We start from the raw sequence: 72089 nt of genomic DNA, 5'->3' as shown, positions 1-72089 counted from the left end.
TTGGCCAGCAGCTGCAGACACAGATATAAGTATCTACTTTGTAATTATAAATACATAAATGCCAATAGACAAATGCCATTAACTTTGTATGCACCCCCCCCCCCCTTACTGGACGGTTAGTGATCATATGTATTCAAATGTAGCCCCCCCCCCTCTTCCCTACTGGATGTTGTGCACGTGATGTCCACGGCGAGACAGTTGTATTTATGTTATGCTCTTTGTTGTTTAGCTCTATTGACAGCTGATGATTGCATGTAGCATGAAATAGGCTTGTACTGTCTGGGTTAAAGAAATTACTTATACACATACGTACATACAGCGATACCTACATGAAACAGCAGGTGGCAGCAAACCTTAAACTGTGTCCGTTGCAAAGATTGTGTGGTTACACCAAGTACTTAAGATGTCTTATCTCTGATGCTGCCCTCATGTTTGGAAGTAAACACTCTTGCATTTGCATTAGTGGTTATGTTCAAACACGAAGTAGTGTTTCAGCAGCCCTACCACTACTGTGAAGCCAAGCAATGTGCAAAATGACAAATTAAAACATTAAAACTGTGAGTTCAATATTCTATGTTAGCAGAAATAACGAATGTCAATAAAGTCAAAACAACCTCACGTCACGTACGTGATAGTGAAACACGTTTACAATAGCAAAGGAGAATAGGAGATGGTTAGTCTCTACAATAGCCTGAAGTACTCCTCAGTGTCCACATTTAGTAATAATGCCCTGAAAAGAAATTATATAAACCAGAATAAACAAATAACTAAACAGATGTCGAGAGCATGGTGTCTCTGGGCTGTTCTTAGATTAACAGTTGAAATACATTCAGTGCAAGCAACGCAAAATATAGAGGAAGTTGGACATGTAAAACCTAGCACTATGAAAGGCATGGAGTTTTTACACGGCGCTGATTACAGTCTCACAGCACTTTGCGGGTGTGTCATAATACCGCGCTATTCATCCCTGGGGAGCAATAACATGTTCCTCTCTTTTCCCCTCCATCCCTCCGAGACCTGTCTCCCAGCATTGGGTGACTGGGCCCATGTCAATCTGTTTCAGTTTATATGTTTTTGCATGGGAGGAGAAGGTCAGAGGTCCGGGGATAGAGGTTCCTGGGTCATAGGGGTCATGGGGAAGAAGAGGGAATCCCTGGTACCGCACATGAGGACAATTTCAGGGACAACCCCCGAAAACATCAGCATTCCTCCACCCCTTTTGCCCGATGCTCTCTCTCAGCGACTGAGTGGGTGTTAATGTGCACCGCATGAATACACTCCAAAGGTGAGTCCGCTCCCTTTCACTCCCACCGCTCCTCCCGTTGTTCCGCCCTCTCCAGTTGTCTCTCCCCTCCTCACACATATGCCACTCTAACAATAAGGGACAATGGTGGGTACTTGAAGTTAAACTGGAGATGACTCGGGGTGCAGGGCCATTGTTGGTGTTAAGCATTGTTAACCCAACAATGCCCCTGCTGAGGAAAAGGTTTCAAGTTTTTCATTTTTACTCCTTATGCAAAAATGGGCGAGAGAGTAGGAGGAGGAGTAGTAGGGCCCTCATGTGAATTTTATGAGAGGGGGGGGGGTTGCCTTTCTGAGCGATTCAGAGGTGGTCCACTTAGCAGAACGGCATCTGAATTTGCAGAACTTAGTGTCTGATGTGAGGTACATGGCAACAGTGCTTTGTAGAGAAGCGCTCCAAAATTTACTCTCTTGACCAAAATGAGGTTTGCATATTTCTTAATTTCTAATATTAATTATGGTTTCGTTTATTTCGAACATGCTAAAATAACAAAAGTAAAATCACAGGCAGGAATACACGAACAAATGGAAATAATAGTGAACATATTTTGCAAACTCTCTGTAACAACACAAGTGATAACTGGACCATGTTGGAAAAGGGCGTAGGATGAAGTAAAGAACTTTTCTGGTCCTACCCCTTTCTTATACTTTATCCATCAAATCAAAACAAAACAAAACTTTCAAGACAAAACAAAAGTGGGAAAAAAACAAACAAAAGAAATGCCAATGCATAGAGATCAAAATAAACAAAACAGTACAAGTCAAACAAGGCTCCTTACACATCATGTGTCATGTCATGTTATTCCAGTCCTCCTCTTTCTTCATCCATATGTTGTTTTTAAAGAGTTGTTTAAACTTACTTATTGACGTACACATCTTAATCTCTTTTGTACAGCTGTTCTATAGATTGACTCCTTTGCTGGATATACAATGAAGTTTTGCATTTGCCCCCACTAGTTGTTTTTTTGAATATACATATTCCTCTGAGATCCTGTTTACTTTCCCTCCTTTGGAACAACTTTTGGACACTGTTTGGTAACTGCTGATGTTTTACTCTGTACATGATTTGAATTGTTTTGAAGTCAACCAAATCCTTAAATTTGAGTGCTTTCAGTTTGATAAAGAGTGGGTTTGTAGGCTCTCTCTAAGTGGTTTTGTTTATAATTCTAATGGCTCTTTTTTGAAGGATGAAAATTGGATCTGTGTTTGTTTTGTATGTGTTCCCCCACACTTCCACACAGTAGGTGATGTATGGAAGTATGAAGGAGCAGTACAAGGTGTATAGTGCTGGTTGATGCAGGAGATCGTTGACTTTATATAGTATTGCAATTGACTTTGATATTTTTGCTTTAATATACTTTATATGTGCTTTCCAACATAATTTATTGTCTATTAATACTCCAAGAAATCTGATTTCCGACATTTTTTCCGATTTCTACATCCTTTATCTCGAGCTTCTTGTGTGAGTTTGTTGACCGATTCCCAAATATTACGAATTTCGTTTTGCTTAGATTTAGTGTTAGTTTATTTGAATCAAACCATCTCATTAGTTTCTTCAATTCATGTCCCACTGTATCCAAAAGTTTTTCCAAGTTGTCCCCACTGCAAATTAGGTTTGTGTCATCTGCAAATAAAATTATTTTTAGTGCTTTTGAAACCTCACATATATTATTAATGTACAAAATAAACAAGAGTGGCCCCAACACTGAGCCTTGAGGAACTCCACACTTAATCATCATTAATTGTGATTTATAATTATTAATTTGCCCATATTGGTTCCTATTATTTAGGTAACTGGATAGCCAAGAAAGAGCTACTCCTCTGATTCCATATTTTTGTAGTTTTTTAATAACAAGACATGGTCAATCGTATCAAATGCTTTTTTTTTTTTTAGATCTAAGAATACTCCTACAGCATATTCTTTCTTTTCTATAGTATCCAAAGGAGTTGAATCAAGTGCAACTGGACTTGGTATATATCCGTGAAGACGTTTCGCCTCTCATCCAAGAGGCTTCCTCAGTTCGTGCCTTTCTAACTAGAGCACGCTAGTCTGACTGGCTGGTGATGAGACTCAGAATTGATCCTCTTGGAGTCGTTGTCAGAGCTATAGATGTCCATGGCTCTTTGCGTCCCGATGTTTACCAACGCCCGTCGCTAACAGAGCCATGACCTGGATGAATGAGAACATTCACAGACCTTTTCTATAGCAGTTGTTATCTCTTCCACAAAATCAGTGAGTGTAGATGATGTAGTCCTATTGGTTCTAAATTCATACTGTTGTTCACACAGTACATTATGTTTTGTGATAAAGTCATCCAACCTTGAGTAGAATATTTTTTCCAATATTTTAGAGAATTATGTAAGCAAAGAAACAGGTCTGTAATTTGAGAGTGTGTGTCTATCTCCAGCCTTTTCAGAGACTGATTGCATAAATATGTAAGAGGTTTCACCACACGCTCAATAATATCTTTAACTAGTGACATTTCAATACCATTGCAGTCTGTTGACTTACTCTTAAATCTTTTGACAATGTCAGTAATTTCTTTTTCATCTGTTCCCTTTAAAAACAAAAGATTATTTTAGCTGTACATCTTTACTTGCCACATCATTTTTACATTCCACATTTTCAGCTTCGTAACACTATCAAACATTAACCCATTATACCGTATATCACAATCCTGCACATATTCCACCATCAAAACCGAATTCCTACTCTTCTAGAGGATGAAGAGAAAGAAACGCAGTTATGACTGTTTATGAAGAATCATCACGATTGTTGTTGTAACATTCCTTAGGTGATCTGTAACATTGATGTGCCAGGAAAGGCCCATGTTGCAACTGGCCAAGTTTTGGGTGAATTATCCTGATTGACTAGACCAAACCCAACAAGGCAAGGTGGTAAAATAGACGCCAGACAGGAGCTCACGGCCCTTTTCCACCAACGGGGAACGGGTTGGGGTGCCGGTTCAGAGCATCTCGACCAAAAATAAATTGGTTGCGATCCCGAAAATTTAGCTCCGAACCGACACCAAAAAATAGCAGGTTTTTCAGCGCGAACCGTGACGACATCAATGGGCGCGTGACATTCCAGAGGAAGAAGTGAGGAGATGGCGTTACGGTAGATAATGGCGGAATCGGCAGATAACAGGGGTGCGCAGTGGTCAGCTGAGGAAACTCGGTATTGGGTTGTTATCTGGGCATCTCCCGAGTCTCAGGGAAAACTAGAGAGTAGCACAAGAAAGAGTAAGCTGTATGGCGAATTAGTAGAAGAGATGACCAAGAATGGGTTCACTCGAACGCAAGAACAAATTATCAACAAGTAAAAAAACAAAACAAAACAAAACTTAAGGACTACCGAGACGATAAAAAAGAGTTGCCCAGAGTTGCTGGACGATGTAATGATGCCATATTGTTGCTAGCTAGTGGGTTTCAGTGGGATGTAGCTAATGTTTACATCCGGTGTGCAACGCACAAAGTCCCCCGTTGATGGCGTACAACGGTTCCGCTAAAAACTGGTCGAAACGCGGGCTCGTTCGCCACACAATACCAAGGTTCTCAAAATCCTGAACGGAACCGGAGCCTGAACCAGGGCTACTTTGGTCGAAAAGGGCTCGGAGAGTCCATCAAAAAAGGAACATCAATATGAGGCGGTGGGTTGCATAACTGGAAACCAGGCCATAAGCGTGTCTGAACTCAGTCTAAACGCCAACAACAGATGCCCATCACTAATCAGCGTCATTAACTTGACCTGGATGTGGTCAGGGCTGGCGGGGCTCTCCTCTCTGTCACCGAGATACTTAATTAAGGCGACATGGTCTGTTTGGATCAATAAAGTGGGTAGGGGGGGGGGTGTGGACGTTGATATTTGTTGGTGACCTTTTCACGTTTTTTTCCCAGACATTGGGGGAACTGTAACCCCTTTTCTTTGGGGAGCTGGGGAGTGTAAAACACTGTTTCCCCTCATAATTTCCATTCTGACTAAATTTCGAACATACAAGAAGAGATGAAATAAGTCCATTGGCTGTGCTTGTTTGGCACTCAAAAAATGTCCTTATCTGCAAGTAAATTCCATTATTCATTACCCCCCCCCCCCCACAAAAAAAGGACGACAGCTAACCTGCAGAAATGTTGGCTCTGAAATGCCAACTCGTCTGTCTTAAAACTGTGCTAAGATTTACTGGCCCCCCCTCCCCACTGTGTAAATATTTTGCAACAATGCATTCTTTCTGAATGCACCGCATAACCATATGAGGTGCATTCAGAAACACAAGGGAGATTCCTCCCCAACGTTTCTACACTGCAGAATATGCTAATGAGAGTCCATCAGCGTCCTTTCTTAGCCTTTGTAAACCAAATGCTCCATCAACAAGTTTCATTGATTGGCTTTTCAGAAACTTCTCCACAGCCAATCAGTCTACATTTCTGAAGGGATTTGAATAGTAGCAGTTTCAGCTACTTGATCAAATATTTGACAGAGAGAAAAACAGAGAAAAGGTTCATCAGAAGGCAGGCAGACTGCATCCGGACTGTATTTCGCTCACAAAACAAATCAACTAAAGAGACATATGAGGTTCTTATTATCCAGAGGAAGGAAAATACCCTACATTGATCCCATTTGAACTGTCTGGAAGAAAAAGAAATGAATGAAGTCTTAATTTTTTTTAAAACTTTTGGTTCATTAATAAGATAAACTTGTATTAAATGTAGACTCAAACCGTCTTATGCATGCTCAATAATCCAGGTAAGGAAATCAAAGAAAGTTGAATCAGTTCATCTGGACACAACGTTTATTGAGAGAAACGTTTCAAGTGACTGCTTCAGTCTCAACTGACTGCAGGTATCCCCACCCTTTATACGACCGAAACCAACAATCGGTTTTATATGCAAATAGGCGTGACCATTAACTAGAGTTTCAATGGCCATGTATACTAGTAACAGAGGATTTGGGAATATTTGCAATCACAGCATTGTAAAATGGCAAGTCACAGCAATCCTCGTGGCATTTAAGGGCCCAGATACGCCAAACCAACATCAGAGAACTAGCGGCGACTGTAGCACTTGAACACACCGCAAAGACTACAGCCAACGGCCAGCTAGCATGTACGTTCTGCGCATGCGTGAGAGGAAATGCTCTTGAAATGTTCAGGTGAGATGACGAGAAATTAGAAGAGTCTCTTGTGTGTGGCCTCTTGACTTCGTCGTTTGCTTGCTTTCGCAGCTTTCGTTTCTCTTCTCGTGCACTGATTCGCTAAGCTGAACCGCCAATCAGAGCGATCTCTCTCACGGTTTACGCTTAGACAGCTGTTGTCGTCTCTTCGATCGGCCGGTGAGTCAAACTGTTTTCACATGCTGTTGATTTGAATAAGTCACTCACGGCTCCTGTTGTCACCTAATGAATAGTATCATCAACTCAGACCTTTGATTGGTACCATGGTCAACACACAGGACAATGACATTTCAGGACAGGGATCACATGTATTTCCTTTTGCTGGTTCTGTTTGTGCAACACTAATTTAATTAAGCAATGAGACATCTACCTGGATTGGATTTGGTGTCTGTGACGGCAACATATCAGGTGAATCATGCAGATACAATCAAATATGGAATAAGCGATATTAAGGAGCTTAAGTAATCAGGCTGGAATAATGAAGTCCTGTGAGCAATCCTGACATAATGCCCCAGATTGAAAACCCATGCGTTTATCTGAAAGGACTCGACTAGTCAGTGGCATGATAATTCGGTGCTTCAAGATTATTAGATCATGATTAGATTAGTTGCACCAACATCCCGTTGTGCACCGAGTGCTCGATCCAATACACCACACATCCCTTGAATGTCACTTATCATGAGACATTTGAGCAATGAGAAAATGAATCTCAGTACATACCAATATCAGATAATCTACCAGGTTCGTCATTTTCATACCAACTTGAAAATATTGGCTTAAAAATCGCTCGCTCGCTCGCTCTCTCTCTCTCTCTCTCTCTCTCTCTCTCTCTCTCTCTCTCTCTCTCTCTCTCTCTCGCTCTCTCTCTCTCTCTCTCTCTCTCTCTCTCTCTCTCTCTCTCTCTCTCTCTCTCTCTCTCTCACACACACACACATATTTGATGATATATATCAATGACACATATATGTATATATATGTTCGTGTACGTTACTATATGTACAAGAATAATTAGACACGTAAGCCCTTGGTTAAGGGGTCGGACCTTTAGTCGACTGGCTAACGTTGTCGCCTTTAGTACAGGAGACACGGGTTCGCGTCCCGACTATGGCGGTTCGGGCTGCCCCCCCCCCCAATTCGCTACTGTATATGTATGTATGTATGTATGTGTGTGTCTGTATGTATGTATGGCCATTGCAAGTTGCCCTCACTTTATATTTTTTCTAAACACTGGTGGAACTATTGTCTGTTGCGTTGCATTGTTCTTTCTCTTGTGTTTTGTCCTGCAGTTTGTGTCATTGTGCCTCCTGCCCAGAGACTGCAGATGCAAATTAGCTGGTAATTTACTCTGGTGCAGTTTTTTTTTTTCATGTTAATGTGCATGGTCCCCGTTGAATAAAAGGTGAAACGAATGGGAATTTCACTTGGAAACTCTCCTGGACAAGGCGTGGCTGAGCGCCATACTCACGCCTTTTATGCAGATGACGGGGCTTACCCGGATCTACCGCTGCAGATATTTGCCAGGCTCCTCCCTGCGCCGTGTAGCGTCTTATAACGCAGACCTCACTGGCGCCAAAAACACACTTGTGCGCGTTTTTTACCCTCTGTGCAACCCCGCGAGGCGGGCCGGCGAGACGTGTGCAGAGCACTTTCGTACGAACCGACTAGACGAGCCGCGTCGAAGCTTGAATGCGTTTCCCCAGAAATAAGAGACAGTTTCAACTCGTCTTGCAGGCTTGCTTGCTTGCTTCTTCAGCCGTGGAGTTTGGGGTCAATGAGGGGATTTCCATGCCGTGACTTAAACTGACTTAACGGGTGAGTAGTTGTTCCTCCTTCCTTCCTTTAATCCGATTTCAAACTTAACTGCAAAGTTCAGAGGAGGAAATAGACGTCTAGTAAAAGCTGTGACCGACGTTATGAGAAGCGGCCCACTTTTGTCTCTGACAGAGCTCAGCTGTCTGCTTTTTAGGAATGCATGTGGAACAAAGCGCCGTCTGTATTTCAGCACAGACGGGGGAGTAAGGCTATGTTTTGGGGTTTTCGCTCCGCATCTTCTAACGTTTGAACACGCCGCAATCCGTTTACCACTCGCACCAAACTTGCATAGCGGTTAAATTGTACGCGGGTCATAGCTGCATAATGCAGGGTAGCGTTGTGTACCTGCACAGTTGGGCAGCCCATCACCACCGGAGAGAATCCGCAAGAGGCAATCGGTCTTACGGGCTGTTAGGAGAGGGAATGGGGAGTGTGTCACGCCATGACAACCTATTTGTAACGTGACTGAAAACATGTTGAGCGGTGACATTAACTGCTTTCATAAACGTTGTCAATTAACCTACTCCGCTATTCCTGTCCCTCCAGGGTGCGCAAGGAGCCGCTCTTACCAAGCGTGAGTGGGTGACGATTTTTGCTGTTGTTCTTCACCGACTGTTGGAATTACAGCGCCGGAGGACTTGGGGTGGGCGGGGGGGTTGGAGATGGAGTTCGACTGTTATCAGCATTATTTTCTGGATGACTTCGACACGGAGGAGGATTTCTACAAGTCCACCGCACCCAGCGAAGAAATTTGGAAAAAGTTTGAGTTGCTGCCCAGCCCTCCCATGTCTCCCGCCTGGACCCCCAGCGGGGCTACCATGCACCTCTCCTCGGGGGACAAACTGAGCTGGCTGTCCAAGATCCTGGGACAGGATGAGGAGTTGGAGGGACAGTTTATACCTAAAACAGATGAGCTGTTAGGGAACCGCAGCTCCATCGTTATCCAGGACTGCATGTGGAGTTGTTTCCCTGTCAGCAGTCACATGGAGAAGGTCAATGAGAGACTGTCTACAGCCCAGACTCATCTCCCCCTGACACCCCATATCTCTGTTAAAACCAGCAAGACGCAGTGCACCTCACCTGATGTATCTCTGGCCGGTACCTTGGCAACTGACCTTGTGGACCCCACCGCCGTTCTTACCTTTCCTGCCAACAGCTGCAGAAAGCAGGTGTCATCCGGCTCTGAGTCTCGCTCCGATTCATCTGGTAAGGAACTAACCCAGCACTAAATTGGCCAACTCCGCCCCTTGCCTCAAGGTTGCACTGCCCTACAATAATGTGTAATTTGGAGGGCATGGGCCAGGGTGCATGCACCATCTCTTCCTGAATATGATATTACACAAGTGTTGCACTTTGGTGCATGCATAATAGGTGCAGCACGTCAACTTTTTAGTTATCTGACATTTGACATGACCACATTTTTTTATAGTCTGAATGCTTTGGTCAGACCAGCATTCAGCACTGCCCCACTAGAGCTTTTGTTCAAGAGTCCTCCTTAACACTATTTTCCATTGACTTAGCATTACCATTAGAGTGCGGTAGAGGGGCGGGTGATGGCAGTCAGAATGATTTATTACTATACACACACATAGCGACAGACCGTGAGAGAAACGGACCTCTCAAATTGGCATGAGCTCCTTGCCCTGCAGATCCCCTGATTCCGATGGTTAATGAATATGCTAAGTCCTCACTGACAAAGGCATAAATTCCTGCAAGCATTGACATGAATGACCACTGTTATGTTGCCATTCATCCAACACTGAATCTTAATCCATGTTTACATCTTTTGGTTTGCATACTTGTGTGCTACAATGCTCTTTACTTAGATACCCGATTCTTGGAAACTCCCATGCTGAAGTCAATGTGTGAAATATCTAATTCTTATCAGAACAATCATTAAAAAGCATAATGTTTTAATATTTTTGGGTTATGAAGACTGAAGACTCAATTTCATCTTATTGGTTCATTTGATAGAATGACTTTTTGCTCTGTGTACTGATGGGTGAGTGGTTGTTTTTTTCTTTCTTTGTCATCCCAGATGATGAGGAGGAAATTGACGTGGTTACTGTGGAGAGTAAACAGAGTCGGGCTCGGCTGGCTGGTGGCCGAAAACCGGTGACGATCACAGTCCGTGCAGATTCGTGTCCCAAACGCTTCCACGTGTCTATCCATCGACAGCAACACAACTATGCTGCCCGCTCCCCAGATTGCGACCCAGAGGATGAGGAGGAGAGCGAGGATGAGCCTCAGAGCAAGCGTACCTGCCTGGAGTCTAGTCATCATCTGGGGTCCCAGTCACCCTCCTCGTCAGACAGTCCCCAAAGCTCTGACACAGAGCACACGGACCGCAGACAGAACCACAATTTCCAGGAGAGGAAACGGAGAAGAGCCCTGCGCTCCCGTTTCATGGCATTGCGGGATCAGATCCCCGGTCTGGTGGAATCCACAAAGACCCCAAAGGTCACCATCTTAGATCAGGCCATAAAATACCTCCTCAAGCTGCACACCAGAGAGAAGCAACAGATCCAGGAGAAGAAGCATCTGAAGGCTCGTCAGCAGCAGCTTGTCCGCAGGCTCACCAATCTGAAGCGCTCTTGAGACCCAAACAAGTGTGTTTACCAAATAAACTGCCTCATACCTGGCCAAGGACTGTCACGTTTCAAGAGCTATGGACTTTATATAACGACATGCCTCATGTATAGAGCGTTTGACTTCATTTTTAAATAAATGCCTCATTCATATTGTTATGGGCTTCCTATAATTCGGTTCTTGACTGGCCTATGAACCAACGCTTGGGAACGCTGGAGGATTGAGCTTTGTGTGTTTTCATGCGTTCTCATTTTTGCACAGTGTTTGCTATGGGGAGCTGTTGGTAATGGAATAGATTAATATAGCTATGACCAAGATATTTCTTGGTATGCTGTGGTGGGTGATTATGGACTTTTTCTCCAAAAATGTCTTCTGAATCGTTTACCTGTTTCTAAATTGACATCTACTCTGTGTTAATACGTGTGTGTGCTGAAGCTGTGAAATGTTGTCACATTTCATCATTGCATACTTGCTTTGGAGTAAAGTGTAAAAGCCTTGCTGTGTATATAGGAATGAGTGCTCCTTTTCCTGTTTTGTTTTGCATTGCTGATTGTTGGGATGTACAAATAGCTTATCACTTCTGTTGAAGGAGACGAAGATTAAGCTTGTCATTGACCTCCGCTCCTTTCCGTTACATGCCATTGTGCATTGAGGTGCCTCTATTTTGTTAAGAAAATGTAAAAGAAAATTGGCCGAAAAAAAAAAATTAAGTTGCACTACTGTACTTTATATCCACATGTCACTTTGTGATGATATTTTCAATGATTTACCGTTTGTTTTGATTTTGATGCACGATCACATTGACGGCAACATTAAATTTTGATACAATATTTCCATATAATCTTGACGATTATTTTTTTCCATAAAAAGGAAAATTAGTGCCACACAACACATTGATCGTTACTGTGTTCCCTGCCAAACCCTAATTCAAGTCATCCTCTCTAAGATTTTGCAGGGATTTGACTATTCCCATCCATAATGTTCCAGAACATGTTTACCTTGCAACTTTGAAAGACTTTGTGTCCGCCTCAAAATCATGAGCATCGTTTCATGTTCCTATAGTAACTGCAGAAAGAAAAAAAATGTAATTTCATTTTAAAGTCTAGTGTAAATGTCAGAGGTTAGAAGTACCCCATTGCACTGCGTTATCTTGCCTCGTGCTGCTACTACAGAAAAGCATCTTTTGAGCTTGCTCAGTAGTGGTGCTTCAGAGATATTCAAACTACTGCCGTATGCAAATCAGCTGAAAATGTCATAACAGTAAAACGGTTGCTTTGCTTATCCCTACTATATACTGCACCTCACTGACCTGTAGATAGAGTAAGTACATCCATTGCGCCAACAGTAAGTCCACAGTTGGTTAGATGAGCTCGTCCTTGAGGCTTGACCTTGGAGAGTGTGTGATACCTCTGTGGATCCTCCCTCTGCAGAGGCTGCTGCACACTGGGCGGCGGATGTGCTGCGAACTAGGTTAAACTGACACACACACATACACCAAACTATGCATCTGTCATGTATGGTATCTTTAGAACAGTCCCCGTCCAGAGATGAGGATTGTGTGAATTGCTCCTTTGAGCTGCATTCAGTGTTGTAATAGTAGGGCAGGTTTGGAGTTGGCGAGTATTACTGCTTCACATTAGTTAATTGTTGTAAATCCCATTTCGCTGGCTTTACGCATGTGAAATAGGTAGCGATTGTACAAAAAACGGCTTGTGTTCTATTAAAACGGGTGTCTGAAATTCAGATTTGACCAGAAGTGTAAAGCACTTTTGATTGGCTGTTGCAGCTAGAAAAGTGTAAAATGCAACTTGATTGATTGATTGATTGATTAATATGTCCAGTATGGAGTTGGTGTAAACCGGCCCTCTCTGGATGGCATGTAGAAACCTGGGCTTCATTTTTGATAGCCGTCTTTGACTTACTCTTGGTTAGTTTTCGCCCTCTCCTCCTGAGCTTTTGTCTTGCGATGTGCCCGTTATCCACCTGGATTTTTGCTCTACATTCTGTGGCTTTGTGGCCCCCGTAATGTCATCGGGGGTAGGTGTCTGCCAATACATCTTCCTTACGCACACAGCTGGCTTGCCATTGTACCTCTGTGAGAGCCACAGGCGGTGGGGGGTGGAGGGGGGTTTAGCAAGACTAATTAGCACCTTGCAGCTATTCGTTTTTCTGTGGGCTCTTGTGGAGAAAGACTGCGGTGGGTTTCACTGCGGTAGTTGAACTCATGGTTATAATTAGTAAGCAGGGATCAAGGTTAAATAATCCTCCAAGAAAGTTTTCTCAGAGAATTTCACCAGTTTTCAGACATCAGGGGGGTTGTGGCACAGTGGTAATACATCAAACTGTGGAAAACGAAGTCTCGGATTCAAATGCATGGGCTCTATAATTTGTAACACTATAGGCCAGAGGAAGTTCACACTGTCTTAAATTAAATTCCTATTGGGACTATCTTTATCCACAAACTAAGGAAGGCTTTACCTTTTGACACACATTGCTGTGACCTCAGCCCTTGAGCAACACTCCTAAACTTGCCTAACATGTTGCTGTATCTTGGAGTTCATACCTGCCAGTGTTTTCCTCTCCATATCAGCGATTTCCTTTCGTTACAAGGTATAATGAAGGCCTATTAATGTCCCCACCAACCAGTCTCAGGAAGCTTAACTGACTAAGGCTTGAGGCCCAGTCACCTGAATAATAAACACAAGCCACCGTTTCATTCGAGAACAGCCTGATAGACTAGCCCCAACACACCCCGAGCCACAACCGTCTCACACCTCACTGGTCTTTGTTATGGCTCGGGATGGTTGGTGTTTTACCTGCATGTAATCTCCATTATGTAGGCCCTATTTCAGCCCCGAGGCTCCCTTACAAAATCGAGTTTTGGGTCTCAGGAGGTTCAGATAATAGAGATGAATGCTCCCAACCGCAAATAATAGAAAGCTAGATCACGGAAACTTATGTGTTACTTTATTAATTACAATAGTCATTGTCCAAGGCATGGTTTATGTAATGTTCCTGCAACACTAAGCCCATCAAAGCCTACAGTCCCCCCCCCCTTACTTGTCTAATAGTCCTGAATCTGATAGTTTAGTGTAAGTGACGCTAACTGTGAGACAGCTCTTCTGATTGCCATCAGCTGCAGGTGGTGTGGTGACGCTGCTCTTCCCACTTGATCAGGAAGTGAAAGCACAATATGATCAGATATTAAGTCTTGGATCAGATAAGAGCAACTTGCTCTGCAAATTTTCTGTCATATACCAACCACTGAATTTATCTGATGCGTTGGCAAACACATAAGGGAAATCACCTGCAGAGGTTAAATGGTTGCTCTCATAATGGAGCCACTGGCATCGTTGCTAGATGCTTCATCTATGCTTCGTCTATGTGATTGTGTACATCCACCACCAACATGCAAAGTATTCAGCCAACAATGTCTTTGCAGAGATGCAAATTAAAATATGGTGTATTGTCTTTATGCATGATCAATAACACAGGTAAGGAAACAAGGAAACTCGCTGGTTTGAATGGGTAGTCAAGGAGGCCACCTATGTGAAGAGGGAACAACCATCCCTGAAAGGGGGGAGGGGGGGGCTAGGCTAAGAGCACATCTGTCACCATCTTACAATGCTGCGATTGCAACTATTCCCAAATCCTCTGTGAATAGTGCACATTTGCATTATAACTCTAGTTAACGGTCACAGCAATTTGCATATGAAACCGGTCGTTGGTTTCGGTCGTTATGCCATTGTATTGTTTATAAGGGCGGGGATACCTGCAGTCAGCTGAGACTGAAGAGGTCTCAACTGAAGAGAAGAGGTGACGAAACGTTTCTCTCAATCAACTTTGCGTCCAGATGAACTGATTCAACTTTCTTCGATTTTCTTACCTGGATTATTGAGCATGCATAAAAACTTTCTGTGGTATGGTGTATTGGTTTACCTTATAACTGGTTTGCTGCATGCCTGCTAATTTGGACTATGACCTGGCAACTCGAGGGGTGGGGGGGTTGCATGTCCTAGAACAGGAACCATTTCCTTAAAGAAAGCATGAGGAAAGAGGATCTCTTTGTTCCTGTAAGATACTGTTTTCCCAAAGGCCTCTAACGGTTAAACTCGACAGACTTGTCCGACCAGATTTTCAGGTCTCAAACCCAAAACCGCACCCACCCAGAACAACCTCTGCATGGCACGTGTGATCACTTCCACACACATGTTCAGAGGCGTGGGCAACTGGTGCCTGCCGTTAGCCTATACGTGCGTTATTCTCTCACGTGTGTGCTACATTCAGTTTTCATTAAAAAAAAAGTCCTCTTTAACCCTGAACCGCTGTAACGCCGTGTCCTCCTCTATGCAGTGTTCCTCTGATGAAGTGGAGATCTGTGCACAGCTGGGTTACACAAGCCCAAGTCTCCTCAATGTATGAGAAGGCGTCGTAGGGCTTTACGGGTGGCCAAACCAAAGTGTGTGATCTGTGTGTGATCAGGGTGGGACTGTGGCGAATTGATGCTCCGGCTGGGTGGTGTTATAGCAAGCGGTCTGATTAATATGTCCTCCTCACACACACTTTCACACACTCTCATGGCGAACGTCAGAGTTTTTTTCTCCCTTTAAGACACTCAGCGGTGGTTACTCATGCCTTTGCACACACATAGAGAGAGACTTTTCCTCATTGCGATGCTGCAGATTACGCGACGGCGTTGTGTTTTCACACTGCAGTTGTTCATTGGAGTTCTCCATAGCTCGCCCTTGTCTAGCTCCAGTAAGAAATCCATCAACTGGCTAGATAAGTTACGGGGGAATTCCTATAGCTTTGCTTACACAGTAAATGTGTGTTTTTTTAAAAAAAATGTTGATGTTGATATACTTTAACGATCCCCGTAGGGAAATTACACCCTGCATTTAACCCATCTTAGCTGTGTAGCTAGGAGCAGTGGGCAGCCGCTGTGCAGCACCCGGGGACCAACTCCAGCTCATCTTGCCATGCCTCAGTCAAGGGCACAGACAGGAGTATTAACCCTAACATGCATGTCTTTTTGATGGTGGGGGAACCCGCAGCACACGGAGAAAATCCACCGCAGACATTGGGGGGAGGCCATGCAAACTCCACACAGAGGAGGACCTGGGATGACCCCAATGTTGGACAACCCCGGGGTTCAAACCCAGGAGCTTCTTGCTGTGAGGCGACAGCGCTAACCACTGCGCCACTGTGCTGCTCAATTGTGTAATTTAATTGTGTAATTGAGTTTATTTGTTTGATAGGGAGATTAGCACTATGCGGCCGGGTTTAAACAGCAATATCTAAAAAGCAGAGTTCCCAGTGAGGCCTATGTGTGTGCGTCCCGCTCTTTGTCGAGGTTCAATAGTGCTATCCTAGCTAAAGGGGACTTACGCTGACACCCTCAGAACTGTCAGATTAGTGTGCGTATAGTAGCCTCTGCATGCACTGTGTGAGATTTTTTTTTAGGCATTAAACTACACTGTGTGGCTTACAATGTGTTTAACGGCTGGACCAATACAAAACCCTTCTAATGGAAAACCGCCATTGGCTAAGGAGTGCATGGGAAATTAGCGTTGCACCCTGATAATATTCCTCTGACTATGCGCTAATCATTCATGTGATGAGCTATGTGTTTTATGCAAGCATCCAACCAAGTCAAATTCCTCGTAATGTGCAAATGCAGTTGGGTAATAACACAGTTTTGCATTGCTGAGCTCTGACCTGTGATGTGCATGCTTGTAGCTTGTTACTTGCAGCACACACTGCTATGCCCTAGCATAAGGGAGTGACTCAACTCTCTTTTCATCGGTCCGTCACCTTAACGGAGGAACAGGTCTTATTCCATGCTGAAATGCGCATGCAAACATTGCAAATCAAGCTAATCCATTTGGCACTTTTTTGTTTCCAAACTACCCAAGTGGGATCTCTATAAAAGCATACCTGAAGCTGGGAAAGTTGATAGGGTGATTCCATCATATCTTAACCATGACTTAAGTTTTATAATTGAGCAACGCATGAACAAGTGAATCGCTGTTCCTGTAGGGAAGAGAGAGAGCTATGTTTCGCAACTGGGTCATGACTAGCTGTCACTGTAATGAATCTCTTAGCTCTGCATTTTTTTTTTTTTTGCTTTTCGTGAACATAGAAACGTTGAGCAATGTTTCAGCCATGTTGACTGGTTGTGTTCTGACTGGCCTGGTTTGTATGGCGTGTATACATTCTGTGTTTACATAGGAAACCGGAGCAGGAAACTGACCATTAACACACTGCACTGGTCTGTGATTCTCAGAACGTGGTCGAACTGGCTGCTTATCTTTGACCTACATGCAATTAACGTGGGGTTAAATGTAGCTCATGTAAAATTGGTTGAGAATAGACAGGCTTTTCATATGATATGCTTGTGATCTCCTGTTTAAGAGATGATAGTCAACAGTGGTAGAATTAAGCAAACCTCCCCTCGGGAGTAAATAGATGAGACTTGATTCTGTTTTGTGTTGAATCAAAAGACTGCTGTTTGGTGGTGACACATCGGGTTGGATGAAACCAGATGGAGATCTGAGAAGAAGAGAAGTTGACTCACGCTCATCCTCTAATTACTCAATGCATATAAACACACACCCTTCCCCTTAGTCTATTTTCATGGGACCTGACAGTCAAGTAAAAAGTTAAAAACACAAGCTGGAACACACATGTGCATGTGCACATGCACACACACACATAGCCACATACACAATGATGATTTATTCATATAGCACCTTTGCAAAGCTGTAAGTACGGTAGCATAAAGTAAAAAAAAGAGAACAGAGCAACAAAGGAGTCTGACAATAGGGGGCATAGAGCCAAAACAACAAAGCTTTACGACAAATAATCAATCAAAACAATGTGGATGGATAACACGCAGACTCTCTCTCTCTGTCTCTCTCTTCCATTCTCTCTCTCTCTCTCTCTCTCTCTCTCTCTCTCTCTCTCTCTCTCTCTCTCTCTCTCTCTCTCTCTCTCTCTCTCTCTCTCTCTCTCTCTCTCTCTCTCTCTCTCTCACACACACACACACACACACACACACACACACACACACACACACACACACACACACACACACACACACACACACACACACACACACACACACACAGAGTTTCGGTAACTTTCCCTGATTGTTGTCGCTCCATCTCTCTGCCCACTGACCCACATTCCATCCTAGTTGTGTCACTGGAACTCAGCCGAGCCCATGGCAGCTACTGTCCATCTGATACTAATGAGGCCACAGTGGTTTACACACATATCAACACATGCTCACAGACAGACTGACAGACAAACGTACGCGCACACACACATACACACAAACAGACAATCGCACAGAAACAAACACATTCACAGATAAATGCACATGGAAGCAGGAAAAGTCCTTTATTTTCTGTCTCCAAAGTCTTAGTCTTTCCTCTTATCTGACCCTCCATTTATAACCCCCCCCATCTCCAATCTCGGTCCCCTTGGAAACGGTCTGTAGTCTCCTACCCATCCCTCAGGTATTTATCTCTGACATCCGCTGATATAGGTCAGCCTCCTCAACTCAATCTCTCTCCCTCCCGCCCTCCCATCCTTAGGCTGGTGTTACATAACGGCGATGATTCAGTTGGAACAGGCGGTAAATGTTCTTCTCTGTCTACATTCTGGCCCTGGCTGACTCGTGTTGTATCCGTGTTTTTCGCTTTCAAGCTCTGCCAATCTCATGCGTTGTTCTGACTTGAGACAAAATAGATGGGTTAAAGCCTCGCCAGTCCCTGCACACCTGATGAACAACAAAAACATTTACCAGTTTGATTGACCTGTGGCAACAAGCATCTCTGGGACAGACAGCTATTTCGGCCATTGTGGGTTAGTGGGATCAGAGACAATTTTAGCAGGGTTGGCTAGCGTTGGCGCCTGGTTGCCATGTCATGTCAGCGGAGCAGGGCCTCTCATCTTGTCCATTTAATCTGAAGCAAATCCTAATCCCGTTAGTGTAACCACCGCTGCCATCTGGGCCCAGACACACTACACCTCTGATTATAATGAACCCATCAAAAGGTCTTCAGAATGTCACAACATGCTAGCTGGTAGTGGCGTGCGCTAAGCTCTCTGACCTGGTCTTACACAATCTAGCTTTTGGTTTGATATGCAGCTAGTATCATGCATATTGCATAGAATGAAGATGGATGATAGTCCAGACTGGTAACGTGGGAATGACGCCCGATACATTTTCGCGATATCTATGCAAATAGACATGATTAATACATTTCTATAGGGTAGGTTATTCCAACACGGATGACATAAGATAGGGCTTTAGCAATGGTGATGTAACCATGATACTTGTAAATGGTTTAGCAGGGTTACAGGAGGAGACGGGGGGGGGGGGGGCTCAACAGCTGCTGTGCTACTCTCACCCAGGCAACCCAACACACACAGAAGGAGAGAAAAGAGCGTGTGAGAAGGTTTGTGTGTGAAACATTCGCCAGAGTAGCTTTGTTCCTGCCCATTTTAGATGTGGTACACCCGATCGCCTCTAAAGAGTCATCGCTCTTCTAAGATTAGTTTAGATGCTGTCAGTGTCGGTAGCAAACATGTTTGTCACATTGTCCAAAAACCTGTCACTGTTAGATTTTATGACACTAAGCAGCGGCGCAGCATAAAGCCATTTCTCTTACTGAGCGGCATACTTTGTCACTCAGCAGATGTTCCATTGTTTGGGTTGGGCGCCACAGTATAAGGTTGCCTCTGTCAAAGTTGGGACACTTGCTGCATCTTTTGAATTCGGCTCTATTGAGGGACCCTTGCTACCAACCCCCACCTCACACAGCGCCCCCAAGCTACTCAGACAGGGCATTAACCCCTCCCCCATCTCCTTTAACCCCGTGTAGACCCCGTAGTTATCTCTCAGGTTTACCCTCCCCCAACCGTAACCCCTTTAAGATCACCACTTTAGTGCTTCTGTTCTTTGTCTCATCACCAAACCTTGGCTAGGCCTTCTCTAATCAGTTTTGTCTGCAGCCCCTCTCAGCTTGCACAACTAAACACACACACACACACACACACACACACACACACACACACACACACACACACACACACACACACACACACACACACTAAACTCATGTTCATCAGTTCACCATAATGTATGAGCGTGCATGGAGTGTGAATGTGCATCATCAACACACGTTAAGGCTTTCACACACGCAAATGCACACACACACACACACATACATACACAGACATACACACACACACACACACACACACACACACACACCCTCTTCACACACTCACAAACAGCCCACGCAGTTCGTGTTATCAGATTGCCCATTATCAGATGGTGAATGTATAGTGTGTGGATGCTTCTGTGTGCTCTGACCAACTGCTCTTTGTCTTGCCCCACTGGGCAGTACCGTCACAATTCTCTCTTTTCAGTACGTGTCTGAATGTGGCTGCTGTTGGAGCTTATGTAATAATCAATGCACTCTTTTCCTCTTCCCTACTTTGTGTTTGTGTGTGTGTGTGTGTGTGTGTGTGTGTGTGTGTGTGTGTGTTTGTGTGTGTGTTTGTGTGTGTGTTTGTGAGAGTGAGAGTGAGAGTGAGGGAGGAAGCTCTGAATTGTTATAAGGTCTAGGAAACACACGGGCAGCACAGACTTCCTGTTTTTGCATTGGGCCTGTTGAAGGCAGGAAGTGAAGGGAACCGCTGCTTTGTTCTCTTGTTTATTGTGAGTGACAGTGCCCCTGGAAAGGAGGCTAATGCCCAGCTAAGCTGCCGCCCACCAAATGATCTCTAAAGGCGGACTGAATCCCAAAACGTTGCCCCTATGGAAACCAATAACATGAAATCCAATTATGTTACGAGAGTCTGGTGTGGATCCAATATATGGATTTTGATGTCACTTCGGAAAATGACCTTCATAACGGCTTTTTATTTTGGCTGTGGACAGATGCCGGCTTTTACCAAGAAAATTATAAAACAAGGAAAATAGATCCACCCACCACTGCAGCATGTGATACAAAGGCCATATGTGTGTGTGTGTGGGTGTGTGTGTTAACGTTTAACTACATCATGAGAGAATGAGGAAAAGGATTTTTTTTTCAAGCCCAAACCAAAGCTGTTAGAACAAAGAGACTGGCCGAGCAGCAAGCATGGCTAGTCCCTTTGAAGGACTGATTAAGGTTATAATAGTCATCCGCCTTGCCTCTACGCTCCAGGCTTTGAGCTTGTGAGTGTGTGTGTGTGCGTGTGTGTGTGTGTTGGGGGGGGGTCCAGGCTGCTACCCTCTTTGTTCTGGCCCACTCCACTCGTGCTTGCTTTTGTCCCCACCCACAGTCTGCCACTGAGAGAGCATTATCTCTCTATCTGTCTTGCGCCAAAACAGGCGGTGTATGTGAGTGTGTGTGTGTATATGCCTAGCATCTTGCTTTACTTCTTTTTCTTTCCTCCTCCCATTTAGGTATATCACGTATGGCGCGTTTCCAGGACAACCCAATGACAGCAGGTAGAGAGACGTAAAAAGGTCTTTGGGTCTAGCCACTGCGGTCTCTCGCTCTCTCTCACTCTGTCTCTGTCATTGTCTGTCTGGCTCTCTCTCTCTCTCACACACACCCACACACACACGCACACACCCAGACTCATTTCCCGCCACTCCAGGGTGCATGGGGGGCGGGGCGAGGGGCGGAGCCACAGCCGGCATGAAGAAAGGCCGGGCCCCTGAGAGCTTCGCGCCAAATGCCGGCGTTATTCAAATCAGCTCAGTGGGTGCGGCCCAACTGTCTCCATCTCCTGTTAACCCCTTCAGCGCCTCAGTCTGGAGAGGAGAACACAAAGGCGGAGGCAAATGGCTCCATCTCCACATGCCCGGGGCTTTTATTGATAATTGTACAGAAATCCCCAGTAGCCAGGATTTCCGTTGCAAAAGCACGGGGAGGACATGCAAAGTCAAGTCATATTCTATTCGTATAGCCCTTAAATCACCATTCGGTCCCAGAGGGCTTTACAGTCTCATCATCCATTATTCTATTTCTAAATAATCACATTATTTGGAAATAGAATAAGTGCCAATGTACGACATCCCCCTATCCCGAGACCCTTTATTTGGATGAGGAAACACTCCACCCAGTAGAGGGGAAAGCTGAATGAAATGCAACCCTTAACCTTGGTTTAAATAAACACTGAGAAAATACCTGAAATTATATATATATATATATATATATATATATATATATATATATATATCCCTTTTTTTACACATTCATCAACACCAATGCTGCAATCTTATTATTGATTTCTTGGTTAAGTCATTCTTGAAAAAATATACTTTTAATCCTGGGGATATTATTACAGGAAAAGAAAGGTTAAAAAAAAAAAAAAAAAAACAACACCAACACAATACCAGTTGATTATGGGCGGAGCTGTTGCTGAAAAATATGTAGCATTGCTCCATCATGCCAGGATTCACAAGCACTGCAGCGACACTAATTCATCTTTTCTTTTGTTTATGCCGCGGCTTCAGAGTCGCAGTGAAATACTCATCACGGAGTTCTCTGAGCAACTCCCCCTCTCAAGCAAGCTGTTTCTTTTTCACGTCCTCTTTGTTTAAAAGTCCCCAAGGAATGAATGGAAGCGATCACATCCTGAAGGGGGGTCCTCGGTTTTAGACATGTATCCTATTCTGCTCTCTAGTGGCTAACTAGGGGAAATGCAACGTTTGACTGCTTAAATTTACCGCTCAAACTAAAAGAAGAAAGCCACTTTATTTTGTCATTGTACTCTTACGACGAATTGTATTCCTACAATGAACATTTTCTCTGCATTTAACCCATCCTGTTATATAGGAGCAGTGGGCAGCTGCAGTGCCCGGGGACCAACCCCAGTTTTTCTTTCCATTGCCTTGCTCAGGAGCACAGACAGGAACCCTAACATGTGTCTTGATGCGTGCTCAATAATCCAAGCAAGAAAACCAAGGAGGGTTGAACCAGCTGTATCCAGATGAACTGGTTCAACCTTACTTGAACGCTAACATGCCACGGTACCGGGAAGAAAAAAAATTGATGAATGCATGATTGACAATGAATCAGAAATAAGCAGAAAGCTCTGTGGAATTCATCATGACGCCACAATTTTTAATTAATACGCATACTTAAGCTATTGCTCACTTAGCGATGGTGCTAGATAGCGCGACAAGCGACGGTGGTATAGTGGTGAGCATAGCTGCCTTCCACGCGGGGGGCCAGCATTCTATATTTATGACGCCTGAATAGCCAATCGGAGGAGCCGGTGGGCGTGCCAGTACGTTTGGAGGGAAAAAAAATAAAGAAGCCCACGAAGTCGTCGTATCGAATCCCGGTCTTAACCCTGGTCACTCACGACTAAATCAACGATGTTTGAGTTATCATTTCAATAATATTTTCACATCGGTGTCGTTGTTTAAAATTATTTCATTTGTTCAGATTATTCCATTTTAAAAATGGAAGTGACTCCATTGTGCATGTCACATAGTCAAGTAAAGCAAGACATTAAAGGAACAGTTCACTTATAAAATTAACTTTATGGCATTGTTTACTCTCTCTCCCCGGGAGAGTAAACCCCAAATGAAGTTTTTTTTTAATCCATATAATATTCTTATATTAGCCTATTGGGGTGCAACATTGAATGGGTGAAGACAAAATGTTTCTAACTCTGTGAATATTCTATGGATTTAAAAATTGGAGTTTGACTGACATGGGGAGAGAAAGTAAACAATGCCATAAAGTGAGTTTTATAAGTGAACTGTTCCTTTAAAAGAAGGCAAGAAGACAGATTGAATATTTAGGAGATTGTACTGCCTCTTTCATTGGTCCAAATGACAGTGAAGAAGAAACAATGGGAAAAGTAAAATTGTGCCTTTACCATTTTAAAATTGTACTATCACGTCTGGTGTTGCTCCTTGTGATTGCTATTCTCCTGTGTTTATCCCCTGTGCCTCTTCTTACCCGTGCTCTCCTCTGTCCCAGGATCACCGTCTCACTCTGCCTGCTGTTTTCCACTACCCAGCGTTCACCCACCCACCGGACTGCAGCCAGGCCACAGCTCCTCACTACCCTTGGACTCACAATAACCGTACCATACCCGGGTTTAGCCCTTCATCTGTCTCTGCCTCCCAGAGTTCTGCATTTAGGTCCAAACTAACACCAGCCGAACATAATTGAGATTAACACACAATCTTTTTTTGGGTTATTTATTGCCACAATTAATTAAGGCTTGTAGAAAAAACACACATTAAAAGCTAAACATTCATAAAAGTTTTTTTTAACACTAGTAATTAAAACGCTGCCCCAGACAATACAAAGAATAAACACAATAAAACAATATAGATGGAACAAATCAGTGTCTTATAAGAAGGCAGCTACTATACCAGTGGTCCCACTGCTGGGATTGGTAGCATGTGGCACTGACTCTTATATTAGTTAAACTCTGATGATTACATTACCAGAGTCATTGAGCTGGCAAATAGATTTATACATGAGATTTCTTAGAAGAGCCTGAAAGGTATTGACTCCTGCAGCCACAAACATTTCACTTGCACTACACCATTATAAATGTAATGATTATTATATTATTATTATTACTTAGGTTTTCATAGTATTAAAAGATATAGTATAAAGGCATGTCTATATATCAAGAGGGAAGGAAGCAGAGAGGATCGCACACAAACTGCCTAAATCCCTGACGGAGATTGCGTTGAGATTCCTGTTTAGATAGCATTTTCAATTAAAGCTGGAAATTTCTCGAATTCTTCACCAGGGAATTTGAAACTAATCTCTGGTTTTAACATCTTCTCTCGAGTCTCTGCTGAAATTAGGCCGGATTTGTATTCATGCTCCCTAATTTAATACATTTTCTCATTGTGATGATGCATTTTATTTATTGTCAATTTCTTGCACTTTTTTATTTTTATTTTTTTTAAATTGGAACAATGTAAATGTTTAGAAAGAGAAATACTTTGTCTTACAACCACAAGCAGAGAGTGGTGGCTCCTTCTATGTTTTTTTTACCATCTTGCTGTCCTTCCTCCAGGAGCAGCCAGGAGCAGAGGGCAGCCCTTTCCTTCAGTGCCTGGGGACCAATTCCAGGTGGACATCCATGCCGTGGCAAGGAGAGTGTTCTGCGTGTTTGCATTGGGTTGTTATCGATGTTGGAGGAAACCCAGGTGAGCACGGGGAGAACATGCAGAGCACATAGACAGCCCCTGCACACCCACAAGCCTGGGGAGAACATGCAACCCCCCCCCTGCCATCCCCGTCCCAGGCGGGACTCGAACTCTGGGCATTCTTACTGTGAGGCAGCAGTACTAAAACAGAGTGGTTCCACTGGGGCTCGAACCCAGGACCTTCTGCGTGTAAAGCAGACGTGATAACCACTACACTACAGAACCTTGCAAATTTCACACAATGTTATAGAGTATATGGATGATATGGACCTCTAATGTCCATCAAGGGATTTGTATTGGAGATTAGGTTTGACTCTTTACAGCACATTAGATATTGTGAGTGCAATTGTCAATGTTACGAATAAACAAATAAAACAGATACAAGTATATAGCTGCCCCCAGCCAACTGATAACAGCTCTTTGTGTGTCTAGTCCCCACAGAGCCCCGGGGGTGGGGGGGGGTCAGGGGTCAGTGTGATACGCTACCCTGTTTGTGATGTGGCCAGGATGAATAATGCCACTTTGCACTTCTGTTTCCTCGGGCTGCATCTCTGTGGAGCTCTGGTCAGATCGATGCAATCCAACCAATGCTGCAGTTATGTGTTGGTGGCAAAACAAACAACATGGATTGTGATATAGTTCACATCATAATATATACCACTTTGCCGTTACTTCATTTTCCATTAGCAGGAGTGAAATCCCTGCCAACCTGGCTAGCTGGAGAAAGGACTAAGTGGGAAAAACACAAATGGCGCCTCTCCTCTGAGGGACGGTGAACAGAATCGAAGTAAAAGCTTTCTGTTTTTCGATAAACCTGCCACGATATTAGCTATGACAACTTCAGCTGCAAACGGGTAGGGATTATTACCTGTATAATGCATAAAAAACAGGTATGGTAGCAGTTCAGGTTGCTGTGTTCCACTCTTGTCTGATCAAACAGTGTGTTTCTTGTCATTTTGTCCCTGGCTGAGGCTCTGCGAAGATCTCTGCTTAATATCTTCCAGCCAGACACCAGTTTCAGATCCAAACTGGATCTCTCTCTCATGATAAAACTCATCCCAAGTGCTGTAATTCCTTTATGGTCCTCAGAGCAAACGAGAACAGTTTTGTCTCGGGTTTGCCTGCATGACCTGTCTATTCATTTATTTTTTGTTATTGATATAATTTTTGGATGGCGATATACACAGAGACTGAACCCACAGCAGCCAATCAGATCTCAGATGTGGGCATCCCAGTCACTCCGAGTCCTCGGCCGTTGCCTGGCAACTGTAGCTCTGTGAGTCTATCCTTGGAAGGATGCTGCGGGGGGGGGGGGGGGTTAGATAGAGAAAGGTAAAAAAAAGAAAAAGAAAAAGGGAACATCATTAAACAGCACAGGGGGCGCTAATGACCCAGACGGGACTCCATCTTTCAAGCTACTGGCCAGGATAAGGCTGAATCCAATGGCAGAGCAAACATCCAGTGAGAGTGGAGATAACTAGGGTTGTGTGTGTGTGTCCCTATACAGTTCTTAAAACAAAGCAGACAAAACAAAAATGGTATCCCCCCCCCCCGAATTTGAGCTTCACCTTCATCCCTCTGAGGACAAATGGCAACTGTTATCAGCAAAGCAGTGTTTGCCTCTGCAAAATGGTGTGTCAGTATGTTGGCTCACTAGTATGCCTGCCTTGACACCCAGGCCCACTCCTGCCCATTAGGATGCATAGACATCCAGCTGTCATATGTATTAAACACATGCGGTGCTGCTACTGGGGGGAAAGACAACGACAGGGTTAGAAAGGGGGCGGATGCAGAATACGAGTGTGTGGGAGATAGTGGAAAGGAGAGTGAGCAGCCTACATGCAGAGTACGTCAGCCATAGAAGGACGAGGGGGACCAGTATTGATGGCAACTCACGCAAAGAGCAAGAATCAGCATCACTATCGACAGATGCAGATTGCCGCCATCTTAATCTCTCTCTCTCTCCCTCCCTCCCTTCCTTCCACCACACCTCCCCTTTTCTACAGCAGTTCACATCTTCCCCACTCCGAGCATTTTGCCGAGTGGCTCTGCAGTGGAAGCAGTCTCGCTCTTGTCTCCCAAGTGCGCCAGGACTGGATGTGTGAATGAGGGAGAGAGTAAGGACTCAGCTGGCACTTCATGCACGATTGAGAGAGAGAGAGAGAGAGAGAGAGAGAGAGAGAGAGAGAGAGAGAGAGAGAGAGAGAGAGAGAGAGAGAGAGAGAGAGAGAGAGAGAGAGAGAACCGCCAACAGGGGCCACCACAGCGGGACACTGAGAGCGAGCGATGAGTCTTACAAACAGCCGGGCCCCAACCGTCACCGAACCGGACTCGGTCAGCAGTGGCAGCACCGGCCGAGCCCCCTCGGGAGATGCTGGGGCAGTGTCAAAGCCCTCCAACCCAACCCAGAAGCCAAAATCGGTGAGTGTCGAATTGTGTTATTGACCCTTATAAAGTGTCCTGAAAAAAAAAAAAAGAAAAAAATCTGCATATTTGAAACGTGCTTTTTAAAGTCTCCGGGTCTTTAATAATAAAGAAAGTGAGCCGGTGTGTTGACAGTGAAAATTAAAGCAAGCTCATAGCATATGTTTTGGTATAACAGGTACTATAACAGGTTTGCACACACATGGGATGTGACTCCGGTTTCGTGGCTCTCTCAGCTTACTTAACATAGAATAACAACACTACAACACAACAATCTTCAGATATACACACAAGGATTGACTCTATACGGGTGAAATAAGAGGCGATAAGGTGTAGTGGTGCAGAGAATATATCAGAGATGCTGAATAGCAGGTTGCTTACATACATGCCTGAGGTAGATGGACATGACAGAGATACGTACAATGTACAGTACAGTATATACAAAATGGTTGGATTTATTTGATAGCAGTTACCACTGAGAATCTGCACCTTTTGGGCGTCCGGGTAGTGTAGCGGTTATTCCGTTGGCTACCAACACAGGGCTCGCTGGATCGAATCCCCGTGCTACCTCCGGCTTGGTCGGGCGTCCCTGCAGATACAATTGGCTGTGTCTGCGAGTGGGGAGCCGGGTGTGGGTATGTGTCCTGGTCGCTGCACTAGCGCCTCCACTGGTCGGTCGAGGTGCCTGTTTGGGGGAGAGGGGGTAACAGCGTGATCCTCCCATGCGCTACGTCCCCCTGTTGAAACTCCTCACTGTCAGGTTAAAAGCAGCGGGTGGCAGACTCCACATGTATCGGAGGAGGCATGTGGTAGTGTGCAGGCCTCCCTGGATCGGGAGAGGAGGTGGAGCAGCGACCGGGATGGCTCGGAAGAGTGGGGTAATTGGCCAAGTACAATTGAGAAGAAAAACGAGGACCCCCCCCCCCAAAAAGAAAAATAATCTGCACCTTTGTAAATATTAGAAAAGCTGCTTATGACCATTTACCACTTTTGTAACTATTAGTAAGGCTATTCATCACTTAATTATGAGGATATTTGTTGACTGAATCATCATTTACCAGCATATCACCACCGCAGTCAACATGTCTGTCGGGACAGTGTCGGCGCCAGAACAAATCTGACGGCCGGGCCAACGGTTTTCACGGGGGGGGGGGCATGAGCATTAGGGCTGTCAAATTTACATTCTATATTTGAATATTCTTCGATTGTGAAATTTTTATATTAATTATTTGCTAAATTAACCTTCGAATGTGCGCTTAGAATCCTTACTCGTGCTCTGCTCTTTCACCCCCGTTGTTTTCCATTCGCGCACAGACGCTACAAGCAGATCGCGTGAGCTTACTCGCAGCAAACAACCCTGTGTGTCACACGCAATTACCACCTGAATGGACAAAATCACACACTTGATGTTCCGCTCCGGTGTGCTGCTAACCCCGCTCCTCCACAATCACGAAATTTAAGCATTTTATTTCATTGATTATTGTTATTATTGATTATGTATTTAAATGTGCTATGTGCATTAATTAATTTTAATTTTTACATGATGTTTAAGTACTAATTTTCACATCATCACTGGGTAATTGGCGGGGGGGCACAACTTTCATTTGGGGGGCGAGGCCCGACCAATGCCCCCCCCCCCCCCGTAGCGCCGACACTGTGTCGGGACAGGCTTGCATTTCGTCACCTTCTTAAAATAATGGCTTGAGTCACAAAACAGGATAAACTGACAAATTTGGTTTCAGTTTCAGTTTATTCTGTTTCTTGAAAAACCTGAAAATATGACTCAGGCCATTATTTTGAGGTGACGATTTACAACTCTTGAGTTGCCTGATCACATGAGGCCAACACTGATGCCGCCCATGGCAGACTCACCCGCCTCTCACCCTCAGCACAGTCTGGCCTTGGTAAAAGCTGGGGGGGGGGGGTTATTCTGAGTAGACTGTTGGCCAACCGCACATTCACTGCATCGTTTAAGCGTTTTAAAGCTTCCAGGTTAACCGAGGAAAGTAGGGCCCTCCTTCCTGACCACTCGGACAGCCCTCCGCAGGAGTATCGGTAACCTTGGAAGTCTGCTGCACACAATACCTGCAACTTTGGTCAGCCTGTTTGCACGTGTCTCTGTCCTGAGTGGGGTGCAAATCATCTGTTTATTGATATTTGGTTACGGAGGCAAATTGTCGGAGTTAGTGAGCAATTTGGATTATTCGATTACTTTTCTTGCAGTCTTTGTGGCCAAAACCTTATAAACGTTGTTTACCTATTTGGATTTAAACACATTCATAACACAGTTAATATCAGTATTCTCATATATTAAATATGATATATATTATACTACGGCAGCACAGTGGCGCAGCGGTTAGAGCGGTCGCCTCACAGCAAGAAGGTCCTGGGTTCGAGCCCCGGGGTAGTCCAACCTTGGGGGTCGCCCTGTGTGGAGTTTGCATGTTGTCTTCGTGGGTTTCCTCTGGGCGCTCCGGTTTCCTCCCACAGTCTAAAGACATGTAGGTCAGGTGAATCAGCCATACTAAATTGTCCCTAGGTGTGAGTGTGAGTGTGAGTGTGAGATGGCCTGGCGGCCTGTTCAGGGTGTCTCCCCGCCTGCTGCCCATTGACTGCTGGGATAGGCTCCATAATCCCCGTGACCCTGAGAGCAGGATAAGCGGTTTGGATAATGAATGAATGAATGACTATTACATTATATTACAATAATAATATGTTACCATTATATTATATTCTCATATCCCCATTTAAATGGGATGACTAGTCAAAACAAGCAATCTGGCCTCTATGGGATGCAGTCTAGATACCCAAAGAGTTAAAGGCAGCAGGCATTTAGGAATGTGGGTTTGCCTTTTATCAGTCTCCTGCAGAGGCAAGTATTTCATACCATGCTGTCACCTTCACTCTGTCACACTGCCTTTACCCACTGCAGCTACAACCCGGATGCATGGGGCAGTACAAAGAGCACTCATTTCATTACCCGATGGTAACGGGGCCTCTATGTTTGTAAGGACTTAGCAATTTTGATGTTCTGAATACACTATCTTACTCCTTATACCGGCGACAATTTAAACCAAGGTAAATTAAAAAAAAAACAACTCAATTTCCTTCTCTCGTTTTGCCACACATGCAGGTCAAGTTTATTTGCATAGCCTGAAACCCCAATGTAGTCCTGCGGGGCCTTACAATCAGTACAATACACAACGGTATACGACACCCTCTATCCTTGCACCCTAGACATGAATGAGGGAATACCCCGCAATAAAACCTTATCTGGAAGAACAAAAGAGGGAGAAACCTCACGAAGAGCACCAGAGGAGGGGTCCCTCCCCCTGGACGGACAAACATGCAATAGGTGTCAAATGCAGGAAGAAAAAAAACACACACACACAAAAATAACAGAATTATAACACCATAGATTACACACAGAGACAGTTAATGTAAAATACATACAATCAATGCATACAATTTTGCAAAGCAAATTTAAATGCACCGGGTAATAAGAATTGTAATGGGAGAGTGCAAGGCATATTTAGACCGTCTGTGTAGCCCTGCAGAGAGAACAGACCTCACATGCAGACTTCTTCACTGCATTCACACAGAGGGAGTAGAAGAAGTGATGGAAGACATGCGGATTAGCCATCGCCAAAACAAATGACACAAAAGCAACTGTGAACAAGAACAACGCCAAAGACAGTTTAAGTCTCCAGCAGGGTAGGGCTATCGCTGTGCTTTTTAACCCAGGTTTAAGTCGCACCCCTCCTTGACAGACCCACCACTACGGTGTCAGAGCGCCACGCGAATGCGGAGAAGTCTCGCGGACACGTCTAGTGTTTGTATAAAAGCCATTTCGGTACCTGTAAGGATATCAAATGTGAGCGCCTCCTCATCCTCCAGCCCAAGCCAGAGAATGCCGTCACCATCGCGGTGTCGTCGCAGGTGCTCTTCAACATGGAGAAGGAGAGGCTGATCCGTGAGCAGCAAGGCATGGAGGAGTACATCAAGCACCACGTGGCACATAAGATGGAGCCCTTCAGCCCTGGACCCGCTTTCTCATTTGTTAAGGTCAGAGACTATGTGGACAGAGTCCTTTTAAAACATACACAGTGCGAGCGTCCGGGTAGCGTAGCGGTCTATTCCGTTGTCTACCAACACGGGGCTTGCCAGTTCGAATCCCCGTGTTACCTCCGGCTCGGTCGGGTGTCCCAACAAACACGATTGGCCGTGTCTGTGGGTGGGAAGCCGGACGTGGGTATGTGTCCTGGTCGCTGCACTAGCGCCTCCTGGTTGCTGCACTAGCGCCTCCTCTGGTTGGTCGGGGCGCCTGTTCCGGGGGGAGGAACTGGGGAGAACAGCGTGATCCTCCCACGCGCTACGTCACCCTGGTGAAACTACTCACTGTCAGGTGAAAAGAAGCGACTGGCGACTCCACATGTATCGAAGGATTCATGTGGTAGTCTGCAGCCCTCCCCAGATCGGCAGAGAGGGTGGGGCAGCGACCGGGATGGCTTGGAAGAGTGGGGTACAATTGGCCAAGTACAACTGGGGAGAAAAACGGGGAATATATATATATATATATATATATATATATATATATATATATATATATAAACAAACATACAAAGTGCATATGTACATGCATTATGCACATGGAACGGAAATACACAGCAATGAAGAGTAAATCCCCTCACGAATACACACACTTAGTAATACACAAATTTGCTTACCTGATGCGGAATGATTTGATTGCCAGCGTTTTGAATGCAGAGACCTGTTTGGTTGCATTCGCAGGCTCTGGAGGCGGTGAACACCCGTCTGAGGGAGCTGTACCCAGAGAGTGAGGAGGTGTTTGATGTCGTGCTCATGACCAAAAACCATGCAAACGTGGGCCTAAGACTCATCAAAACCATCAACCATCACCGTGAGTGTTTGACCCATGCAGACACAGCCATGGCATACAACATGGCCATGTGAGCACACACACACACACACACACACACACACACACACACACACACACACACACACACACACTTCAGTTTGCTAATGGTTGAAAACATTACAACTGAATCACAGCTTACAGTAATAAATAAATCAATAAATAAATAAATAGTTCTTTAAAGCTCGCAGCTGATCATTTTCTGAGATGCTGAATGTGCCTTTTTGAGCCAGAGGGGTCAGCCATCCATGCAGCCTAGTTATTGTAAGTTACTGTACTGTTTGGTCAGCAGGGGAGAGCTGCCCCTTTGGCCCATGTTTGGTGATACAAATCAGTTTATTTCTTTTTGAATGCTGAAGGGGCTATTTCAAACTTGAGTCTTATAGTGAGATTATGCGTTACTGTAAATTAGTTTTTTTTTAACGAGGTATATGCAAAATCATAAAGCACTGTAGATGGGGTGCTCATCTAATGTTGAACCAATGTTGTTGTTCATCCTCTCTGTATAACCCGGGGTTGGACAGATTCTAAAGGGTCACTAAACAGATCACTGTCATGCCTGTGGCTGAACAGGGATCGGTTTGGTGGTGGTGGGATCTTTCTCTCATGGTCCACACACCAGAAGGCCCCTGTGGGAAAGCAATGGAAGCTGGGGATCTGCAGTCCTAACCCCTTGGGGGTGGGGTGGGGGGCTTGGTTCTCTCCCATCCAGCCACCTCGAGAAATAGCCAAGCCAAGCAGAAACACCTGCCCCACTAGAGACAAGATCTCAGTCTCTTTCCCTTCATTTCACCAGTGCTTCTCGCTCCTTTTGGTTTCTCTGCCTTTCTTCTCTGAGTTCCTATCTGACTCTCTGCCCAGCTGTTTACTGAACCCAGCAGGGAGCAGACACACTTTGTGGCTGTGCATGCCCACTAGCTATACTTAGACTTAGCTGGCACTGCTCACATCTGAGTGCTGCGGACAGTGTTTGAACACACACCATCATCATACCGTTCAGTTTCAGTTTCATTCATCTGTAACCTCCCAAAAACCAAAGCAAACTCCTTGCACGTTCAAGTGTTGCCAGTTAAATGTGTTCTGATTCTGACATAATTCCATATGTATGTACCATGTTTCTATGTCAGTAACACAGTGAGATAAATTGGCTGTTATGTATCTCATGTACACATACTATACCTCCTGTGCCAGTGAATCTGAGAACATCAGAAGGCCACTGACATTTTTATTCTTCCTCTCTGCAGAGTTGTTCATTGAGCGCTTTTGTATGACTGGTGGCAACAGTCCCATTGGCTACTTAAAGGCCTACAACACCAACCTATACCTGTCATCCGACCCAGTCACGGTTCGAGAAGTCCTGGAGGAAGGTAAGAGGAAGGAGAGTAGCCACAATTTCCATACTATGCAATTGCCCTTCGGAGGTATAAACAAAGTTTTTTGAACTGGACAGAATTGAATTGAAAGAGGCAGATGTCTATTATGGACTGCTCTGTATTGTAATAATATTGATGAAGTTCAAATTTAAATGATTAACATTACTGCTTAAATCCAGGAAAACCTAATGCATATTTTTGTTACAGTAATAAAGATCTGCTCTGTACATGAGCTGTCTTGTATCCTAATTCTGAAAAAAAATCTGTATCCAAGAGGACAAAATTTAAATTTCATATTTTTTGGCCACATGAAGGTGGCAACTACAGCCTCATCTTCCAGGAGGTGTTTTATTGGGTATCCATGTATGTGGATAGATATTGTTGAAAAATTAATAAATGTTTGATCTTACACTGGAATATAAGGACAGATAACACCAAGGTCAGGGAGTGAGCACGGTGCTACACAGGTCAAAAGGAATATTCAGTTTCTGATATGGTTCAAGGTGGGACTCTGGTGCAGACACAAACAAGGCTGAGACATGTAGCAGTTCGAAAACTGAAAAGGCCTTTATTTGGCAAACTCGATGAAATTAGGGCAGAACAGACAAAACCAGCATGGGAGCTGTTGCATGGATCAAACCTTAGGACTAGGCAAGCTGTGAGCAGGGCTGGCCATGACAAGAGAAACTTGACCAGAACGTGACAATGAAACATGGCCTAAACGTTACAAGAGCGACTTGACAATCTGGCCCAGAGGCCATGAAAGAGCAGGCTTAAACGTAGTGTAGTCAGTAATCCTGATACAGAAAAGCTGAGTTACAATGACAGGTGCAGGACAAGGACCAGCCAGAAGGGGGAGGCACAGAAGGCAGGATGTGACAGTTAGTGTAAAACAGGAATGCAAGGGCCAACAGGTCTTTAAAGACCCCTATGAAATGGCTAGCAGAGTGCTATTTGATTCTGCACATTTATGGCTTTCCTGTAAAAACAGGAAGCTAGGGAGGGACTTGTCGCAGGTATTGATTGGTGTTCACAGTAGCCAATAGTGCTGAATATGCCACAGAAGGGGGCCCTGCGAAATGGATGCCGTGCTGGTAGGAGGGCCAGCGGAAGGGATTGGGTCCACTGGTGTCCGGGGGCGACCCTGGATGAGAGGGACCAGGTTGAGGACAGCTTGGAGAGGTGAAGGTATGCACTGTAGAGCAGAGGAATGAAAGTCAGTAGGAGTAAGACAGAATACATATGCATGAACAAGAAGGAGGACAGCAAAATGGCGAGGATGCAAGGAGTAGAGGTGATGAAGGTGGATGAGTTTAAATAATTGGGGTCAACTGTTCAAAGTTGGCAGAGAGGTGAAGAAGAGAGTGCAGGCAGGGTGGAGTGGGTGGAGAAGAGTGTCAGGAGTGACACATGTATACATGAATATATGATTAACAAATTATAATGAATGTTAATAAGAATATGAATTATATTATGTCCATAAAGAAATAAAGACTGTGTTCTTGTCTGTTCAAATACAGTTATAATCTTAGATAGTTAGGGATCACCTTGAAACTAGCTAATATTAGTTTAGCAGCTTTGGCCCGAGTGCCTTGTATAAATGAAGTCCCCTCTGTATTTCCCAACCACAATCTGGAGACAAAACAGGAATGTACAACATAATGTACAACACAGCACTTAAGGCCAGATGGCTCTGCTTCCTTATAACAACTGCTGACAAAGACAATGTCTGTACTGGTACAACAGAGCAGGTTTGCTGATACCATGTTGTCTGCTCAGCCATCACCTAAAGATCCATCAATTCCATACATTATCCTAATTCGGGTCGCAGGGATGCTGGCGTCTATTCCAGCCGTCATTGGGTGGCAGGTGGGGAGACACCCTGGACAGGCCGCCAGTCCTCCAAAAGATGACATATTGAATATCCATTTGGAGCTGAGCTCTACCTACGCAGGGGCTCACAGAGTGCAATGAAATTATTAAGTATATTTTAAAAAAATGAAAGTCAGTAGGAGCCAGGCGGAATACACATGTGTGAGTGAGAAGGACAGTGGAATGGTGAGGATGCAAGGAGTAGAGGTGATGAAGGTGTATGAGTTTAAATACTTGGGGTCAACTGTATAAAGTAATGGGGAGTGCAGGAAGAAGAGAGTACAGGCAGGGTGGAGTGGGTGAAGAAGACTATTAGGAGTGATTTGCAACAGAAGGGTACCAGCCAGAGTTAAAGGGGAGGTTTACAAGATGGTTGTGAGACCAGCTATGTTATATAGTTTGGAGACAGTGGCACTGATGAAAAGACAGGAGGCGAAGCAGGAGGTGGCAGAGTTGAAGATGCAAAGATTTTCATTGGGAGTGACGAAGAAGGACAGGATTAGGAACGAGTATATTAGAGGGACAGCTCAAGTTGGACGGTTTGGAGACAAAGCAAGAGAGGCAAGATTGAGATGGCTTGGACATGTGTGGAGGAGAGATGCTGGGTATACTGGGAGAAGGATGCTGTAAATGGAGCTGCCAGGGAAGAGGAAGATGAAGGCCAAAGAGGAGGTTTATGGATGTGGTGAGGGAGGACATGCAGGTGGCTGGTGTGACAGAGGAAGATGCAGAGGACAGGAAGAGATGGAAATGGATGATCCGCTGTGGCGACCCCTAACAGGAACAGCTAAAAGTATTAGTAGATTTTAAAAAAAAGGTTCCCGCTTCCATTCACAAATGAAAAATCATAGCAGCAAGTTTAAAAGCTTGTTGCTACTTCTTGATCTAAATTTTGAGCAGGAAAAATCACAGATTACTGCTTTAAAAGTTCAAATCCAGAAGATCTTTGTTTTTGTTCGACTTTAGTGATACCTATGGTACAATATGGAAACTGCAGTAGTTTTATGGAGTTACATTTGTGTCTCATTATGCAATCAAACAGAATAGATTTGAGAGCAAAACTTTTGAAACCTGCAATCACTCTCAAATTTTCAAACTGCCCTTCAAAGTTTTGCTCTCAAATCTATTCTGTTTGATTGCACAAAAAAAGACACAAATGGAACTCCATACATAATCTCTATAGATGTAGAGTGCAAATGACTGCCTGTGTACACTGTTGTCTCTGCATCAGGTATAGCAGCAGCCACCATGTTCACCCCGGAGAAGATGACGGCGGTATCGGAGACTCAGCTGCGTGTGGCCTTTGATGGCGATGCCGTTCTCTTCTCTGATGAATCTCAGCGCGTCTACGAGGACCACGGACTTGACAAATTCAATGAGCACGAGACGGCACATGAAAACATACCACTTGACCACGTATGTCCCCAGAGTAATATGTTCGCTACCATGGTGATTATAAAATTGCAATCACAAATAAATCAGTACATCTGCACTATATGTAAATCGAGTGTAGGGCTACATCTGCTTTGAACATTGGTTTGTAACGCATTCACCATGCCTGAGCAAGAAGTATGGTACACAGAGCCGGACCAAGGCTTTATGGGGCCCTAAGCAGAATTTGATTTGCCCCCTCCCACCCCCCACGCGAAACCCACCTCCCACCACCGACAATATTATGTCCATGCTTGATCGTTACCATACCATTGTCACGACATACTACTGTGTTGGAAAGGCTTAAAATAAACCAGCAGACAATGCATTTACTGAACAAGTTAACTATTCTAATTAGACGGATAATCCCTTTTAGGTGACATACTGTCGCGATGTACTTGCTTACAGTTATAATGCGCATGTACCTGACCCCAGCTCTGACATAGTGGCAGTGGAAATGATTAAACCAGTAATATTAATTTGTCAGTCTGTTAACAACATGATATCAAAATATTTAGTTTTTGTTTTTTGGTGATTACTACTGATATGATATATCACACACACAAAAATATATATATATTCATCAACCTGTCGTGTTTGACATTCCAAGCGCTCTTGGGGCCCCCGTGTTGGCACGGGGACCCTAAGCAACCGCTTAGTTCGCTTATGCCTTGGGCCGGCTCTGATGGTAAATGTTTGAATGCTAATTCAACCCTAATATCAGCTTTCATCAAATATTTCAGCTTTGAAATGGAAGACCTCACAGCAATCATCAATTTCGAGACATATTTGAGCTGTATCACGTATCTTCATGTTCTGAAATTCTAATACATGTATTGATTCAACTGTTATAAAAGCAGAAGAAATGTTAAAGGGAAACAATTACTATTTTCAACATCATGCCTGTATATATTTTGTAGAACTAACACTCATTAGCAGCCATAATACTGTGCAGTCTTCTGTGTGTCTCTGAGATGCCGCTGAAATTGTGCAGAAAAGTATCTGCCTGTGACATCACTGGCAAATAATTTGTGAATCAGCCTCTTTGTATGGCATTCCTTAGCACTGTTATTCACATTTTCTCATTCAATGTAGCCTATCTCAATTTAGCCCACCTAAGGTAAAAGCAAACTAGGAAGTAAGGGTTGCATTTTCTCATTCACAGATTGTCTTCCAATTACGTCACTGGCAGACACTTTCCCACACAATTTTGGTGGCATTTCAGAGACACAAGGAAGACTATTCAGTATCGTGGCTGTTTCCCTTTAAGTCTTACTGAAAACAGACTGTAGAGGTTCTTTGCCTTTATTCTGCTTCTTTTTTGCCTTCTTTCTCTAGGGCCCGTTGAAGGGCTTCCTCGAGGCTCTAGGAAAGTTGCAGAACAAGTTCTATGCCAAAGGTCAGCGCATGGACTGCCCCATTCGCACTTATCTGGTGACGTCTCGTGGTGCAGCCAGTTCAGGTACCCGTGCCCTGAAAACTCTGCAGTCATGGGGCCTGGAGATGGATGAGGCTTTGTTTCTAGCCGGGGCAAAAAAGGGCCCCATGCTGGAGAAGATCAGGCCCCACATCTTTTTTGATGATCAGATGTTCCATGTGGAAGGAGCTGCGGAGCTGGGGACGGTAGCGTGTCATGTGCCCAATGTGGTATCTTAGAGAGTCACCCAGAGGAAGCAAATTCAGGACAACGAGTCTTCTTCAGCACCCAAGTAAACCGGATGTTACTCTGGAGGTGATAGTCTTCAAAGACAGGAGAAGGGACAATAGATCATCACAGGATTGTTGTCTGACTTTAAAATTTCCCTTTTAATCAGAACCAATTTCCTGGTTTTACTTGATTTGTATTACACATATATTGGCCTACTATCCTCTGATGAATATTAACTTGCAACTTACTTTGAAAGCAAGCAAAAACCAAAATTTAGAAATGTTGAAAAAGAAAGCGTTGTTTCTCAAAAAATAATGTTAAACTTCTAAGTTCTGTGACGAATAACTTGATTAATAACAATGATTTCTTATACTGTATAATATGGGGTGGAGGTAATTCAGAAGTGGTGTTTATCGAAGCTGATCTTGGACGCAGTACTGATGTGGAAGGTTGAGAAAGGAAGCAATGTGACTGCTAATCACACTGACACTGGTTACAGACAGTGTGATCTCCTATTCATTCAGTTTCACCAGTTTTTGGAATAAGTCAGTTTCAGTTTACCTTAATGTGTTTGTATGTTTTGTTCTAAGATATTATTTTAACTGGTGCCTTTATTAAACGTGGTGTTTAAACCACATGCGGTTCCTTCACTAACTTCCACTTGTGTATCCAACATACACAGTTGAAAGGTTGGTGGATTACTGTATTTGAATGCATTTTTTAATGTGCAAATTAAAGTGTCATTGTAAAAGGGGAAAGAAAAATTGATAAAATAGATATATTTTCTGATTACCAAAAGAATAAAGTCCATCTCCAATAGATATTTTAGGCATTGTTGACTCGACACAGTAATACATCTTTGCTTTGCGATGTTATTTATAATGCATTTAATGGAATGTGTAGGTTAAACATAGTTATTGGTGGCAGCAAACTGTTAAAACTCAGAGATGGTAAGAGAACATCTTAGATCTCTCCATAGCCTTTGTGGAATAGACTACAGAGCTAGTGTAGGTTACAAAAGATAAATCCAGTGGTTGTTGTAATTGCTTTGTGGTTCTGCTCATCAGTCTCTCTCTCTCTCTCTCTCCCTCGCTCATATTCTTTGCTTTGTCGGGTTTGTGTTACTGAGTGTGAAAGAGGTCATGGCTGACAAATAGCAGTCATGCACAGGAATCAGGAACACTTCATTTGTCATTTCATTTCATGTACACAAGTAAATGAAATGAAATGACATATTGTTTCTCCCAGCCCACAGCAGTGTAACCGAAAGACAAAAACATATATCCAAAAATTGGAAGACCACATACACTCACTGGCCACTTTATTAGGTACACCTTGCTAGTACCGGGTTGGACCCCCTTTTGCCTTCCGAACTGCCTTAATCCTTCATGGCATAGATTCAACAAGGTACTGGAAACATTCCTCAGAGAGTTTGGTCCATATTGACATGATAGCATCATGCAGTTGCTGCAGATTTGTCGGCTGCACATCCATGATGCGAATCTCCCGGTCCACCACATCCCAAAGGTGCTCTATTGGATTGAGATCTGGTGACTGTGGAGGCCATTTGAGTACAGTGAACTCATTGTCATGTTCAAGAAACCAGTCTGAGATGATTCGAGCTTTATGACATGGCGCGTTATCCTGCTGGAAGTAGCCATCAGAAGATGGGAACACTGTGGTCATAAAAGGATGGACATGGTCAGCAACAATACTCAGGTAGGCTGTGGCGTTGACACGATGCTCAATTGGTACTAAGGGGCCCAAAGTGTGTCAAGAAAATATCCCCCACGCCATTACACCACCACCACCAGCCTGAACCGTTGATACAAGGCAGGATGGATCCATGCTTTCATGTTGTTGACGCCAAATTCTGACCCTACCATCCGAATGTCGCAGCAGAAATCGAGACTCATCAGACCAGGCAACATTTTTCCAATCTTCTATTGTCTAATTTTGGTGAGCCTGTGCGAATTGTAGCCTCAGTTTCCTGTTCTTAGCTGACAGGAGTGGCACCCGGTGTGGTCTTCTGCTGCTGTAGCCCATCTGCCTCAAGGTTCGACGTGTTGTGCGTTCAGAGATGCTCTTCTGCATACCTCGGTTGTAATGAGTGGTTATTTGAGTTACTGTTGCCTTTCTATCAGCTCGAACTGGTCTGGCCATTCTCCTCTGACCTCTGGCATCAACAAGGCATTTTCGCCCACAGAACTGCCGCTCACTGGATATTTTCTCTTTTTCGGACCATTCTCTGTAAACCCTAGAGATGGTTGTGCATGAAAATCCCAGTAGATCAGCAGTTTCTGAAATACTCAGACCAGCCCGTCTGGCACCAACGACCATGCCACGTTCAAAGTCACTTAAATCACCTTTCTTCCCCATTCTGATGCTCGGTTTGAACTACTGCAGATCGTCTTGACCATGTCTACATGCCTAAATGCATTGAGTTGCTGCCATGTGATTGGCTGATTAGAAATTTGCATTAACGAGCAGTTGGACAGGTGTGCCTAATAAAGTGGCCAGTGAGTGTATATCAAACTGCAAAAAAATCACTGTCTAAGAGAACGAACGCAGGATGGCTGTCGGAACTGCTGGTCTGCATGAACTAGCAGTTAGCTTAGCCTGCCCTGCTTCCACATCCTGTCAGACTGCCCTCGGTGTTTACTCCTTGGGCACAGCTCCAGCAGGGCTGTGGTCCCTGAGCCCACCGAATGCAGCAGACCAGGCTCCCCTTACTGATCCAACGCTAGCTCTCCCCTGCCAGACACCTTTGACACACCTCCCCACATGTCACACAATGACACCAAAAACACAGTCAACGCTAGGCGAGGCCGCCGCCAGACCGCCCTCGGTGTTATCGGAACTGCTGGTCTGCATGGGCTAGCAGTTAGCTTAGCCGGCCCCGTTTCCACATTCTGTCAGACTGCCCTCAGTATTATCTCTTCGGGCACAACTCCGGGCAGGGCTGTTGCTGGGCCCACAAGACGCAGCAGACCAAGCTCTCCCAGCCGATCCAGTGCCAGCTCTCCCAGCCATCAAATGAAGACACAAACTTAGACACAGACGTGGACAAAGATACTGCATGGACGGTATAAGGTGAGGCCACTGCAAATGTAAGTTTGTGCCACCATCTTCCTACACCGGAACCAGAAACAACCTATTTTGGGTAAATTTTGGGTAAATATAGGTTAAATGAAAAAAAAATCAAAATGGATAAAAACCTCTCATGTGGCATTACTTCATTAACCATGTTATATCTATACACATTAAATAATTAAATGATGTGAACTGTGTGCATTGGAATAGCACTCTCACAGACAACTTGTCATGTTGCATGACGAGCTGTTTCTGAGAAAATGAAATGGGTCAAAATAACCACAAAGTGTCTTTGAGACTTGAGAAAAGGCTAAGATTTTCCACTTAATTTCATATTCACTGTATTAAGTAGACAGGCTGTTAGAAATGCATGTTGTTCAAACTCCAGTACTTTTTACAGATTACCTACAAGCAGACAATGTACGAGCAAACCGCAAAATGTCCACCCTGTCATGGACAAATTTAAAAGGAATAAAAGTAAATATGTTTTGACTGCATAGTGATTATAAAATGTGCATTTTCAGAAATATATTTAGTCCCTTTCTCAACAATATATTTTAGCTAATGGGAAAACTCTTGATAATAATGAAATTCCTGCAAAATATTTGTTTCCCTTTGGAATCTGCATTAGTAGCACTTTCTTTTCAAATAAAATCTGGTATCTGGTCAAACTTTCCAACAATACTATTTTGCCGTCATTTGCTTATAGGGAAATCACACAAAAAGGTTTTGCTAACTTGTGAAAATAATTTGTTTATTTTCATAAAACATGAAGATGACAGGGTGGGTGAACGACAATTTACAATTTAATTTAGCAGACGCTTTTATCCAAAGCAATGTACATCTGAGTTAATACAAGGATCTAGTCAGGAGGTGAAAACACAAGTAAGTGTAAAAAAAAAGAAGAAGATAGGACATAGGTGTCAACAGGCAGGGCACAAAGGTGAAGAGAAGTGATTTTTTTTATTTTTTACTGAACATTTCAGTAGAAAAAATGTGCAGAAGGAAACTCAGAGTGAGAAATGGAGATGTGCTGCGTTATCGTGAGTCCAGCCAGGTTAACCACTGCGCCACCATGCCACCGCTATATAAGATTGATTTATTATCATTATTATTATTATTACTCCTCAATGTTGGCCCTGTGATGGCCTGGTGGCCTGTCCAGGGTGTCTCCCCGCCTGCCGCCCAATGACTGCTGGGATAGGCTCCAGCATCCCCATGACCCTGAGAGCAGGATAAGCACTTCAGAAAAATGGCTGGATGGATTATTCCTCAATGTTGTTACACCACATAAGGTTTTATATGCCCTACATACCTTTGGCAATCAAGGAAGAATAGTTTTTTACTGCCAAATAAATCAGCAAAAGTTAATTTTTAATTTTGACTTCACATTTAGTATGGGTGCAATTTCCGCATTATTATTTCCTCTAAGTTTGATTCTTTGGTTTATCCATCCATTATCCATTATCCAAGCCACTTTATCCGAATTCGGGTGGCGGGGATGCTGGAGCTTACCCCAGCAGTCATTGGGCGGCAGGTGGGGAGACACCTTGGACAGGCTGCCAGAGGCTGCCAGGCCATCAGGGCAAAAAGAAGTGGAATCATTAAACACATATTTTCCATTTTGCCTATTTGATATAGCTCTCAGCCAATTTTAACATCATTCTTTACGATTTTTAAAACACACTATCAATAGACATATTCTGATGTTTATAATAATTATTTCATTACAATTGCAATCTAGATATGAACAGATGGCCCACATCACCTGAAAATCTTTACATTTTTCAGGTTATTTGTACGTTTTTTTCCCTCATTTACAAACATATGAATACTCATGCAATCTCATTGCCGAATGTAAACCATTGCATACCAGTTGATTCGGTGATCCCTGGAGGGTAAGTCATTTGAATGTAGAAGGGGCACAACAACAAATTCTATCATGATATGGCAACCTGATGTACTTTTATACACCCCCCCCCCCATCTTAAAAGTACTTTGCATTCATGGACAGGTTAGAAACTATATATATATATATATATATATATATATATATATTCCTAACTCTCTGGAGTCAACTGGATATAAAAAACAAACAAACAAAAAAAATAATGGTTGAACATAAACTTTGGTTTATGTGGATGATAAAATACTCCCCAGACCCAATCAGAGTGCTTAAAGGTTTGGTAGACAACAAATGAATACAGAACGTCTCCAGCCCACACTTCAACTCTCCATGCAGCAAGTGTCTGAATGTGCAAATCATGAGTCAAAAGCACGGGACAAGAGGATCAGACATTTATTTACCCTTATTAAAAAGTTATAGAACCATTCACATCTTTAAAATGACAGCAAAATAAAGAGAACCAAGCATATTAGCCAAAACATACTTACAGAGACACATTGCAGATAAAAAGCTCACATTTCATACACAATCCCAACCCCTGCATTATTTGTAACTGTGTTGTTCACTTCACTTGGCGTACACATGGTGCATTATTCAGCTCCGGATCATTTCATCCTCATCTTTAGACGAGTGCTGCCACTAGTCCTGCGGTTCCTCCAACACTGGCAACAGCTGCAGTAGCCGCCCCTGACAAGCCTGCCATACCTAGAGATAAACATCAGGAAAACATCATCAGCATGTAAATGGAGGCTGGCATGACTAACTGAGACCCTAATGGGGCTAAAAATTAAGATAATGTGAGCAATTTTTCCTGCATTACTGAAGGACATTGTCGCCTACAACTGAGGCAAAGAATGAGTCAAAGCATTGTTTTGACCGTCAGGTACTTAATCAAGTTCATCATCACCCGTTTACACTGAAATATCTTTTCACTTATCAAGAGTTAAGACACATGCTTTCCCTAACCTGTCCTGAAGTTGCCCTTGTTATGCAGGTTTTCTTTGTAAAACTGCACTTACTTACTCAACCATTCGCATTATCACACTTAATTGTGTCAGGTGTGTTGAATGTGGCATAATTATGTGCTGATTGGTCGAGAAGGAACAAGCAGACCCACCCATTCAGGGTTACAATGAAAATCTGCAGGACGGATGTTACTTGAGGACTGACTAAACACTATAGAAATGTTGTGGGGAATGCTTCACTGGTAGGTTGAGTGGTTGTGAATGCAGCTCCAGGCCTGACTCCTCCCTCAGCCAATTTCCTCATCAGGGCCAGGTTATCTAAGCCACCTGTGACGTCCTTTTTTTGCCTTCTCTCTTCCTCGGCCTCGCATGTGTCTGATAGTTGGTGCTGCAGTTCCTGAGCTTCTAGCGTGGAACCCCCTTGTGCTTGCTGCCACTGTTGTGCTGGTTATCAGGAGTATTTCCTGGTGTCAAGGTCCCCTGCTGCTGTCTTGCCTTAGTTTCTTTTGTTTGCTTTAGTTTATTTGATTACTAACTGGGTTGGCTTGGCCCTTCTTTAGTTTGGTTTTTTTTGTTGTTGACCTATTTGATTTACTTTTAGTTATTTCTCTCAGTGGCCTGAGTGTCATTTTGTGGGAGGCTAGGCACTTGTGGTGAGGTCCCTGTGTGTGTGTGTGTGTGTGTGTGTGTGTGTGAGTAGGAGCACCGGGACACGTGTGGAGAGTTAACCAGTCTGCTGTGAGGTTTGCTGTACTGCACGGAAGGTGAGTATTGGTAGCACCCTTGGGCACTCCTCAGTTAGTCTGCTTTCCACCGTTGGCCTCAGTCTAGCTTTTTAGTTGGTTACCATTATTTGTGTAGGCTGGGTATTTTTTTGGCATTTTGAAGTGGCTTTTTTTTCTTAATTGTATTAAAAGAATTTTTTACAAATTATTTGCAATAAAGATTCAACGGCTTCATGTTGGTTTTAACCGTTTCTTGAGTTCCTTAGCAGTTCCGGTCCTTTCTTGTTTTGACTAATTAAAGTATTTATATTTTTGAACCATGTCTCTGTCCTTTTTCAGTAGCGAACCTGTTCGCCGGGCTAAGCTTCAAATCCTTAATTCTGGGTTTAAAGAGAGAAATGGTATTTCCTGGGGTGCAATTCCCCAGGTGGCGTTGTTGGCCCTTTTCTTCGTCTTAGCCCTCTGTCACAGAAAGATGATCTGTAAAACTCCGGCTAATCAGTGTTTCTCAACCCAGTCCTCAAGGAACCCCTATCCTGCATATTTTCTTTGCAACCCTGAATAGGTACCTGTTTGTAGTTATTCAACCAATCGGCAATGAATTTTGTTAGATGTTGCACACCTTGCATAATTACGTGCTGCGAAATGATCGGTCGGGTAAGTACAAGCAGGGCTACCTATGCAGGGTTACAATGAAAATCTGCAGGATAGGGCTTCCTTGAGGACTGGGTTGAGAAACGCTGGGCTAATGTGTTTACCTGCTGATTGCAGTACAGCCACCAAGGACCCCGCTGCAACTCCGCCTCCATTGGCAATCGCGGCTGTTGACATCATGCCCGATGCAATGGAGCCAGCTGCGATGCCAGCTGATGTGAAGCCTATGGTTCCCAGTACAACTGGGGCCAAGGCGACGGTGCCAACTCAAAACAAACAGGAAAAACCAAAGGTCATTTGAGACTTATCACTGGGGTGTATTCCAGAAAGAGGGTTTAGTGAAAACTCTTGTTAACCCTGACATGTTTTCTCCAAACCCGCTTTGTGGAATACATCTGCAACCAGTCTGACAACTTTTTTTTTTTGGACTTCCACATTAAAGCAGGTCAAGCTCACTGGACATTTTTTAATTTTGAAAATTGTTTGAAGTATTAAATTCTCTGTCCCAAAGCACTTTTGAACAGCCCCCCCCCCGAGGTTTAACACTTAGCTGCATTTCATGAGTAGAATATGCTATATAACTAAAACGCAGCTATTATACTTATTAATTCAGGTGACGTAAACAATGAACCCTTTTGTCTTTTACCTGCACCAGCAACGCCGAGCACGACTCCTGTCACTAAAACATAAATAGATCAAAAACTGAATTAAAAATCTGCATCGAATTAATCAACACAACACGTCAACTAACAAAGATATAGGCTGCGACAAACATGAAAAAGAGGCCCCCAAAAAGCGTATTAAGAAACACTGCAGTATTTAATTTCTATGATGTGTAGGAATGTTAACTAGGCCTATACGTAAGTGTCTGATAATATCCTGCGTTATTTGTCACTATCAAATGAATGTAAGTGTACTCACCAAGTCCCATGTCGAGTTCTGAGGAGATTTATCTAGACGATGTGAAGAGAAACGAGCGCACGCAAGTACTGAGAAGCGCTCGCGACTAGCGATCTCATCAGTGCTGTGTCATATCCGGAGAAACGAAACCGAAACTCACCCGGCGTCGCCAGGTTGGTTTGATGTTGTCCAGCCCAGTAAGTGCTCAAAATCCGCCCAAATTGATAAAACAACCAAATATGGGGGATGATAATGCAGTCGCAAACTCTCCTCAGTATTTGTGTACATTCATCTAGACGATGTACACAAATACTTGGTGGCAGCTGGTAAACACATTAGCCGGAGTTTTACAGATTATCTTTCTATAGTGTTTACCCAGTCCTCAAGTAACACCCGTCCTGCAGATTTTCATTGTAACCCTGAATGGGTGGGTCTACTTGTATTTACTCAACCAATCAGCACATAATTATGCCACATTCAACACACCTGACACAAAGTGTGATAATGCGAATGGTTGAGTAAGAGCAGTTCTACCTATTCAGGGTTACAAAGAAAACCTGCATAGCAAGGGCAACTTCAGGACAGGTTAGGGAAAGAATGTGTCTTAACTCTTGATAAGTGAAAAGATCTTTCATTGTAAACGGGTGATGATGAACTTGATTAAGTACCTGACGGTCAAAACAATGCTTTGACTCATTCTTTGCCCCAGTTGTAGGCGACAATGTCCTTCAGTAATGCAGGAAAAATTGCTCACATTATCTTCATTTTTAGCCCCAGTAGGGTCTCAGCTAGTCATGCCAGCCTCCGTTTACACGCTGATGATGTTTTCAGATGTTTAACTTGCAATCCCGTTCTAGGTATGGCAGGCTTGTCAGGGACGGCTACTGCAGCTGTTGCCGGTGCCGGAGGAACCGCAGCAGGATTGCTGGGAGCACTCAAAAGACGAGGATGAAATGATCCGGAGCTGAATAATGCACCATGTGTACGCCAAGTGAAGTGAACAACACAATTAATTACAAATAATGCTTGAGCTTAAACCACATAGAAGCTTTGAGTCTTGCAAATGTAACCAGGTTAAAATTAATGTTTTTATTTTATTTTGTTTGAGTATGAAATATCACCAAATCCTGTCTGTGTGCTGTTATTTGTGTTTACTACATTTTATTTTATGTCATTATTTACTTTTATGTGTTTTACAACGACCGTCATATACGTGTACTGTCGTTTTAAGAGAGAGGTCTTATGGGTACACGGAAGACGGAACGCGGGAGAGGCCATTTTTGTTTTGTGGGAGGAGTCTCAAGCAGCAATCGAGCCGAGCCACGCGTGTTTCTTACCGTGGGACAGTTTTGCGGGTTGAGGAGAACGTAACCTTGAGTATCCCTGTAAGAAGATACTGCAAGCTGTGGGATAAAATACTTGTTTATCCTTTCTTACATCGGAGTCCCGTGGACGGTTTCTACTTCTAACGCACACGAGTGGAGTCCGGGCAGTGGTTGAACTTCGACCCCCACGTCCGTAAGAAACACCGCTCCTGCTGGAGGACTGGACGGTTGTCGAAGGGTTTGAAACCAAAATAAATGGCAAGGTGAGCCAAATAGAGTCCTGTGTGTCCCCCCTCCTTCCTTGATTATGATGATGATGATGAGAGACTGAGGGCCCCCCATAACACCTGGGACCCCACCGAAAATAGAACACAACGCAGAGCTGATGATGGAAGTGACGGGCGTGCAGCAGGCTGACCAGCAGAGAACAGCATAGGACTGCCCCCGTTACATTGGTGCCGTGACTCTCCTGGATTCTGAGAGTGACATCAGTTGCTCGCCGCGGGAGGCTGCTGTCGTCATCAAGCCCCAGACGTCCTCAGGTATTTCTATAGACTGTACACTCATGTTACAGTGGACTGGAGTTGAGCTGTGTGGACACTGAACAGTCATAGCTGTGGTTACCATGGACTGGGCTTGTGAACAGGACATTTGTATATACTGAAGGAAGAAAAACACACGAAAAAAAAAGGAAAAAAAGGTTAATGTTGATGTGATTGAAGGACTCGTGTGAATAATCTATTGATCTAAACTACTGGATATGTGCATATGTGATTAATCTATTGGTGAATTTGTTGATTGTGTGTGATTGTTTCAATCTCTTAGTGATTTCTAGATTCAATTATTTAAATGAATTGAGCTTTTCACTTTTTTATTTTATTTTTTATTTTATCTGAGTGTTAGAGGTAGGAACATGGCAGAGGGTGGTTCGTACGTAGGTGGGGGTAACATTGCTGATCAGGATCTTTTGGATCGCCAGTGTGCTATGGAGAGGGGGTACCAGTTAGATGTGGGTGGGGGTTTACGGCTAGGTGTAGGTAGGAGTTTCGGGCAGCTCTTAGAGGGCGGGGAACCAGACACCAGAGCACCAGGACCTAGAGACCCGACCACATTTGGCACTCCTCAGTTCACCTCCACACGCTACGTAGAATGGGCCAGGCCAGTTATCAGCGAAGGGGCTGTGCTGGGTAACAGCGAGCAGCCAGTGGGTGAGTTAGCCATGCTCATTACTCGGTTAGCAGAGAAGATAGGAGAGTCAATCACTGCTAAGCTGCAGGAAACACAAATGCTTAGAAACACACACACAGACAGTGCTAGGTCTGCTGAACCGTGTTCGGAGACAGCTCCTAGTGTTAGAGTAGTAATGCAGACAGACGCTAGGGAGCCTCCTATTTTCAGGGGCGATAGCTCTGATAAGTTTACAGTTCATGAGTGGGAGAGCCTTATGACTTTGTATTTGAGGAAGCGAGCCATTCCAGTTAGTGAGCAGTCACATGAGATTCTAGCTAAGCTTATGGGGAAAGCAGGGGACGTGGTGAGGATAAAGCTGCGCAACACATCTGTCGACCACATAGCGAACCCCCACATTATTTTTGATGTACTGAAGCAACACTTTAGTGACTTCACATACTCGAGCATGCCCCTGGCGGACTTTTACAGTACGCTGCCCAAGCCAGGTGAGGACGCTATGGAGTATTGGATTAGGCTTAATAAGACAGTGGAGGTGGCTGACGAATGCTTGAAGTGGCAGGGCCGTAGTATTGAAGAGCCAAGCCACGAGGTAAGCATGATGTTTATCAAACACTGTCCAGATCAGTCTCTTGCCAATGTTTTTAAGTTCAAGTCCGCAGGGAAATGGTCTGCTAGCGAGATCCAGGAGAGGCTTGATGAGCACATGCTGGAGAGGAAGTCCCGTGTTGCTGCAGGTGGACAACGTGAAGCAGGCGCGGTAGAGCGTAGGTTCCATTCACAGGTTCATGTCCCTGTAGTCGACATGGCTCCCGACTTGAACACGACCGTGCCGGTGGTGCTATCTCCCGTCCCGGCTCATGCGTCATCTCCTATACCATTTTGTGCAAGGTCTCCTACACCGTCTCCTGCACCTGTCTCTGGCGGTGATGATTATATGAGGAGTTTGGTGAGCTTGCTAGACCGTTTGGTCAAAATGCAGACTCAGGTTCCAGTTAGCGCTGCAGTCCGGACACCGACGCAGACTCAACCGCCAGCTAGCGCCGCAGGGCAGGTGTCAGACGCACCGCAGAGGTTGTGCAGGGTTTGTAAGTCTCCGGATCACTCCACATTTTCCCACTGCAGCCGGGAGAACCGATGTATAAACTGTTTGTCTCCTGGTCATTGGAAGAGGGACTGTCCTCACCCTCAGCCGCCCAACCAGCTCCGTTCTCAGCCTGGTGGAAGAGCTGGTCGTCAGTCTCGTCCGTTAAACTACTAAACCCACACCTAGAGAGGGATGGTGTGGGTAATGTAGATGTATCCCTCACTGATGTCTCCGACCTGGCTCACTTGTATGAAGACAAGTGTGCCAAAGCACCTCAGGGTTCGCGTATGGTCATTCAGGCGACACAGAGGATTCAGGCTTTCAGTGACTTGTTCTATGCTCCTGTTCTTATCAACCAGAGTGTGCAGCTTAATGGCATGTTGGATACTGGCTCTATGTCATGCAGTATCAGTGAAAATGCAGTAGAGAAGCTCCGCTCTGGGGGTGTTTTACCTGAGAAGCAGCAGCCTGAAGAGAACATTGTCTTGATTGGCTGCGGTGGTCTGGAGACTAGGCCTGATGGTTTTTATGACCTCAACATGCAGCTTTATGGTGTTTCCTTTGTCATACCCACTCTGGTCGTGCCCGGTCAGCATGATGATCTGATAGTCGGCACAAACGTCATTAAACATGTGGCCCATGTACTCAAGAGTGGTACTGAGTACTGGGACATCGCGTCCAGACAGGAACATCCGTCTAGTCCTGACGTTGAACAGTTCTTGTCCATGTTCACGAATGTAGAGCGCTGGAGGGGTGGTGCAGTTCCTGAGAAGATAGGTACTGTTAAGCTCACCCAGGCCGTGACACTCTTACCGAGGCACGAGCACTTAGTCTGGGGCAGACTTCCTGCTAAGGTGCCTATGTCAGCTGGAAGCACTGTTGTTGTGGAGCCGACAGACTCCAAGGCCATGCCACGCAGTGTCCTCGTAGGTCGACTTGTCACACCGCTCTGGGGTGATAGGTGGGTACCCATGACTGTTGTCAATCCATCTGACAAAGCCATCACACTGAAAAGGAACTGCAAGTTGGCTGATGTGTTTCCATGCTTGGCGATTGAGGACTTTAATGTTTTCCAGGGACTGCAATCAGTTGCAGGGAGGCATGAGTCCAACGCCACAGATAGTGCCTGTCCCCCTGTCCAGCCGGCTAGGAGTTTGTCAGAGCTCGGACTCAGTGACATTGACCTCAGCTCCTGTCAGGTTAGTGAGGCATGCAAGTCCCAGCTCACTCAGCTGCTCACCGAGTACCATGACATCTTCTCCAGGGACTCTCTGGACTGTGGCGAGGTCACAGGATACACACATCGCATCCATCTGGTGGATGAGCGCCCCTTTCGCTTGCCCTACAGGAGGGTTCCCCCAGCCCACTATCAGAAGTTGAGACAGGTTCTCACTGATATGGAGGAGAAAGGGATTATCCGGAAGTCCTCGAGCGCATACGCTTCACCGCTGGTTATGGTATGGAAGAAGGATGGCGGGCTTCGGATCTGCACTGATTTCAGATGGCTGAATGCTCGGACCTTGAAAGACGCTCATCCCTTGCCACACCAGTCGGACTGTCTTGCCGCGCTGGGTGGTAACTGCCTCTTTAGTACGATGGACCTCACCTCTGGCTTCTTCAACATCCCAATGCATGAAGATGACAAGAAGTACACTGCTTTCACGACTCCCCTTGGGTTGCATGAATACAATCGCATGCCACAGGGCCTTTGTAATAGCCCTGCAGCCTTCATGAGAATGATGATTGGGATCTTTGGGGATCTGAACTTCACGAAGCTTTTGTGCTATCTTGATGATCTTCTTGTCTTCGCGCCGTCAGAGGTTGAGGCTCTGTCGAGGCTCCGCACTGTGTTTCAGAGGTTGAGGGAGAACAACTTGAAACTGGCTCCGAAGAAGTGTCATCTGCTGCAGAAGCGGGTGCGGTTTTTGGGCCACGTGGTTGATGGCGGAGGTGTGTCTGTCGATCCCTCCAAAGTAGAGGTCATCTCCAACATGACAGTGCAGGATCTCATGGAAGGTGATGGGTGCACGCCTTCTGTTCGTAGGATCAAATCTTTCCTTGGTATGGTATTTTACTACCAGCATTTCCTCCCGAACTGCTCCTCCGTGGCTAAGCCCCTGTTCGCCCTTACAGCTGGACAAAAGAGGAGGGGGAGGTCGGCTAAGGATAAGAAGCCCCATGGCAGCTTCCGTAAGCTTACCTCCGCAGACTGGACGGTGGAATGTGGGGAAGCATTTGATCTGTTGAAGACGATGTTACTGGAGTGTGTGGTGCTTGCCCATCCAGACTTTGAGGTGCCTTTCATTTTGTCGGTCGATGCGTCTTTGGACGGACTCGGCGCGGTGCTGTCTCAAGTGCCCCGAGGAGAGTCCAAGGCCAGACCTGTTGGTTTTGCAAGCAAGTCCCTCAGTGCCTCACAGCGGAAGTATCCAGCTCATAGACTGGAGTTCATGGCGCTGAAGTGGAGTGTTTGTGAAAAGTTCAGCCACTGGCTGAAGGGTCAAAGCTTCACCGTTTGGACAGATAATAATCCGCTGACTTATCTCCTAACGAAGCCGAAGCTTGACGCGTGTGAGATCCGCTGGGTGTCTAAGTTGGCGTCTTACACCTTCGATCTCAAACACCTGCCAGGGAAGAAAAACGTGGTGGCGGATGCATTGAGTCGCGACCCTTTTTCCAAGCCCGTCAGTCAGAGGCTACTTAGGGAGCCCTACCCGGCCCTTGTTCAGGAAGCCGACGGGGTTGAGGGGGACTCTGTGCAGGATGTTTTCAGACTCAGTTGCCAGTCCCAAACACTGAGTAGTGCGCGATCTGGGTTTGCTTGTGATGCAGCTGAGGTCAGGGCTTTTTGTCAAGCCAAATGTGACTGGCCTGATGCATCAGTATTCACAGCACTCAGTTTGGTCCAGCACGTTCAGCATCTGTCGGGTGGTCAGGTTACACTGCCAATGTTATCCACCGAGGAGCTCAGGTTGAGTCAGGAGCAGGACCCCTGCATCTCCAAGGTGTTGCCCTTTGTCGCTGTTCGGAAGCGGCCATCGAGGCGTGAGAGGCATGGTGCTGACCAGAAGGTCCTCAGGCTGCTGAAACAGTGGGAGAAGTTGGAAGTCAATGATGGTGTCTTGTACAGGGTGACAAAGGACCCAGTGTCCAAGCAGAGGAGGTCTCAGTATGTTTTACCTCTGAGTCTGAAAGACAAGGCACTGTCTGGCATCCACGATCACGCTGGTCATCAGGGCCAGGACCGTACTCTCTCTCTTGCAAGGCAGCGTTTTTATTGGCCTGACATGGAGAGGGATATCAGAGCATATGTCAGATGCTGTCGGAGATGTGTGTTTGGGAAGACCCCAGAGCCAGCTGCTTGCGCGCCCCTGGAGAGCATTAAAACCTCCGCACCGATGCAGCTTGTGTGTATGGATTTCTGGTCCGCTGAGGACAGTAAGCAGCGGTCGGTCGATGTCCTAGTGGTTACTGACCACTTCACTAAGCTTGCTCACGCATTCCCCTGCGCCAATCAGACAGCGAAGCAGGTCGCCAAGAAACTCTGGGATCATGTATTCTGTGTTTACGGGTTTCCGGAGAGAATACATTCTGACCAGGGCACAAACTTTGAGAGCAACCTGATTGCAGAGCTTCTCAGGTTGGCGGGTGTAGCGAAGTCCCACACGACGGCCTACCATCCTATGGGTAATGGCGGGACAGAGCGGTTTAATCGCACGATGGGGAATATGCTCCGTTCCCTTCCGCTTCAGCAGAAGCAACAGTGGCCTCAGCAGATCCATTCTCTCACGCTCGCGTACAATGCCACTGTTCACGAGACCACGGGTTACGCGCCGTTCTTCCTGATGTATGGGCGTGTCCCAAGACTGCCGGTGGATGTTATGTTCAGGCAGGTTTTGCATGACCCTCACGTTGTTGATTATGACTCTTATGCTCAGTCTCTGCTTTCCTGTCTAAGGAGTGCAATGGAGATCGCTCAGAAGCATTCCACGGCTGAGCAGCAGCATCAGGCGCGACAGTACAACAGACATGCCAAGGGCACTGTCCTGTCTGTCGGGGATCGTGTTTTGGTTGCGAACCAGAGTGAGCGAGGGAAGAGAAAGTTGGCTGACAAATGGGAGAACGGAGTGTACACGGTTGTCGGTGTCAACCCCAATATCCACGTCTACAAGATTCAGGATGCAGAGGGGCACACCAGGGTGGTGCACAGGAACCGTTTGTTGGAGGTCAACTTCTTGCCCCTCCCTGAGTTAGATCAGGGTGAGGAGTCCAGTACAACCAGTCAGTTGCTTGACTGCGCAGGGTCCAATGAGGAGGACAGTGCAGATGGCCTGACGGTCTCAGGGGATGCAGTGGGGCTAGCAGTCTCATCACTTGGAGACTCACCTAGATCTGAGTGGGCAGAAGCGGAAGAGTTCATTCCGTCTAGTCTGGTAGTCAGTCCTGTGGGGGCCACTGCTCAGTCTCCACCCAAAACACACGCACCACACAACACACATGCACCACACATAGAGGCATCACACTCACTCGATGTAGGTGTTATATCTCACACTGATTCGCACACAGGGGCACCACCCTCACTCGATACAGATGTTGCAGCTCGCACTGTCTCACGCACACAAGTAGAGAGCGATGGTCGGGTTAGGACACGCACAGGGAGGGTGGTGAGGTCAGTGAACAGGTTAATAGAATCTATGGCTCAGATGCCATTTCTACGGAGTGTGAGGGTTTGAACTTTGATGGAGGTTGGAGTCATTCAAACTAGTTTAATGTGAGTTATTAGGTGTCTATCAGACAGGGTTGTTTTGGGCCAAGTGCATGGTGTGGCGTATCAGGCGTCACATTGATCTAAGGGAATTCTGAGACTTGATCAACCTCATTATTTTCTGGACCTCGTAACCGAGGTAGCTCCTAAGTTGACTGGAGGACTAGGTCCTTCTTTTCACTTGTGCCAGTAGTCAGTGATGGGCTTTTCCTTTCCTCTTTCTCTTTTTATCCTGCTGTCAGGATGTTGGTGAATTTCAGGAGGGGTGAATGTAACCAGGTTAAAATTAATGTTTTTATTTTATTTTGTTTGAGTATGAAATATCACCAAATCCTGTCTGTGTGCTGTTATTTGTGTTTACTACATTTTATTTTATGTCATTATTTACTTTTATGTGTTTTACAACGACCGTCATATACGTGTACTGTCGTTTTAAGAGAGAGGTCTTATGGGTACACGGAAGACGGAACGCGGGAGAGGCCATTTTTGTTTTGTGGGAGGAGTCTCAAGCAGCAATCGAGCCGAGCCACGCGTGTTTCTTACCGTGGGACAGTTTTGCGGGTTGAGGAGAACGTAACCTTGAGTATCCCTGTAAGAAGATACTGCAAGCTGTGGGATAAAATACTTGTTTATCCTTTCTTACATCGGAGTCCCGTGGACGGTTTCTACTTCTAACGCACACGAGTGGAGTCCGGGCAGTGGTTGAACTTCGACCCCCACGTCCGTAAGAAACACCGCTCCTGCTGGAGGACTGGACGGTTGTCGAAGGGTTTGAAACCAAAATAAATGGCAAGGTGAGCCAAATAGAGTCCTGTGTGTCCCCCCTCCTTCCTTGATTATGATGATGATGATGAGAGACTGAGGGCCCCCCATAACACCTGGGACCCCACCGAAAATAGAACACAACGCAGAGCTGATGATGGAAGTGACGGGCGTGCAGCAGGCTGACCAGCAGAGAACAGCATAGGACTGCCCCCGTTACACAGTGTTCACATTTCAGAGTTTATGACGCAGGGGTTGGGCTTGTGTATGAAACGTGAGCTTTTTATCTGCAACTTGTCTCTGTAAGTATGTTTTGGCCAATGTGCTTGGTTCTCCTTATTTTGCTATACTTTTAAAGATGTGAATGGCTCTATTGTAACTTTTCAATAAGGGTAAATAAATGTCTGATCCTCCCGTCCCGTGCTTTTGACTCGTGATTTGCACGTTCAGACACTTGCTGCATGGAGAGTTGAGGTGTGGGCTGGAGACGTTCTATATTCAGTTGTCTACCAAACCTTCAAGCTCTCTGATCGGGTCTGGGGAGTATTTTATCATCTACGTAAACCAAAGTTTATGTTCAACCATTTTTTTTTGTATATCCATTTGACTCCAGAGAGTTAGGAATATATTGTGGGGGTGCAGGAATGAGGAGACGGAGAGATCGAGTCGAGTCAATTCCGTTTACTCGCCACACAAAACACCGATAAAGCACAATCTCTCGTGGCAACCAGCTAACCGCTAGGCTGCTGCAAACATGGCTCCACCCCTGAAACTCTAAGCAGTGCCTGCGTCAGCGCTCTGAACGTCTGCCGAATGCAAAGTACTTTTAAAATGGGGAGGGGGGGGCGTGTACAAAAGTACATCCGGTTGCCATATCATGACAGAATTTGTTCTTGTGCCCCTTCTACATTCAAATGAATTACCCTGCAGGGATCACTGAATCAATTGGTATGCAATGGTTTACATACGGCAATGAGATTGCGTGAGTATTCATATAAGTTTGTAAATGTAAAAAGAAAAGAAACACGTACAAATAACCTGAAAAATGGAAAGATTTTCAAGTGATGTGGGCCATCTGTAAATATCTTTTCATGTCTAGATTATAATTGTAATTAAATAATTATTATAGACATCAGAATATGTCTATTGATGGTGTGTTTTAAGAATCGTAAAGAATGATGTTAAAATTTGCCGGGAGCTATATCAAATAGGCAAAATGGAAAATATATGTTTAATGATGCCACTTCTTTTTGCCCTGATGGCCTGGCAGCCTGTCCAAGGTGCACTCCAATTTTTACTTGCCACAGACATTTAACGTTACCCTTTATTTGGCAGGTTCTAATTTCAACAGATACAGAATATTTATTTTGAAAATATTAAACCAAGGCTATGTATCCTGGTGTCCGTGTGCAAGTTAGATTCTGATTAGCCAGCCCTAGTCCCCCGTACAACACCACTTGGTTTAGAGTGCTTATTTGCAGTAGAGATAGTCTGACAACAGCTACAAGTAAGGCACATAGTTTAAAATTGTTTATTTAAAGTAGCCCTAATTTTTTTATTTGCCTATTTATTGGCCTTTCCAAATCCTTCACAAATAATATCATGAACTAATCACTAATTCATATTATCTGAACATTGTACTTTAAATTTGTGCACATTTAATTTCTGTCAATCTTTGTGTACTTTCCCATCTGCTTGAATTGATAACTACTGAAGCAATACATCTCAGTTTTTTGTGTGTGGTTTGTGCTGATCAACCCGTCTTTCGATCGTGATGTCACAATGCCTCTGATCCTTGGAAGATGGCGCCCGGCGTCGCGTTGCCCTTGGAAATGGTCCAAGTCTGAAAGACCGATAATTGATTCAATCGTTAAGGCAATAGCCTGTTATGATAGTCAATGTAGGCAGTTAGATAAAGTTAGCTCTTACGTTTGCAAAGATCTTGGTGTTGCCACAGCCTGTTGGCTTGAAGCTGTGGAGATCTTGAACCCATCCATTCGTAAATTGCCCGTGTTCTTCGAGGGATTTAAACGATTTAAACTGGTCCATCGTGTAAGCAGTAATACCATAGACGAGGGAATTTACCATGTACATATAAATTAGTGGAGGAAGCTTGTCTGGGTCGTGGCTCCATTCTTTCGTTGGTATCTCGTAGGGATCAACGTTATTTAGGGCATTCAATTTTGTCAAATAATGATGTTTGGCATCGGGACATAATTTGTCCCTGTATGTCACATGTTCTTCATATGTTTCTTTAAAAATCTCAGTGAGGTAAGGGTAAAGGCAAATGTAACGCTAATATATGGTTAAGTCAATGGCTAAAGTGCTAGCTAATTCGCAAACAATGCCTCTGATCCTTGGAAGATGGCGCCCGGCGTCGCGTTGCCCCATGTGTAGATACTGGTACGCCTCCGAGCTTTTTAAATTGTTCATCGCCTTACCATCACAGGCAATGGACTCAACAAAATAGCTTAAAATGCTACTGTACGTGATACGAGGCCACTTCTTCACGTCATCTTCCCAACCATCTATTACGGACGGCAAATGTTTTCTTATTTCACAATTTTTTAGCTCCATGACGTTGTGTTCCCGCATCCTTAGCTAATTTGGCTGGCTAGCTCTTCATGAATGAATGAGACGCCGTACAAATCGCTCTAAGAAAGACGGTTAGCATACCGTTACCATGGAAAACGCTGGTTCCGGTTCAGTGACAGGCCGCGCCGGAAGTCGCGCCCAATTCACGCAAGGTATCATGGGGGCTAGGAATTTTGCCACGCCCCGCTGCTGGGAGTCAAAGGTCCCCACCGGCTGTAAGGGAGGGTGGAATGTCCCTCCGTTCCGTGTTAGACCTGTGCGCACATCCATGAGAGCAGAAAGAAGTGGTAATCTCTTTTTTTCCCCCAATTTAGTGGCCAATCGATCCCTATTTTAATTCAAACACCCACCCTCGTACTGCATGCGTTCGCCAACTGCATCTCTCCGGCCGGCAGTCTCCAAGGAGACCGCCTCCCCACTTTCGTGACAAGGCGACTCCAGGCCGAACCACTGTTTTTTCCGACACACACAGAGACGCGTTCACGTAACGAACACAAGCCGACTCCGCCCCCCTCCCGAAGACAGCGTTGCCAATGATTGCTGCTTCATCGAGTCCGGCCATAGTCGGATCTGACGAGACCGGGGCGCGAACCCCTGTGGGCAACTGCATCGACACAAAGCCGATGCTTAGACCACTACACCACCGCGGACCAGAAGTGGTAATTTCATGCCATTTCGCAGTTTATCTTTGAGTAGCGTCACGTGGGCAAATGGTCTCTCCGCCAAAATGTGTGACGAATTTAAGTTTACCAGCGCAGGCGCTAAGATGTGACGTAGCAAAAACCCGATAACGTGTGTCTTTATGCATGCTCAATAATCCAGGTACAGAAAGTTGAATCAGTTCATCTGGACACAACGTTTACTGAGAGAAACGTTTCATCACTCGTCTAAGTGACCCCTTCGGTCTCAACTGACTGCAGTTGATGTGGTTGTCCACAGAGTTAATGTGGTCGGTGAAATGTGGTACGACCTGAGATTTAATTTTAACCAAGGAGTACATCTGTCGCCATTTTACAATGCTGTGAGTGCAACCATTCCCCAATCCTCTGAATAGTACACATGGCCATTGTAACTAGTTCGTGCTCACAATTTCCATATGAATCTGATTAGCTTGGTGGCGAAGTGAGCGGTTGATCCTTTAGCAAGCTCCGAGGCCTGATTTTTTTCTTTACATCAAGAAAGACTACTTTTGCACAGAAAGACATCAGTTTACATCAAATCACTGTTGGGCAACTGCGGACGAAGGCGGGAGAGACACGGAGCCGGGTTCTCTTGTTGGGACTGAAAAAGGCGACTGTGGTACCGGTGGCTAGCTATTGTAACCGGTTATTTTTTTGCCCGGTGCGAGATTCGATACAGAGTGTACTGTACCACAAGGCGACATCACTAACCGCTCGGCTAAATGGTCAGATCCGTTAGCTAGGGACTAACGTGTCTTATTAGTAGTTTACAGTCGTCACCCTCGCGCTTTGTTATTCCCGCGCTCCGAAGAGACTTCTGAGGATCTGCACACTTCCGGATCCCACCGCTGCCACCAAAGTAACCGGTTATTTTCTTGCCCGGTGCGGGATTCGATTCGAGGTGTACTGCACCACAAGGCGACATCACTAACCGCTCGACTAAAGGGTCAGACCCGTTAGCTAGGGACTAACGTGTCTTATTAGTAGTTTACACTATGCTAACCAACTGGCTAAGCTAACTAGCTAGCACAAACAAAACGCAATGGGACAAAAAAGATCCCCCCCAACTACTGCTACAACTTCTTCTACTTCTTCTTCTTCTGTATTAATGGCTAATTGCAACCAGATGGAGCATTATCGCCACCTAGTGTTGCATTAACGAGTCCTTAATTTATATCCTCCACCAGTCCAGTATCCATGAGAAAGGTAAAGATACATCCAAGGACATCATTTCCAGCGGTCCCCGCGAAAATTGAATTCAGGTCCATGTGCGCAATTCCTTTTTGTACCAACATAGCTTTCAGGATGATTCTCTCTCTTGCATAAGTTGGGCAAATAAAAAAAATACATGTTCCACTGTCTCTGGTTGATGGCAGACATCACAGTTCCCGGTTTAATGTTTCCCGGTGAGTTGCAATGAAGAATTTGGTATAGCATGCCCTAATCTTAACCTGCTAATGATGTTCTGTTCTTCCCGAGAAAGCAGAGGAAAATCCAATCTACATGGTCAACAAACTGTAAAATCTTTATGAAATTAAACGGAACACCAAAAGACGCCAAACTGCTGGTCATCACAGACATTGAGGAATTGGATAAATACCAGTGAGTCCAAAAAGAACAACACAAGGTAATGAAAAATCTTAAGAGTGACTAAATAAACACGCTGCAACCAACCATGACAAGTTCTGAAAGTAGTCATTCATCTCCGTCTTGAGATAATGATAATCAGCAAACAACAAAGATTTCAGAATATGATAAACTGGGATTGAAAAAAGAGCCATAAGGATAGTTAATAATGTAGGATATCGTGAACACACCAACAAGCTAGTTTTAAAGTCAAGTGCCTTGAAGTTCAGAGATTTAGTAGAATGTAACACAGCACAAAGTATGTTCAATTCAAGAAACAATCTACTACCGAGTAATATACAAAAGTATTCTCAGATAGAGAAGGGAAATATAATTTGAGAGGGAAATTAAATTTCAAGAAATTGTGTGTTCGAACACCTTTGAAGAACATGGGCATTTCGATCTGTGGGGTAAAACTTTGGAACAGCCTGAGCATGGAAGTCAAAGTACAAGCATTACGCAGTTCAAGTGGAAGTACAAAGGTCTGTTTATCAAGTGATACAGGGATGATGAAGAGTTGTGTTAACTGTTAAAGGTTTTACTTATCTCTATGGTAGTACGTCATTTCATTTGACTACAGTGACAAGCAATTGTGGCAAGTAGCACAAGGCCATATAACCAGGACAGAACGTTAGTAGAAGATAAACTTGTTTATGCCCAAAAGTATGATAAGTGGCTTTCCATCATGTAAGTGTAACCATTATTACGCAGAAAACAGTAGTAGCAGTAGTAGCAGCATATCAAGACAACCATTAGCCTGTCAAAGGGCGATGACTGAAGACATCCTAACGTCATCCTTGCATCGATAGAGAGGCTCCTGCTCCGCCAACATGTCCTGATCAACAAGGTCCCTGATTAAAAGAAGGACATTGACTGACGCAAGTAGATTGTTCACTAGATTTCTAAATGGTATAAAGACAGGGAGGCTTTTGTCTGAACTTCAGTGACTCTGCAGACCTGACTCAGACTTTGTTGATACGTCAATAAAAGTCTTATGTTGAAGGATCCTCGTCTCACTGACTTTTTTTGTTGTTGCAATTTCTCTGTATCACTGGCCACCACTTCTCCAAACATTCCTAATGATATGTTTCATTTTCCTTTACATGACACTGAGTGGATATCTGGGTTTTTACACATGTGTATTTTTTTGTCATATATTTTTATATTTATATTTTATTTTCCATTTTGTAATGTATAGTAGCTGAATTAAGTTAAGAGTAGGTGAGATAGGAAAAAAAGTGTATACTGCCTCCTACTCCTTTTCGAACGTGTAACAGATAATCTGATGGAGATTAGTTCGCTGAGTCTGATGTGTGGATTTGTTCATCACTTCAGATTATTGGCAATGGATTATCTGTATGTTATATCCTGCTTGTTTACATGTTTGAAATAATTCATTCATTCATTCATTATCCATCCATCCATCCATCCATCCATCCATCCATCCATCCATCCATCCATTCATTCATCCATTCATTCATTCATTCATTCATTCATTCATTCATTCATTCATTATTGTTTTCGGTCGTTATGCCACTGTATTTTTTTTATAAGGGTGGGGATACCTGCAGTCAGCTGAGACTGAAGCGGTCACTTCGATAAGTGATGAAACGTTTCTCTCTCAATAAACGTGTCCAGATGAAATGATTCACCTTTCTGTGACTATAGCTTGTGCGTGTTTATCGCGTAAGCCGCAGGTGGGTGGGCGTGGCAATAACGGTGACTCATATCAATGTTGTGCTGAGTGGCTGGATGTGAAGAAAATTGTTTAGTTTTGTTTACATAACAAAGAAATAAATTTTTTTGAATATATATATATATATATATATATATATATATATATTATAATCTATTATAATTTTTAATATAAAAACTGCCCAAATCATGGAAAACCGCAGGTTTTCCACCCAATCTGGCGACACTGAACACCTCACGTAGGCGCGAATATTATTCGGGATGTAACGCCAAATTGGGTACCCCTTGTAGAATATGAAACCGTAACAGTATGAGAGACGGGCGTACTGACACACTTGTAAAATAGGCCACCGGGGAAATGGATTTTGCTTGCGATGAGTATTGAGTGTGGCCATTTTAAACGGATGAGTAATGATGATCACTGTATGCCATGATTGCAAAGTCCAAAAAAATACAATAATCCACGAAACAACAACATGCTGCTGTTTTTTTTATTTCATTTCATTGTAATAACCATCCGCGTTATGCGAATGCAAATGGATGCATATTCTACAGGGGGGACAACATTTGACACAACAGCAACACCTAACGTTGTCTTTCCTGAAATGTCCATTTCCCGTCTACTGATTATATAAACTCCGTCATTATAATCTAGGGAATCAAAAAAATCATGATCGAAGAGCACGAACATCTTCCATACTAAGTCCATGCTATCCTATATAAAACATGCTGTAGTCCTGTAATCACCAGAGATTTGGCTTTTGAAAAATATTGTTTGGGGTGTCGAGTGACCATGATACGTTTTACAAAGCTTAAAGGAAGTTTTCCTCAATAACAGAGTAAAACACCGGTGGGAAACGGGGCAATCACGTTGCTTTATATGAGCAACAGCACTAAAGATCGAATATTGTGGTGTTGGGAATTGTAAGCATTAGCCTACAATTTAAGGACGGTTGTGAGCTGAAGTAAGCCAAACATGTGTCGAGATTTGTCTGAAATGTCGGGAGGATAAGCATAAAATGAAGCGATTTTGTGATGTCGTAGTATCCGCCTGCCGCCCAGTGACTGCTGGGATAGGCTCCAGCATCCCCGCGACCCTGAGAGCAGGATGAGCGGTTTGGATAATGGATGGATGGATCGTATAGTGGTGTGAATTTGGGATTGATTTTTAGCGCACCAACTGGAAATACTGATCTGTGCAGATTTTAATATCTTACTGCTGAACTGTCTGACGATGTTTCATATTACAGTAAGCTTACAATGCTGCGATTGCAAACATTCCCAAATCCTCTATGAAAAGTGCGCATGGCCATTGAAACTCTAGTTAATGGTCACACACCCACATTTGCACATGAAATTGGTCGCTGGTTTCTGTCGTTTGTGCAACTGTATTGTTTATAAGGGTGGGGATGCCTGCAGTCAGTCTAGACTGAACAGGTCACTTAGTTGAGTGATGAAACGTTTCTGTCAATAAACCTTCTATCGAGATGAACTGATTCAACCTTCTTCAATTTTCTTATCTGAATTATAGAGCATGCATCAAGACATTACCGTAAGCTGTTAACAGCAGAGGGCGCCAGAGACTAACACATGTCGTTAGGTAAACAAAGCTTCCGTGGGAAGCAGTGCTTAACTTCTCCAGTGCCCCGTCCACTGTTTGCACATGACATGTTGATGTGAATCCATGGGTCATAAATACAGAGGAGGAGGTTTAATAATTGTTTAACCCCGTGAAAAGTTCAAACACAAGCACTGGCAACTTTAAATGTGGTTTATTGCCTGATAATCTCTATGGAGTTGTATCTGAAGTGGGGCTTTAAACGACGGCACTGGATAATTTCTTTGGAAATGAAACTGAGCCATAATTACATTAGGATAAATAGAGCACGTCCTGCATTCATAATTTTATTTCTTTAATTTTCTTTCATACTGCACATATTTTGTACTTTTCTAAGGTTTGATATTAATTTCACTTGCACTTAAACGTCATAATACTGAATCAGAATTTACAGTTGCTGGTGAAATTAAGTCAGCTGAAGACTGTCTTGAGATTTGGCTGACATGTGTGGAAAACCAGCATCAGATGAAACAGATTTTGCTCCACAATAGTAAATTGCAATGGATGCATAATGTGGTCACTGTTATTTTGGGTTTACCTCTCGCAGCATGTTTTTGCTATCTTGCTGTTTCACTTTTACACTTTGTAATGTTCGAGGTGCCCTGGAATCCCTTGATGTGTGTGTCAAGGTGTTATCCACCAATAGAAAGAAGAAAGAGAGCTGCACCCTCTGCTCCAAATGCAATATATTTTTATAGCACCAATGATTCGGGAAGTCAGCCTTATGAATACTTGGCAATAATTAAAATGTCCTTGATTGCCTAATCCCTAAACCATCCCCTATGAACAAGTCATACAATTACTGAATTTATACCAAGAAGAACCTGAGATCAACACAATCAAAAAATAGAAAATAAAATAGAATAATAATAATACATGCAAAGTATAAGTGGGAATCTGCTACTAGCTTCGGCAGCTCCCGTTAGGGGTCACCACAGCGGATCATCTGTTTCCATTTCTTCCTGTCCTCTGCATCTTCCTCTGTCACATCAGCTACCTGCATGTCCTCTCTCACCACATCCATAAACCTCCTCTTTGGCCTGTCTCTTTTCCTCTTCCCTGGCAGCTCCATATTCAGCATCTTTCTCCCAATATACCCAGCATCTCTCCAGTCTTGCCTCTCTTGCTTTGTCTCCAAACTGTCCAACATGAGCTGTTCCTCTAACTCATTCCTAATCCTGTCCTTCTTTGTCACTCCCAACGAAAATCTTAGCATCTTCAACTCTGCCACTTCCAGCTCCGCCTCCTGTCTTTTTGTCAGTGCCACCATCTCAAAACCATACAAAATAGCCGGGTCTCACTGCCATCTTGTAAACCTTCCCTTTAACTATTGCTGGTACCCTTCTGTCGCAAATCACTCCTAACACTCTTCTCCACCCACTCCCCCCTGCTTGCACTCTCTTCTTCACCTCTCTTCTGCACTCCCCGTTACTTTGAACAGTTGACCCCAAGTATTTAAACTCATCCACCTTCACCAACTTTACTCCTTGCATCCTCACCATTGCACTGTCTTCCCTCTCATTCACGCATAGGTATTCCGTCTTGCTCCTATGGACTTTCATTCCTCTTCTGTCCAGTGCATACCTCCACCTCTCCAGGCTCTCCTCAACTTGCTCCCTACTCCTACTCTCGCTAGAGATCACAATGTCATCCGCAAACATCATAGTCCATGGAGACTCCTGCCTGATCTCATCCGTCAACCTGTCCATCACCATGCAAACAAGAAAGGGCTCAGAGCTGATCCTTGATGTAATCCCACCTCCACCTTGAACCCATCTGTCATTCCAACCGCACACCTCACCACTGTCACACCTCCCTCATACATATCCTGCACCACTCCTACATACTTCTCTGCAACACCCGACTTCCTCATACAATACCACACCTCCTCTCTTGGCATCCTGTCATATGCTTTCTCTAAATCCACAAAGACACAATGTAAATCCTTCTGGCCTTCTCTATACTTCTCCATCAACATTCTCAAAGCAAACATCGCATCTGTGGTGCTCTTTCCTTGCATGAAACCGTACTGCTGCTCGCTAATCGTCACCTCTCCTCTTAACCTAGCTTCCATTACTCTTTCCCATATCTTCATGCTGTGGCTGATCAACTTTATACCTCTGTAGTTACTACAGTTCAGCACATCTCCCTTGTTCTTGAAAATTTATATCATTATGCGTCTTCTCCACTCCTCAGGTATCCTTTCACTTTCCAAGATTGTGTTAAACAATCTAGTTAAAACCTCGACTGCTATCTCTCCTAAACACCTCCGTGCCTCCACAGGTATGTAATCTGGACCAACCGCCTTTCCACTCTTCATCCTCCTCATAGGTGCCCTCATTTCCTCCTTGCTAATCCACTGCACTTCTTGATTCATTAGCCCCACATCATCCAACCTTCTCTCTCTCTCTCTCTCTCTCTCTCTCTCTCTCTCTCTCTCTCTCTCTCTCTCTCTCTCTCATTTTCTTCATTCATCAGCCTCTCAAAGTACTTCTCTCACCTTCTCAATACATCATCCTTGCTTGTCAGCACATTTCCATCTATGTCCTTCATCGCCTTAATCGCTGCACATCCTTCTCAGCTCGGTCCCTCTGTCAAACCAATCGGTATGAGTCCTTTTCTTCTTCCTTAGTGTCTAACCTCTCATACAACTCACCGTATGCCTTTTCCTTTGCCTTCGCCACCTCACTCTTTGCTTTATGCCACATCTCCTTGTACTCCTGTCTACTTTCTTCATCTCTCTGACCATCCCACTTCTTCTTGATGTCTCCCTCACTATTTCTGCAGTGCTTGCCCAGCCATCCGACAACTCTTCACTACCACCCAGTGCCTGTTTTAACTCCTCCCTGAACTCCACACAACAGTCTTCCTTCTTCAACTTCCACCATTTGATCTTTGGCTCTGCCTTCACTCTCTTCCTCTTCTTGGTCTCCAAAGTCATCCTAAAGACCACCATCCGATGCTGCCTAGCTACGTGCTCCCCTGTCACCACCTCGCAGTCTTCAATCCCTTTCAGATTGCACCTCCTTGCATAAAATATAGTCCACCTGTGTGCACTTTCCTCCACTCTTATATGTCACCCTGTGTTCCTCCCTCTTCTTGAAATATGTATTCACTACAGCCATTTCCATCCTTTTCGCAAAATCCACCACAATCTGCCCATCACCTCTGTTCCCTTCAACATCATGCCCACTGAAGTCCGCTCCAATCAGCACTCTCTCCTCCTTGGATACCCTCTCCACCACTTCATCTAACTCACTTCAGAATTCTTCTTGCTCTTCCATCTCACACCCAACTTGCGAATGCCTAATTCCTAAACCAACCCAATGTACAGGTCATACAATTATTGACTATATACAGAGAAGAACCTGAGATTAACACAATCAACACAAGAATAATACATACAAAGTATAACGGGGAATATAGATCGGATATACAGTAATCTAAAGGACATCACGCATTTAGAGTGTAATCCATGGTCTCATTAGAATTCCTCATCATGTTAACTGAACTATTTTAGGATAATGATAATGAATAATAATAAATTATAATGATCATAAGAGTGAATGTTTTAGTGGTTAGCACTGTAGCCTCACAGCAAAACGGTCCTACGTCTGATTCCAGCCCATCTGAGTGGAACTTGCTTTTTTTTTTTTTACATGGGTTTCCTCTGAATTCTCTGGTTTCCTCCCACCGTCCAAAGACGCGCATGTTTGGGGAACTTAAATTTATAAATTGCTTGTGAATGGTGTGTGAGTGACTGTGTGTGTGAGCCCTGTAATGGACTGGTGGCTTGTCCAGAGTATCCCACTGCCTTCTGCCCAACGTCCACTGGCATAGGCTCCAGCCCCGGTGACCCTGAATGGGTTTAAGCGGGTAGTGATGATTGATGGATGGCTAGATTATAATGGCAATGATGAAACCGTCAAAATTCCCTGTGGGGTGGGGTTTTGTGATAAGATCAATAAGGAAATGTTAATCATTACCAGGTGCAATCAACTGAGATACTCACAATGAACTGGATTTTCGTGGCTCATATCCCAGTTCATCTTAACCATAACCACGAAAATGGCCAAGAGTATTGGTATACTAGGCAAAATCCGTCACTTGATCAACACTGAGGTAGCCACTAAGTTATATTATTCAATGGTTTATCCGTATGTTGATTATTGTAATATAGCTTGGGCTATTACTCATCAGACCAAACTTGAGCCCATATACCATCTTCAGAAATGAGCATGAAGAATAATAAATTGCATACATCGAACACATTCCTCTCAGCCTCTATTTCTTCAATTAGGGGTCACCAGTGCTTATCAAGTGAACCATTCCCAGATCGGCTTATTTGTTCATAGTTCCTTAAAAAGAACCCCCCCTTTTTTTTCATTACATATTTGCATACAAGTATCAATTTCATGCTAACTCCACACGTACTTCTTCTCTCCATCCATCCATCCATTATCCAAACAGCTTATCCTGCTCCCAGGGTCGTAGGGATGCTGGAGCCTATCCCAGCAGTCATTGGACACCAGGCGGGGAGACACCCTGGACAGGCCACCAGGCCATCACAGGGCCATACACACACACACACACACACACACACACACACACACACACACACACACACTCACATATATTCATTCATGGCACACAAACACTGTCATTAACAGACTAAGAACATACACTCATGTGATATGGCTTAGAGTTTTCATAGGACAAGAAAGATAAAGGAGAAAATAAACACACACACACACACACACACACACACACACACACATATATATATACAATGTGTTTATTTTCTCCTTTATCTTTCTTGTCTTTTGCTATATCTGGAATTATTGATAGATACATACAAATGGTGCATACCATATTGCTGTGATTGTTTCTTGTAGTATGTGTGCTGTAGTATGCTGCCTGGAGAACACCACTTTTCAAGCCCTTGGAGGGTTTTTAGGCACATTCCTTTTCAAATTATATATTTATCTTTTTTTTTTAATTTCTATATTTGTAAATAAAGAAACCAAACCAATGTTGGTAAAGACTGACTTGCCAATTCAGTTCCAAACACATTTGGAGCGGTGTACTTTATCTTTTCATTAATGGAATGACCGATTGAAAGTCGAAAGTAATTTTATTTGACATTGTATTCTTACTGTGAGTTTGTTCTCTGCATTTAACCCATCCTGTTGTGTAGGAGCAGTGGGCAGCTGCAGCACCTGGGGACCAACTCCAGTTCTTCTTTCCATTGCCTTGCTCAGGGGTACAGACAGGAGTATTAACCCTAACTTGCATGCCTTTTTGATGGTGGGAGGAAACCGGAGCACCCCAGAGGAAACCCACACAGACACAGGGAGAATATGCAAACTCTACACAGAAAGGACCTGGGACGGCCTGGGGTTCGAACCCAGGCCCTTCTTGCTGTGAGGCAACAGTGCTGACCACTGAGCTGCCGTGCCGCCCGAAATCATACCTCAACAAACTTTGTATGTACTTCCCAGAGGTGTTATCCACTACAAAAGAAAAAAGGAAAAAAAAGAGGTCAGCAGCACCTAATTGTGTGGGATTTAATATTTCACCCTTGACCTATAAATCAGCTAGGATTATGTTTTATCAGCCCCATTATGGTTTCTGAATACACCAGGGGGCGCCACAGTCCAACATCCTAAAACTGTGTGACTGATTAGGACTCACATGATTTCCCGGAACAGGATTACGACTGGAATGAACCAGTTGACAATAACATCATTATTCGTGACAGTTTTGCTGTTCGTGTTAAAAGGTAACACAGTTTCTCTCCTAATAGATCGCCTCGTTTTTTTAATACAAGGTAACGTACCAGCCATTTAACAATTATCCATCAAAAACATGTTCATTCTATTACCTCCGCTCACCTAATTGAATTAATAAGATGGATGTGTCACTTTGTCTTCATACCATCATTAACAATGGATTTCAAGTGACTTTTAGCCAAGTTGTGTTTTGTTATTGTTGTAGAAACGAACACCGACCAAATAACTTGAAGTGAAATTGTTATCTGGTTAAGGGTAATCGTAAACTCTGACTGTCTCTTGTTAACCAAAATAAAATATGAATGAGATCATCATTTCTACAGAAACTTGTATTTGCCTTTCAGAAAAGGTGATAGGATAGGCTACAGTCGCTTTACTTTTCCAGTGGGATCTTCTTATGTAGTAGCCAATTTGAAGCAGATAAACAAAGGATGCTGATATATTATACAAAGACACTAATAATATTACACATATTTTTATTAAAATATAATAATATACTATATTTCATACCATATAATACTGATACACTGTACTATACTATTTTATGATGTGATTCTACTACTGAATCATACTAGAGAAAAATAAAATGTATATGCATACGCATTACATAAAAAACATCAGTTTGTGTTGTTAGACCACTCATATCTCCATTATGTTCAGTAAAATGAAAATCTGCTGTGTTAATCACATTGTGGATGTCGTCCCATCAACAACAGCAACAGTGAAGTCACACGGCCCATACTAAAATGCAGGCAGATCTGACACACTACCTGTTGAGGAATGTGTTAATTGCTCAAAACGTTTAAACTTAACCTTCCTCATCTGTGTGGACGTTTGCAAGACACATTTCACAACTCGAAGCTGTACCAAGATGTGCACGAGTGAAAGCGACCGACATTACTGAGCATTACTTCAATCACAATTTCATTTGTCACTTCCCCATTTTAGGGGTTGTCCTTGAGGTGACAAATCAGGCAGATAAGGTTTTATATTCCCTACATCTACCTTTGGTAATCAAGTAGAAATTGTTTTTTTTTACTGTGTAATAAGTCAGTGGGGGTTCATTTTTAATCTTGACTTCACATTTAGTATGGGTGCGATTTCGGCATTCTTATTTCCTCTAAGGTCGATACTTTGGTTTAAGTAGATGATAAAATACTTCCCAAACCTGATCAGTGCTTAAAAGGTTTGGTAGACAACTTAAAATGAATACAGAACGTCTCCAGCCCACCCCCCCAAATCTCCATGCAGCAAGTGTCTTGAAGTGCAAATCACGAGTCAAAAGCACGGGACGAGGGGATCAGACATTTATTTACCCTTATTAAAAGTTACAATAAAACCATTAACATCTTTAAAACGATAGCAAAATAAAGAGAATCAAACATATTGGCCAAAACATATTTACAGAGACAAATTGCAGATAAAAAGCTCACATTTTGTACACAATCCCAACCCCTGCATCATAAACTCTGAAATGTGAACACTGCAAGACTCAAAGCTTCTATGTGGTTTAAGCCAGAAAAGAACCAAAATGCACGGACAAAGACACAGCTCTTTCCACCTCCCTTCCTTGAATTTCACTTTTCTATACAGCACAAAAATGCTTGGAATTTGTGGGGGGGGGGGTAAAACATAGGAATGTAGAATTCTAAAAATTATTATGATCATCTGAAAGGTTTATGAGTCCATGTAACAGTCATTTTGAGTGAAGGAGATGGTCTTCCCCGGTCCATAACAAGTTGCCTAGTTTTAGATCCCAAAAAGATGAGAAAAAAAATTAAAATGTTATAGGGTTGCCACGCTGTTGAAAGGATGCTTCTCCATGAACTGGGAAAATAAGTCAGTATTCCTGATTCACCCCACATCCAATCCATTACCTTCCCCGCTCACCAGTACCCGAGTGTACCATGAGGGGACGACACAAGCCAATATTAAATCGTTTCATCATGAGAG

At 44.1% G+C, this 72089-nt stretch overlaps 4 protein-coding genes and 1 non-coding gene across 5 annotated transcripts in view; 2 read left to right on the top strand and 3 right to left on the bottom strand.

The window, feature by feature from the left end:
* Positions 1–8928: 8928 nt before the first annotated feature.
* Positions 8929–11700, top strand: LOC130126629 (protein L-Myc-1b-like). Its single transcript, XM_056296233.1, has 2 exons — positions 8929–9487; positions 10320–11700. The coding sequence occupies exons 1-2, from the start codon at positions 8944–8946 to the stop codon at positions 10877–10879; spliced, it is 1104 nt and encodes a 367-aa protein (XP_056152208.1). The 5' UTR covers positions 8929–8943; the 3' UTR covers positions 10880–11700.
* A 13525-nt stretch (positions 11701–25225) lies between these two features.
* Positions 25226–25298, bottom strand: trnav-uac (transfer RNA valine (anticodon UAC)). The gene has a single exon. It is a non-coding gene; the product is annotated as a tRNA-Val (tRNA).
* Positions 25299–27359: 2061 nt separating this feature from the next.
* On the top strand, positions 27360–38768 carry LOC130126659 (cytosolic 5'-nucleotidase 1A-like). Its single transcript, XM_056296268.1, has 6 exons — positions 27360–27494; positions 31395–31562; positions 32289–32418; positions 33681–33803; positions 36913–37097; positions 38451–38768. The coding sequence occupies exons 1-6, from the start codon at positions 27360–27362 to the stop codon at positions 38766–38768; spliced, it is 1059 nt and encodes a 352-aa protein (XP_056152243.1).
* Positions 38769–44136: 5368 nt separating this feature from the next.
* Positions 44137–47150, bottom strand: LOC130126581 (interferon alpha-inducible protein 27-like protein 2A). The gene is made up of 4 exons (XM_056296167.1): positions 47025–47150; positions 46750–46782; positions 46208–46369; positions 44137–44464 (listed from the first exon to the last, which is right to left on the bottom strand). Exons 1-4 carry the CDS (start codon positions 47032–47034, stop codon positions 44382–44384), a joined length of 288 nt encoding a protein of 95 aa, XP_056152142.1. The 5' UTR covers positions 47035–47150; the 3' UTR covers positions 44137–44381.
* Positions 47151–71429: 24279 nt separating this feature from the next.
* marcksl1a (MARCKS-like 1a) overlaps positions 71430–72089 on the bottom strand; it is a 3072-nt gene continuing 2412 nt past the window's right edge. Inside the window, exon 2 of the mRNA XM_056295726.1 lies at positions 71430–72089. This exon is cut by the window's right edge and continues 726 nt beyond it. The gene's annotated coding sequence lies outside the window, so the exon portion shown is untranslated.

The sequence above is a fragment of the Lampris incognitus genome, chromosome 16 (assembly GCF_029633865.1).
Source record: "Lampris incognitus isolate fLamInc1 chromosome 16, fLamInc1.hap2, whole genome shotgun sequence".
Lineage (NCBI taxonomy): Eukaryota > Metazoa > Chordata > Actinopteri > Lampriformes > Lampridae > Lampris > Lampris incognitus.
The sequence above is the reverse complement of the archived record's forward strand: the minus strand, read 5'-3'. Positions and strand labels throughout refer to the sequence as shown.

Bases quoted from the DNA above. Each gene is read 5' to 3' on its own strand.
- LOC130126629 (XM_056296233.1), top strand. From the start codon at position 8,944: ATGGAGTTCGACTGTTATCAGCATTATTTTCTGGATGACTTCGACACG. The intron at 9,488-10,319 runs GTAAGGAACTAA...TTGTCATCCCAG, and splicing joins GTCTCGCTCCGATTCATCTG to ATGATGAGGAGGAAATTGAC.
- LOC130126659 (XM_056296268.1), top strand. From the start codon at position 27,360: ATGAGTCTTACAAACAGCCGGGCCCCAACCGTCACCGAACCGGACTCG. The intron at 27,495-31,394 runs GTGAGTGTCGAA...CTCATCCTCCAG, and splicing joins CAACCCAGAAGCCAAAATCG to CCCAAGCCAGAGAATGCCGT. The intron at 37,098-38,450 runs GTATGTCCCCAG...TTCTTTCTCTAG, and splicing joins AAAACATACCACTTGACCAC to GGCCCGTTGAAGGGCTTCCT.
- LOC130126581 (XM_056296167.1), bottom strand. The intron at 46,370-46,749 runs GTAAAAGACAAA...GTTTGTTTTGAG, and splicing joins GCTCGGCGTTGCTGGTGCAG to TTGGCACCGTCGCCTTGGCC. The intron at 44,465-46,207 runs GTAAACACATTA...GTTTATCTCTAG, and splicing joins GGCTGTACTGCAATCAGCAG to GTATGGCAGGCTTGTCAGGG.